General features: G+C 36.8%; 1 protein-coding gene across 2 annotated transcripts; it reads left to right on the forward strand.

The window, feature by feature from the left end:
* Positions 1 to 10508: 10508 nt before the first annotated feature.
* On the forward strand, positions 10509 to 29097 carry LOC137217857 (eukaryotic translation initiation factor 1A, X-chromosomal-like). 2 transcript variants are annotated; one of them, XM_067724848.1, is made up of 7 exons: positions 10512 to 10746; positions 14794 to 14877; positions 16672 to 16775; positions 17796 to 17846; positions 22493 to 22574; positions 23788 to 23879; positions 26005 to 29097. In XM_067724848.1, exons 1-7 carry the CDS (start codon positions 10731 to 10733, stop codon positions 26008 to 26010), a joined length of 435 nt encoding a protein of 144 aa, XP_067580949.1. In that variant the 5' UTR covers positions 10512 to 10730; the 3' UTR covers positions 26011 to 29097. The 2 variants fall into 2 exon arrangements, with proteins under 2 accessions (XP_067580948.1, XP_067580949.1); XM_067724847.1 differs by lacking the exon at positions 22493 to 22574 and having other exon boundaries at positions 10509 to 10746.
* The last annotated feature ends 31867 nt before the right edge of the window (positions 29098 to 60964 follow it).

Here is a 60964-nt window from a genome sequence, read left to right on the forward strand (position 1 = left end):
TGCATATAACAGATTCTATTTATCCACCTGTTGGTGAACACTTTTTGATTATGATAAAGCACATAATATTTATATTTTAACCATCTTTAGATGTACAGTTTGGTAGTGTTAAACATGTTTACATTATTGTGAAACAGATCTCAAGAACTTTCTTCTTGCAAATCTGAAATCTCACGCTCATTACACAACAGCCTATTTCCCTTTTCTTCTCACCTCCTGGTAACCATTAATCTGCTGCTCTGATTTTGTAAATTTTACTACCTTAGGTACTTCATATAGGTGAATCATACAGTTTTTTCTTTTGTGATGCTTATTTCACTTTGCATACTGTCCACAGGGCCAATTCATGTTGTAACATTACACATGATTTCCTTCTTTTTTTGGCTGTATAATATTCCATTGTATGTATTTACTATATATCATTCATTCATTTATCAATTGATATTTGGATTGCTCCCACCTTTTGGTTATTGTGAATAATGATGCTGTGTTTAGGGGTGTACAAATATCTATTTGAGACTCTGATTTTAATTCTTTGGGTTGTGTACTGAGAGGTGGTATTGCTAGATCATATGAAATTTGTAAGTTTAATTTTAAGAACTACGATAGTGTTTTCCATTTTGGCTATACCATTTTACATTTCCAATCAATAGTGCACAAGTGTTCCAATTTCTCCACATTATTGCCAACACTTTTATTTTCTCTTATAATTGTTTTAAAATAACGATCTTAATGGGTATGAGGTCATTTCTCAATGTGGTTTTTTAAAATATTTATTTATTTGGTTGTGCCAGGTCTTAGTTGTGGCAGGTGGGCTCCTTTAGTTGCATCTTGCGGGCTCCTTAGTTGAAGCATGTGAACTCTTAGTTGTGGCATGCATGTGGGATATCCTTGTCTGACTAGGGACCAAACCCAGGCCCCCTGCATTGGGAGCATGGAGTCTTAACCACTGTGCCACCAGGGAAGTCCCCTCATTTTGTTTTTTTGTGTTAATTTTCCTAGTATTTATTGGTGTTGAGCATCTTTTCACATACTTCTTTGAAGAAACGTCCATTTAAATCATGTGTCCATTTTTGAATTGGGTTGCTTGTTTTTGTTGAGTTAGGAGTTCTTTATATATTCCAGAAATTGAATCATTATTAGATATATGATTGGCAAATACTTTCTTCAGTTCCTTAGTCTGCCTTGTTGACTATGTTTTTTGGTGCACAGAAGTATTACATTTTGATGTAGTTTCTTTATTTTTGCTTTTGTTGCATGTGCTTTTGGTGTCACACACACAAAAATTATTGCTGGTGTCATAAAAACTTTTCCACTATGTTTTCCTCAGAGAGTTTTATAGTTTTAGGTACTATGTTTAGGTCTTTATACATTTTGATTTAATTCATCCAACTTCATTCTTTTAAATGTGAATATACAGTTTTCCCAACACCACTTGTTGTAAACACTGTCCTTTCCCTATTGAATCGTCACTTGACCATATATATGAGGATTTATTAATGAGGATTCATTTCTGAGTTCTCTATTATATTCCTTTGGTCAGTATGTCTGTCTTTATGCCAGTACCACATTGTCTTGATTACTGTAAGTTTATAATAATTTTTAAAAACAGGAAATGTAAGACTTCCAAATTTATTATTTTTAAATGATTATTTTGCAATTGAGAGTCCCTTGACATTTCATATAAATGTAGGATTTTTTTTTCAAGACACCTTTGGGATTTTGAGAGGGATTGAATAAATTTGTCAATTGCTTCAGGTAGTAGTGGCATCATAATTACAGTAAGACTTCCAATTCATGAATACAAGGAATATTTTTATTTATTTATGTCTTTAATTAATTTAACAATGTTCTATAGTTTTAAATGTATGTTTTCACCTCTTTGATTAAACTTACAACTAAGAATAATATTCCTTTTATGCTGTTGTAACTGGAATTATTTTCTTAATCTTTCTTAGAATTCTGTATTTTTAGTGTATAGAAACGCAACTGATTTTCAATGTTAATTTGCAACTTTGCTGAGTTTTCTATTTGGCTTAACAGTTTTTCTGCAGAATTTTTAGATTTTCTACAAATAAATTTTGTAATCTATTAACAGAAATATTTTCATTTTATTTATCCAATTTAGATATTTTTTGTTTAGTTTCGTTGCATTATTGCTCCATCTCAGACCTCCAGAGCTATGTTGAATAGAAGTGGCAAAAGACATTTTTGTTATGCTTCTAAGGCAAGCTGTGGGAATTCACATATGGCTTTAGTTATGTTGTGGCAGCTTCCTTTTACTTCTGTTCATTTAGTTATTAAAAAAATATATTTTCTCTATCTTATTATGTATTTCTCATGTTGAAGTAGTTCTTATTTGGGTGGTAGAGGGATAAGGGATAAGTTCAGGGCTTGTAAGTTTTTGATAGTTGCATTACCAAAGACCTACCTTTCTCAATAGAAGAGACTTGAAACTTAAATGTTTTATGGGCAGAAAGTAGACTAAGATGCATATCCTTCAGTGAAATCATTTCTTCAGTGTCCTTTGTAGTATTGAAGGAAGGTGCCAGTTATCCTTACCTGATATTCATGGCTTTGTATAGTCCCTTTCCGCACTGCAGCAGAATTTTTCCGTGTTACCAACAGAAAGCAGCAGAAATTATTATGTGTGGTGTCTGAGGTGAGGCTATAAGAAACATCCTACTTCAGCCTTCGTCTTTTAGACTTCTTACTCTGGAGGAAGAAAACCATTTTATCATACGGTCACTGGAGAAACTTGAGAAGAGATCTGCATGGGCAGAAAGTAAGCGCTGTCTCTCACACACACACACACACACACACACACACACACAGTAACAATTTTCCAATCATGTGTGTAAGCTACTGTGCAAGAAAATCCTCCAGGCTTTAAGCCTGCAGACCTGCAGTGAAAGCTGACACCTCTAGGTTTTACCCCTGAGTTTTTTCAGCTCTCTTACCTATTTCAGTTTTTCCCTTCAGTAGCCTGAGACTATGTGGGTGTTCAGATCATTGAGTGGCCAGCTCTTATGTGGGTCCCCAGTGCAGCAAGTTTTTAATTAAAATGAGTGGGTTACCCTATAGGGATGGCTGCATGATATAGGGTCTTGTCTCCAGATCTCCCACAAGTTTCCCAGTTGCCTGGGAAAGCCAGGAGGAGATGTCCCTTCATCAGAGCTGCAAGTTTCATGAGATATCTTCACTTTTATTCCAACAAACTCTATTAAAAAAGCCAATTCAAGGGAAAAATGACAGGTCATTCTCCCACCTACCTACCTACTCCAGCCTCTACTTGGTGTCTTTCAGCTGAGCAAAGTCTTCCCAGTCTTTGAGCTGAGGATAACCCAGGTACCTCTTCTTGAAATTAAGTTTCGAGGATAACTTATTCTTCCAGAGAGTGGTTTAACACCACCTGAAAAAACTCAGGATTGTCAACCAGTAATCAGGAGACCCAAGGATCAGTAGAGAATCACCCAAATTTGTCTGGACTCTCTGATGAGGCTGATGGGCAGAAGAGGACTCTGTTGTTGGGACCAAGGCTCTGGATCCTCCTAGAGTTCAGGTAAAGGAGAGAAGTCTGCTCTGGGTCCCTTTTTTGGTCACCAAAACTGTCAAGTTAAAAAAAAAAAAAAGCAAACCTAATAGTTGAGAATTATGTTTTATTTGGTGGACTTACTGAGGACTATAGCCTGGGATAAAGCATCTCAGACAGCTCTTAGGTATGGCTCCGAAGAGGTAAGTGAGGAGCCAGGATATAAAGGAGTTTTTGCTGAAAAACAAAAACAAAAAAACACCCAAAAACATGTAGTCAAACATGTAAAAAACAGACATCTCAAGGTAATAATTTTCATGCCTTTCTATCTGTGAAAATGCATGTCTGGGCTTGATCTCAGAGATGCAGCAGTGACCAGTGGCTTGAAGTGAGATCTTAGTTCCCTGCCCAGGAATTGAACCTGGGTATCCTTGATGAAAACCAGGAATCGTAGTCATTAGAACACCAAGGACTAGAGGCTAGAAGCAAGGTTTCCCTGGCTCTTGCCTCCACTTGAAAGCAAGAATGTTATAAGGAGGCAAAAGCTCTAAAAACAGGTGCGAAGTTTATTATTAGAGGCACAGAACAACAAGTGGGAGAGCACACAGAAAAGCAGTTTATTTATTTTAGACTGAAGCAAGGCAGAGATACACCCCTCCTTTTCACCTCCAAGGAGGCTTTCTTGGCATGTGCAGTATCTGCCTTGCCCCAAGTAGAGAATGTGCATGTGCAGTGTCTCCCTTGCCCCAAGGATGAGAAATATGTGGCCTCTTGATCTATTTCTCAAACAGCATTTAGCCCCTCTGTCCCTGCTGTAACTGTTATCTTAAAGTGTCCACAGGAAAGGAAGTCCAGCTATTTACCCTGTTTCTGTTGTTATTTCCATCTCACAGTGCAAACAGGAGGCTGGTTGTAAATATCCAGCCTAGAACCCATCTGCATCCTTCCTCAGAAAATGCAAACAGGAGGCTAGTTTTAAGTGTTCTGTCTGAAGCTCATCTTTTTCTCACCCCAAGATATGTAAACAGGAAGCTAGTTGTAAATGACTAGCCTGGAGCCCATCTACCTCCTGCCTCAGGCTCACTGAAATTATTCCTTTGAATTTCAATTCCACTGAATTAATCCTTTCAAGTTATTCCTTAACAATGTAGGGCCAGTATTCTGTCTTTCTCTATCTTGAGTCCCCTCAGGTTGCATCACTGAGGCGGTTGCAGTGGCTGATAACTTTTTTTTTTTGCGGTATGGGGGCCTCTCACTGTCGTGGCCTCTCCCATTGTGGAGCACAGGCTCCGGACGCGCAGGCTCAGCGGCCATCGGCTCACAGGCCCAGCCGCTCCGCGGCATGTGGGATCTTCCCGGACTGGGGCACGAACCCGTGTCCCCTGCATCGGCAGGCGGACTCTCAACCACTGCGCCACCAGGGAAGCCCAGTGGCTGATAACTTTATGGCTGAAACATCCTTCATCTACTGAAATGTCAGGTGACATTCTTTGTCCACAACTGCAACAAAAGGGAACCTCTAGGGAAGACTGTATTATCCAGATCAGCCTTCAGAATTTGTGAGAAATAAGGACTCAATAAAACTCTGAGGCATGGTAGGCATATAGGTTAGGGTGTCACCATACAAAGAGAATCAGGCATGCCTTTCTTGATGTAAGAGAAGGCATTTTAGGCCTAAGTCATTTTGTGATCTAAGCCTGAACCCAATACTTGTCCTTACAGAAGAATAGGTCTCATCAGTTAATGATTTTAAGGGAACAAAAGAATGTAAAAATAAAAGGTACTACCAGGGCAGAGAGATAACTTAACCACACCAGAGACAAAATATCAGCTGTACAGGTTCCCCTTTCTATTTCAAAGGTAAGGATTAGTCTGAAGCATATTCTTGAGCTACAGGATCCTCTAGGGCTCAATCACCAGACTAACCGGAACCTAAGGAATGATGAAGTTCAACTTTATTGACCCGCCTGACTTCAATCAACTTGGACTCTGTTGATCCAATTCTATGTTGAATTTTCCTCTGCTCAAGCCCAAAGAACTTACTTCCGGTGAGAATGAATGTTAGTAAAAAGAAGGTTGGGAACCATGAAGCCGAATCTGGCTTCTGTACCCCAACACCAAATTAAATCTCAGAGACAGAGTTTGGGTGAAGCAGAACAGAAGAGCTTTATTGCTTTGCCAGGCAAAGGGGGCCAGAGTGGGCTCATGCCCTCAAAACTGCATGTCCCACCCTGGAAGGGGTAGTGAGGAGTTTTATAGCAATGGTTCACAAAGGGTGTGATCAGCTCGTGGACATTCTTCTGATTGGTTGGTGGGGAGGTAAGTGGTAGTCAGAGCCATCCACCTTATGGGTCCAACCGGTCTGGGGTCTGTGTGCTTGTGGGCAGCAGACAGTAAACTTCTCCCACCTGGTGGGGGTTTCAGCATCTGCAAAACAGCTCAAAGATATTGTTATGTGTATCCCTTGAGGGGAACCAGGACCCTGCCCCAAGGCTGCACTGTTGTTCCTTGACTGTTCCTCCTTTGTCTCTGCATCCCCTCCCTCCCCTAATTAGCAACCGTTTCAACTGCTCCTTGGAACTCAAGAAAAATCATGGAGGCTGAATGAAGCCTAATTCCTGTAATCAAGAAATGGGAACACAGAAAGGCCTTTGTGCCCAGGAACCCCACAGGGCCCCGTAGTATCAACGACAGGATGTCAAGGGATAACAATGTTATTCATTGCTCCCAGGTCCTAAAAATCCTCCATTCTTGGCCCTTACTTTTTTTTTTTTTTTTTTTTTCAGGCTCAGCAGCCATGGCTCATGGGCCCAGCCACTCCACGGCATGTGGGAGCCTCCCAGACTGGGGCACGAACCTGTGTTCCCTGCATCGGCAGGCAGACTCTCAACCACTGTGCCACCAGGGAAGCCTGGCCCTTATGTTTTCTTACTGATAATATGAGAGTGTTACAGGAGCTATTACAAGAGATAATAAGATCCTGAGTCTCGTAGTCTTCTGTAATGGCCTTTATGTTTTGAAGCACCTCTTTATTAACCCTTTTATGGGAAGACGTATTGAGGGGTTTATTTGAATGTTTTTGGAAAGTTTGCTGTAAATTTTGCCAACATCAGTTGAAGATTTTTGCCTGTAGGAAAGGTGGTAGCTGATTCAATAGGGACAAATGATCAGCTTTTCCAGAATGTGCTCTCGTACTGACAGAGACGCAACACATAAAAGATGTCAAAGCGTCATTTAATTCACCTGGTTGATGACTTTGATGACTACTGTCAATTCTAGAATTAGTTTCCATTTTGGGGAGGAGCAATCCCAGCATGATGCTCCTGTAAGAAGTCCTCTGCCTAATACATGAAAAGCGGTGGAGGAAGCAGTGAGAAAAGGGTGTGTGTCTCTCAAAGCGCCCGAACAAAAGGGCATAGGTTCAGAGACAGGAACCTCTTGAGGTTCATTAGAGATCCCACTCTGAAAGATTTCAGTGCTCCAAGGCAGGGGCTCTTGGTAGTAGAGGGGTAGAGCACCAAGAGTGTGGCTCCAGTGCCAGTTAGGGCCGGAAGCAGGTTCATCCTGAGTGAGGAGAACTGCTTCCCCAAGCTGCTTAACAGGGAGGAGTGGGAAGAGCCCCTGTAGTTCCTCAGAGCTCCATCACTGAGAACTGGGATTGATTTTGGATGCAGGCAACAGTAAGTGGAAGCTTACAGCAAGATCTCAGCTTCCAGACCAGGAGTCCTAACCACAGGGGCCAGTGGCTAGGGCCTGGATCCCTAGTTGTTGCCTGCCTACTCGAGAATGAATTCAGGTGAGAAGGCAGAAGGTAAAGAGAAAAGTAAAAAATTATTGGAAAAGCAAAGTACTTGCAGAAAGGTGCATGGGCGAACTCAGAGAGTCATGCCTTTGGGAAACTCTTAAATTCTTTATAAAAGGGCAGCTCTTCCAGGTCTTTGTCTTCCTTCTTGCCAGTCGTCTTGTTTTGTCCCCCTACTCCCACTCCAGCCCTGGCTAATTTGTCTCAGGACCTTTCCCCTAGGTGTGCACGCACCTCTCAGCCAAGATGGACCCTGACGCGCAGGCATCTGGGAGAAGCAAGAGTCACCATAGCCTGGAGTTGTTCCCTGACTTTTAACCCCCAAGGAGTCTTTCTGCACATGCGTAGTGTCTCCCTTGCCCCAAGGAGGGGAGTCGCGGAGATCCCTTGGCTTTTACTCAAACAAGGTTTTGCCCCTCTCTGTTCCGGCCATGACTGTTATCTTAAGGCATCCGCAAAAGACAAAGCCTGATTGTTTACCCCGTTTCTGTAGTAACTTCCATTCTAGAGAGCAAACAGCAGGCTGATTGTAAATGCCTAAGCTGGAGCGCACCTGTCTCCTGCCTCAGGAAATGCAAACAGGAGGCTAGTTGTGTCTGGCCTGAAGCCCACTTTTCCTGCCCTATGAAATACAAACAGGAGGCCAGTTGTAAATGTCTATCTTATCTTATCTGGGGCCCATCTTATCTCCTGCCTCAGGAGGATGTGAAAGGCTGAGTACAGGGTCAAAGTGCCTCCTGAAATACTTAAATTAACAACGTCTTTTTCAATCTCCTGCCTCTTTGCAAAAACAGTAGAAACTAGGGGGATTTTTGTTTCATGTAGAATACTTCATTTGCTGGAGTTGAAGATGAAGAATTTCAGCAGTGTTGCTTTTAGGTGACTTACATAGAAGGTGAGAGAGCTGGCTTACCAGATTAACTAAATCTGGGTGGACATAGTTTCCCATTCCATCCTAGTCCTTTTTAAAAGAAGGGGAAAACAATTCTCATTCAGTCCATTATTAAACATAGAGTTTAAATCTACCCAGATGGAATCAGTATCTGAAAGAACAGAATTTTCTTTAAAAAAAGAGTCTGAAGTTGATTGTAATATTCATAAACAGGTTTTTCAGATTTTGTGTGCAAGCCTGAATATTGTTCCAATCAACAGGCTTTAGAAAAGCCCTAAGAATTTCTCCATTAAGTTGCCTGGTGACTGCCTGAGCCTGATCATATACTAAGTTTGTGAGCTGGTCTCAGGTTATAATTCTAGAGACATTTCCGAATTTTTTCATTTAGCAGTTTTCATCCAATGCTAGATCTGGCTTGCCCAGATAACAATATGAACAACTAATAAAAAGTTCAGTTTAACTTAATTTCCTTAAAACTGCATTGGGCTACAATGGCTCAAAAATTTCCAGAACTAAAGTGGATTGCTTGTTTTGATTGGTGTTTTGAAGCTTCTGAACATTATCAGCAGTCTAAAATTTTCTTTCTGCAAAACAAGATTTTTAAGATTAACTGAGGCAAGGAAATGATAAAGACAGATAAAATGGTTTCCAAAGCCTCAGGCTTCTCTTCCTTGGCTTCTTTGTCTCAGGCTCTGCCTCCGTGCCATCTTCCTCCTTTTCTTGTACCTATGCCTCCCCTATACCCTCAAATCCTCTATACTAATTCTATTAACCAAACTTCCTTTTTCCCTGAAACTCTCCCCACCCCCTTTTCCTCTGTACCCATCGGCACTTGTCCCTTTAAAATTAAGCCTTCTAAGGATCCAGAAGCTAAACCCTTAATTTCTTATTCTCACTGGACTAAAGCTGAACTGCAAGCCATAGTCAAAGATTTTCCTAACATAACCAAAGACTCTCATAGATTTGTTAACGAAATTAATATATTCATTCAAACTTACCAACCTAGTTTCTCTGATTTATATCAGCTGATAATGTGCTGTGAAGGGCATGCCCAGCCTCAGATGAAAACCCCTAATTGGGAAAGTCCTCAAAGGTCTCTAGAATTACAACTGGGAGATGAGCCCACTAACTTATTATATGATCACGCTTAGACGGTCATCAGGCAACTTCATGGAGAAATTCCTAGGGCTTTTCCAAAGCCTGCTGGTTGTAACGAAATTCAGGCTCGCACACAAAATCTGATGAACCTGTTCATGACTATTACAATTGACTTCAAATAATTGTTGAATTCTTGTTCTTCCTTTAAATGTTGATTCCCCTGGGTAGCTTTTAACTCTTGTTTACTAATGGACTAAATAAGGATTGTTTTCCCCTTGTGGTTAAAAGGACCAGGATGGAATGGAAAACTATGTCCACGCAGATTTAGTTAATCTGGTAAACCAGCTCTCTCACCTTCTAGGTAAGCCACCTAAAAGGAACACTGCTGAAATTCTTCATCTTCAACTCCAGCAAATGAAGTCTCCTAAATGAAAAAAAAAAAAATCCCTCTAGTTTCTACTGTTTTTGCCAAGAGGCAGAGATTGAAAAAGAGATTGTTAATTTAGGCATTTCAGGCACCTTGACCCAGTAACCAGCCTTTCACGTCCTCCCAGTTCTCAGTGATGGAGCTCTGAGGAACTACAGGGGCTCTTCCCACTCCTCCCTGTTAAGCAGCTTGGGGAAGCAGTTCTCCTCACTCAGGATGAACCTGCTTCCGGCCCTAACTGGCACTGGAGCCACACTCTTGGTGCTCTACCCCTCTACTACCAAGAACCCCTGCCTTGGAGCACTGAAATCTTTCAGAGTGGGATCTCTAATGAACCTCAAGAGGTTCCTGTCTCTGAACCTATGCCCTTTTGTTTGGGAGCTTTGAGAGACACACACCCTTTTCTCACTGCTTCCTCCACCGCTTTTCATGTATTAGGCAGAGACTTCTTACAGGAGCATCATGCTGGAATTTGTTTCTCTGAAAAGGAAGACAGGTAACATAAAAGTTAACAGTCAAGAAATTTTCTGGAAAAGGCAATTATTACAGAGTAGCAGAAGTGTATTCAAGAGCAGGAGACAGCTCGGGTGATTTCCAAGTAGGATAACGTCGTGGGCCTACTCTATACTTGATTCCTCCTCTTGTCAGCGCAGGGCCTGGCGCTCTAAAGATTCCATTTTCCTACCGGAACCGCCCCCAGTGTGTCTCACTTTCTCTAGCCTCGGGAAGTCACTAGCTGTGGGCTACGCCTGCGCAGTCGCGGGGACGGAGGGGAGCGGTCGAGCTTGGGGGATGGGGAAGTCGTGAAGCCACCTGCGCAGCCGTTTGCTTGCCAGTAAGCGTGGCTGCCTGCGGAGCTCGCTTGAGTTGTCTGTTCGGAGTCTGCAACTACTAATTTCTTTCGGCACCTCGGAGGATTACCTGGCAGCGCCACCAACACCGGAACCCAGTTGGAAACGCTGAGGTCTTAGTTACCGCCATGCCCAAAAATAAAGGTAACGCCTTGGCTTCCGAAACCATGGTTTTGCTCGGCTTGGTGTCGTTGGCAGTGACTCGCGGCGGTGGTAGTTCTTCTTTCTCGTGCTTGGTTGGTGTCTCTGAGTGGGAATCTGTTGTCGGGACAGGAGCTGGGAAGCGACTCCTATCTCCCTCCCACTTTGCTCACGTTGCTATACAACCGACGCCATTATTCTAAGGGCCTCTAGACGGAGAGTGTAAAATTTGTTCCTGGTTCACGGCAGGCTAACTAGCGGCGCGTCACGAACCTGGAGAGCCTCTTCTGGGCCGCCTGGCCTCTCCGGCGTTGGGCCCTTCCCAGGACTGACCAGGACCACTTTTTAACCAGTGATTCTTGCTTTTGTGACCGTTAAATCTTCGTACATATTCTCTTTGTGGACTGTTGGTGAAGACATTGCTTCTGTGTAAACACTAGGTGAAAGCTTGTGACGTATTTAGGTTCATCTCTGCCTGTTTACTTTCCTCCTTACGTCACAAACTTGAACATTCTTGTTTACAAGGTATGTTATACATTTACAAAAGTTTTCAGCCTTCTTTTCTCATAGCATAGATTCTGGTAGTAAATATTTCTACCCATCGTTATTCTGAGGCAAACCGTTCACGAATTATCACATTCGACAATAACGTTGCTTGGAACTTCCAAAATGGGAGTCCTAACCTAAGTAAAGCAGAGCAGTCGGACCGTCACTCCTTAAAGAAGTTTTCCTTTCTAGAGACCTGAGTTCTGTCATTTTTAATCTCTACAGCGCCTCCTAGGAAACTATAAGGGCAAAGAAGGCAGCATAGCACCACATTTCACAGTCTACAAGAAATGTCCCTTCATTATTGATTCTTGACACTCATATCTACTGTGTCTCCTTTCTACTTAACCGCTTGCTGCACGGATTCTACTTCATTTTCTCTTTGTAGCTGTCACCACTTACTTTGCCTTGCGATACTTGGTCACAGCTCTTTGCTTGCCCTGTTGAGTTCACTGCTCTCTGTGGCCCACAAACCAGCTCACAGATTGTTTTTCTAGCAAGTGTTTTCCTGCTAATTATTAAGTGCAACAGTAGGGTTGTCTTTCTAACCATATGTTCGGTAAATTAGATAAGGCTTATACCAGTGTTTTCCTTATGTATATAATTCATGATTATCTCACAAATAACAGTACCTTTCAAAAAATATCTTGTTTCCACCCGTATTTCTAGTAATGAAGTTTCAGCCTCCCTCGCTAGATTGTATATTCTAAAGGGAATAATACCTGTTTTATGAATCTTGGATTACTACAACTTGGCACTTATTGTATGTCTAATAAATTTTTGTTAATGTTGTCTTCCTATGCTTTTCTCCATCCTTAGGAACTTAGATAGTAAGTTCCCTCCTTCTGTAGGACTTTTAAACTAACTGATGCCTAAGTAAGATCACATCAGAGAATATCTGCAAATCACATCTGATTTTTTATTAGAAATTTTAATTAGAGTTGATTTACAACATCTGATTTAAGGAAGAGATCTGTGAAATTTGCTTGAACTTAGTTTTAGAAAGAAAGATGAACTATCTTTCAGTATCAATATTGATATTGAAATATTCAGTATCTGTATTGAATACAATACATTGTTGTATTCTCAGTTCTTTCAAAAGACAATTTTAAATGGATTTTATTACTTGATAGTAAAATAAGGGGTTTTTAAGGTATGGTTAATATAGACTAAACTCCTGGAAATTATACTTCTGAATTTAAGAATTACAACATACCTTCAGTTAAAGACATCTGTGTACCTCTCTGAAATCTCCTTTCTTCCTCTCTTTCTGGAGATAATCATCCTGAATTTGATATTTCAATCTGTGTATGTAAAACCAATCTGTTATTTTCTAGGTTACTTAGTTGAAACCTGTTGTTAGGACTCCTGAATTTTTGAGGTGAAGTTTAGTAATGTAGAAATAAAACTCTATAGATATTTTTTCTTCATTTGAAAATTCAAAAACCCTGTGAACATAGTGTCAGTGAAGGTTACCCAAGTAAGAATATAAAATTACTTTGGACCATATGTTGAATAACTTTTGCTTTACTCATGTGGCTTGTTTTCTTTAGAAATCTTAGAAATCCATTCTTAAATCAGAAAAAAAAACAACACATCCTCTGACCCACTTAAGAAGAACATTTGGGTAAGATGCTCCTACCCTTTAAAGACATCACTTTTTTCTTCTTTTTTAAAAAATTTATTTTATTATATCTTATTTCTGACGGCGTTGGGTCTGCGTGGCTGCGCGCTGGCTTTCTCTAGTTGCAGTGAGTGGGGGCTGCTCTTCATTGTGGTGCGCAGTCTTCTCACTGTGGTGGCTTCTCTTGTTGCAGAGCATGGGCTCTAGGCGCATGGATTCGGTAGTTGGAGCATGCAGGCTCAGTAGTTGCAGCCCGCAGGCCCTAGAGCCCGCGAGCTTCAGTAGTTGTGGCGTGTGGGCTCAGTGTTGTGGCTCGCAGGCTCTAGAGCACAGGCTGAGTAGTTAGTTGTGGTGCACAGCTTAGTTGCTCTGCGGCACGTGGGATATTCCTGGATCAGGGATCGAACCCGTGAACCCTGCACTGGCAGGTGGATTCTTAACCACTGCACCACCAGGGAGGTCCCTCTTTTTTTTTTTTTTTTTTAATACTTCCAGGAAATCTACATTTTATTGAAGCATTATGCCAAACTAAGGACATAAGATTTTTAAATTTTCATTCATTTAGAAATATAGGAACTACTCTTGGTTTATGTGAAAAACTGGCAAACTGCGATATATAACTAAGTAAGCAAAGCAGGTATTACCCTTGTCCTAACAGAGCTTCCAGTGTATTTTGAAGTTCTGGCATGTTTTATATCTTGAAATAAACACTTTTTTCCCTCTTGAATGATGTGTCCTTAATGTATAGGATAGTGAATCCAGATACATCAGGGAATTGTGAAGACCACCTACCTTTTAGTATAGCACAGCAATGTGAGGCTGCCCCAGCAGGTAGAGGGTGCATTCAAGAAGATAGATGTCAGTTTTTACAGTGCCAGATGCACATTTTAAATTCTGTTTGGGATTTTTGTTTCAAACACTTCCCATGGGTCCCTTATTACTATCTGTCACAGCCTTTCTCCCATCTATTGGAAATGGGTGCTCTTGCATAGGTTTTGGAATGGGAATAAAATGCTATGAAGAAGTAGCCTAATTCCTTGATTATGTAGTAGGAAGTTTCACAAGGAAATAATGTTATAGTAGAAGACATTAAATTTTAGTGAAAGTAAAAATTCAAAAGTACAGCTAAGTATGATTTTAAATCTTTAGCATGATATGGTTGTAGCAGAGGGCTAGATAATAGTTCTTTGCTGATGGTAGTATAAGTGAATATACTTATCAGAAGTCTAAGGAGGTGGATACATAACCTTTATCCTGGAAATTCTACTTCTATAAATTTATCCTAAGGCACTTGTTTGTAGGATAATCTCAACTCAGCCTTACTAAATAACAGTAAAATATTAAAAGTAACCAAAATAAAGAATTAAGTTTACTCTGTTAAAATGTTCATCTTATTCTATTGTTCAATTGACATGAAAAGTCATGCAAAACAAATTATTGAGTGGGATTAAAATAAGTTGTAGAAGAGACTATACGGAATACAATTTTAATTTGAAAGCATGGACAATAAAATGTTAATAGTTATCCCTGTTAATGGGATTTTTGTTCTCTCTACTTCCGTATAAGAAGTAGTTTTATATCAGAAAAATCCAAATCTAAATGTCAAAGTAAGATATGTGCTTGATAATATGTTTATCTGGTAAGGGATTTAAAAGAAAACCTTTGACAAATTGTAATTATTGGGTAACCAAATTAGGTTAAATTTTAAAAATCTTACTTAGAGTTCTGTTAATATTGTACTGCTCTTTAAATGATAATTTTTTTTAGTTTTCTGTTTTTATAAAGTTTAAAGTCTTATTTTAGCTTGTTTCAAGTTTAGTTTGTAAGATATTATATAGATAATTACACTTAATTTTTTATTCACTTTTTAAATCAATTAGGTAAAGGAGGTAAAAACAGGCGCAGGGGTAAGAATGAGAATGAATCTGAAAAAAGAGAATTAGTGTTTAAAGAAGATGGACAAGGTAAGAATTTTGAAGTTATTAATGTCTTTTTTTGATAATATGAATTCCAGTCTTTAACCTAAAATGGATCTTAGTCACAATCCAGAAGAGTTGCTTTTATTCATTTATAGTACCCCACACTTCTTCAGAATTTGTCTATTGAATAACCCATTGTATACTATTTCTGATAGAGGATTAATTGGTGGCATTTCTGTAAACATAGTTTTCTTTGTTCTATGTGGAAAAGCATTATATAAGTGAGAGTGAATTTCAGGGTTTAGAGCAGAGTAAGGGTGGCTGCCAACACTGAAAATTTCCTACTCTAGTGTAATAGTGGGTAATGTTATACATTATTTAGTAGAGTATGACAAATACATCCAAGGCTATCAGACCCTCACTACTCCAGTGCTGCTAGCACACGATCATAAAATTTAATAAAACAACTGATAATTGTTGACTGACTTTTTAAGTAAGTGCAGACTAAAATTAAAAATGAGTAAACTAAATTGACTGAAGCAGTTTTTTCCTTTTAAAAGAAAAGTTAAGCCTACAGAAAAGTTGGAATATGAGTACACCAAACTCCCATCTATTCTTTACCTAGATTCACTAGTTTTTAAAGTTTTCTTTGTGTATTTATTTTCTCTTTGTATATGTACATGAAAATTTTTACTAACCTTTTTAACTTTCTTATTAGCAGATATAGTTATATACAGTTACAGACTTTAGCCCTAAGTCCTTCAGCATGTGTCTCCTAAGAACAAGGGCTTTCTCCTGCATAGCTACAGTAGAATGGTCACTAGAAATTTAACCTTAAGATTATACTGTTATTTAGTAAGTACTGTTTTTTATGGTAGCCACTAGCCATGTGTGGCTATTGAAATGAATTGAAATTAAATTTGAGCTATCAATGAACATATTGTTTAATTCAGATATATAATTTTCCCTCAATGGAAAAATTCTACTGAATATTGCTGACCTAGTGTATAATCTACATTCACATTTCTCCGTTTGTTTTAGTAATTTCCAGCACTTTATTAAAAAACTGTGTACTTATTCATGCCATACTGCAAGCCACTAGAAAATCAGCATCTTTATTAATTATATGAAAACATGTTGTCTGGCTAAAGATAATCAGTTACTTAGCCTTCATAGTGTCTCCTTACATTAGAAGTTTGTTTTCAGGGCCAATTTTTAAATTCTTTTCTCTCTCATTTTCTCCCATATTGAAGAAGAGCTGAGCAGTAAAGCTAGGTTCATTGGCCTGTGGTGAAAGGGACTCAACTTATCAGCCCCACAGTGTAGATCTCATTTACCTCTCAGTGTAATTATAAATAGTCCAGGGTCTCTGTGATGTTAGTCCTTAGAAGAAATTTAGTAGTGTGAAGGTTTTATATTAATTACCTGTTTCTTTCTCCTTACTCCCATGCCTGCTTTTGTCATTTAAATCTAGAAGAGATTGCTCCATACTGGCTAATGCTTATATCAGTGTTTTCAACTTCTGTAGGTTTTTATTTGCTCTAAAAATAAGAGGGTAAAGTATATAAGCATAGCTGGAAAAGGCTATAGAAATGGTTCAACAGATGAAGTGTGGTCTCATTTTCTTGGATAAGATTATTATATGTCTCTTTCAGATAGCTCTCACGTGGTAGAATACTTAAAATTTTCACTGAACAAGCCTTTCTTTTTAAAAAAATTATGGTTTGATCCAAAGTTAGCAGTAAAAGTGAAGTTACCAACTTAATATCAATTGTTACATTTTAAGAAAAATTAAGCAATATTTTACAGTTTTTTCTTTTGTTTTTTTTCCTCCCTAAGAATATGCTCAGGTAATCAAAATGTTGGGAAATGGAAGATTGGAAGCAATGTGTTTTGATGGTGTGAAGAGGTTATGTCATATAAGAGGAAAATTGAGGAAAAAGGTAGGTATGGAGATTTATTTTACTTTAATACAAAATTTACCTTTTAAAAACTTGGCTCTGCTTTAGATAATATATGGGCCAAGCGACTCATTTTTGTGAGTTCCCGAAGACTTCAAAAATAGTGATTTATGTGGCAATCTAAATACATAAAATTATAGAAGATCCGTGATAACTTTCATAATAGAGGATTATATTTACAAAGAATTATTTGCTTCACCTATGTTGGATTTATGCCAGAAATGTATACTGTTGAGGAAACAATTAGACAGATTCAGTCTATAAAACAAATGATGTAGACTCTTAAATGTTATGCCATGAAAGAAACAAAAAAAGCTGGAGAATTGTTTTAAGATTAAAGGAGACTAAAGTAATTGCTAATTAAATATAGTATGTGTTCCTTGGTTAAGATTTTGGTTTGGGGGAAACAGCTGTACATGATATTAGGAAAATTTGGAATATGTTAGATCATAGTTTTTAGTAGTTCAGGCGGATTTATTGATCACATTGTTTAAAAGTTCCTTCAACACTAATTTTTTTATTTAAAAAATATATTTGGTCTGTTAAGTCGTTCTTTTCCGATTAATGGTGGGATTTGGTCCTGTATTTATGTAGATTGGTGACTGGGTGGCTGTATTTGTGTAGGTGACTGATTTTCATATATGTTAAATAACTAAATATCTCAGGAGTGATTTGTGATTAAAGGTCTTTCATTTACCTGACAAATAATGATGTTTTTGTAATTTTTAAACTCTCAGGTAATTGAAATAAAATAATTATGTATTTTTAACATCCTAAAATAGAAAATTTGACACAAACTGTATACTATAGCTTTTTCTTAATATACTGTAACTATAACTAGAGTCTGTCTCACACACGCATGTGTACACACACACACCCACAGTATACTATATTCTATAGTTTTTCCCTATTTCATATTTTTTGTAGGAAGAATGGTTTAACATTGCACTCTATAACTTGTTTTTATTTTGAATATAATATACAATAAATTTTATTTTATAGGTTTGGATAAATACCTCAGACATTATATTGGTTGGTCTTCGAGACTATCAGGTAACAATCACATTTAAATTTGTAGTGCCCTTGTATTTAGTAAGTCGTTAATATTTAGAAGATGCAATAAAAGCATATTTAAGCAGTCCTAGCCAATTATGACTTCTCACCATTCTGTCGTCAAAATTTATTAAGGTCCAGTTGTATTCAAGACTATAGGATGTACCTTGTTTGGGATAGTTCCCATGACTGATTAAATGATACATGTGTTTTGTGGGAAAACTGGTTAGTACTGTTTTTATTTTAAATATCACGTGCAGTAAGTATTCTCTTATAATTTTGGATAAATACCATAGACCATCATTCTGTCCTCATTCATTTATTTTATTATTATTACTATTTTTTTTTGTTTTTGCGGTACGTGGGCCTCTCACTGTTGTGGCCTCTCCCGTTGCGGAGCACAGGATCTGGACGCGCAGACTAAGCGGCCATGGCTCACGGGCCTAACTGCTTTGCGGCATATGGGATCTTCCCGGAGCGGGGCGTGAACCTGTGTCTCCTGCCCTGGCAGGCGGACTCTCAACCACTGCGCCACCAGGGAAGCCCCTGTTATTATTATTATTTTTTAATATTTATTTATATTTTATTTGGCTGCGTCGGGTCTTAGTTGTGGCAGGTGGGATCTTTGTTGCCACGTGGGGGATCTCCGTTGTGGCATGCAGGATCTTTTTTTAGTTGTGGCACGCGACCTCTTAGTTGTGCCATGTGGGATCTAGTTCCCTAACCAGGGATCGAACCTGGCCACCTGCACTGGGAGCACAGAGTCTTAGCCGCTGCACCACCAGGGAAGTCCCGTGTCCTCATTCATTTAATGTTCAGTTGTATTCTAGGCATTGTGCTAGATATTCAGGGGTTATGGTTCCCAAATGTCAGTCAGTGAAATATTTATTGGTGCAGGCTGATTTGTTCACTGTTCTGTAGTGAAATGAGAAGATATGCACGTTTTGTATGGTGTTTTTCACATAGCTAAATTATCCATTTTCCTTTACTTTTTTTTTTTTTTCCTTGGCTGTGCTGCAGCTTGAGGCTCTTAATTCCCTGACGAGGGATTGTACCCATGCTACTGCAGTGAAAGTGCTGAGTACTAACCACTGCACCACTGGGGAACTCCCCTCCATTTTGCTTGTTAAATATATTTTTTAAAATTACCTTTTGTGAAATAAGAACAGTAGTATATGATGGTGGTTTTTATTATGTTCTTACTCATCAAAACAAAAATTTAGTAATTTTATGGCGGCGTCCCAATTACTATTTTATTTTAAAATTTAGAGGTCTCAAGTCCAAGTTTGGTAAACCACTATTCTAGATGATGCAGCTGAATAAGTCAAACCTTCCAATCTCCAAAAGAGTTTTTACAGTTGTATAGTAGAAGGATAAGACATGCACTCAGTAGTTACCGTACAAACTATTTTTTAAGTGTATGTTATAAATTTGAGATGAACACTTAGAAAAGAACATGATAGTTGCCCTCTATGATGTCAGCCTTCAGACTATATATGCATTGTGAGTCTGAAATTCATCTGATTTCTATCGCACCCATCATCTGTGTTTAATTTGTTGTGAGTGAAATGATTGCTGTCTCTATTATCAGGTCAAGTTTTTCATAGATAATAGGTTGGGTCTAACTGGTTTGTAAAGTTTCAGTCTTCTTCCTTGTTGATTTTTTACATGATCTGTTTGTGATTGAAAGCGGCATTTTGAGGTCAATTAATATACTTTTCATTGCCATAATTTTTATTTTTTAAAATTATCCGTATCTCTTGATTTTCTCTATTTAGTGAAATATTCTGACAAAGTTTTTTTGACATGGTTTCTTTTAGTTCTTTAAATATATTTATAGTAACTGATGTAAAGTCTTTGTTAAGTAAAACTTCTGGGTTTTCTCAGCAACAGTTAGTAATGACTTCTTTTCTTGTGTGCGACCACCCTTTCTTATTTCTTTCTGTGTCTGATAATTTTTTTGTTGAAAACTAGAAAATGCAAATATAACATGGCACGACTGGAAATTAGATTTCTTCTAGCAGGGTTTGTTCATCCTGTTGTTTGTTGAGGGATTTTTCTGAAACACATTCTGTATGGTCTGTATCTTTTTCTTGTGTGTGGTCACTGAATGCTTGTTTATCTTAGCAAACAGCCCATGTGTGAGATTTCATTAAAACCAGTAAGCCTCCCAGCTTTTGCATATGGAATCTGTGCATGTTGGAGCATACCTTCTAACACTCATCCAGGCAGTAATACTCTCTTATTCTTAATTTCATGCTTGTGCAGACTTTCAGGGTCACTCAGAACTGGGAGATTAGGACCTTTCCAGATCCTTGATGAGTTTATGCACAGCCCAGATTCCACATATGAGTGAGATCATACAGTATTTGTCTTTCTTTGTCTGACTTATTTTTTATTTCTCTTAGCTAACTGCCCTCCAGGTTCATCCATGTTGTTGCAAATGGCAGGATTTATATATGTTGGATATTAATCCCTTTTTGGTCATATCATTTGCAAATATTTTCTCCTATCTAGTAGGTTGTCTTTTAATTTTGTTGATGATTTCCTCTGCTGTGCAAAAGCTTTTTAGAGTGATATAGTTCCACTTGTGGGTTTTTTGCTTTTGTTGCTTATGCCTTTGGTGTCATATCCATAAAACAGTTGCCAAGATAAATATCAAGTACCCTTTCTTTGTTCTCTTTCAGTAGTTTTATGACTTCAGGGCTTGTGTTTAAGTCTTTGATCTATTTCAGGTTAATTTCAGGCAGTTTTTGGTGTAAGAAAGGGGTCAATTTCATGTAAGTATTCAGTTTTCCCAATCCTATTTATTGAAGAGTGTCTTTTCTACACTGTATTGTCTTGGTTCCCTTGTTAAGAATTAGTTGACCATTTTTGCAAAATTTTATTGCTCCGTTCTCAATTCTCTTCCATTAGTCAACAGGACTCTTTTTTTTTTTTTTTTTTTTTTCCCCATCTTCATGTTCCCTAGACCAGGAAGGCTTTTAATATTCCAGCTTACAACATATTGGGTGCAGACTTTCATACGTTCAACAGGACTCTTTTAATGCCAGTGCCTTACTGTTTTGACAACTGTATTTTGAAATCAGGAAGTGTGATGCCTCCAGCTTTGTACTTTCTCAAGACTGCTTTGGCGATTTGGAGTGTTTGTGGTTCCATATAACTTTATCTGTCTGTGAAAAAAAATGCCACTGAAATTTTTATAGGAATTACGTTGAATCTGTAAATTACTTTGGGTAATATGGACACTTTAGTAGTATTAATTATTTCAGTTCAAGAATGTGGGATACATTTCCGTTTGTGTCTTCAGTTTCTTTCATCAGTATCTTATAGTTGTCAGTGTATAGATCTTTTACCTCCTTGGTTGAATTTATTTCTGAGTATTTGTGTTCGATGCTATAAATCGATGCTATAAATGAGGTTTTCTTGATTTCTTTTTTAGATAGTTCATTACTAGTTTATACAGACATAACTGATTTTTGTGTTGACTTTATAACCTGAAACTTTACTGAATTTGCTTCGTGTATCTATTTTTATGAACTGGATCATACATTGATAGTCTTTTCTTTTTTAATATTCTACAATAAAAACTTGTTAATTTGTCCATAAAAATATATCATTTTCATGTCCATTTTCTTGGTTTAACTTTATATAAACCCCCAAAGTGGAGAGAACAGTTATTAATTCCCAGTTTAATTCTGTTTTGTGCACAGTGAAACCACAATTCTTAAGGGATTCCTATTCTAAAATTAACGTGGTAGCTACGAACAGCTCTTCTGATTCTTAATCTTTTGCGAATAATTACGTATCCTTGCTATTCAAAGTAATCCAAAGATAATAGCAGCATCACCACCATCTGGAAGCAAGTTAACAGGTTATTAGCCCGATCTTATATCTACTGAGTCAGTATGAGAATTTTAACACAATCCCTGTGTGTTTTGTGTGCACATTACAGTTTCAGAAGTGTTGGTTTATATTACATTGCAGTTGCATCACTGTGATGATTTCAGTTGCCTTTCTTGAGGTCTTTTCTAGGTTAATTGTCAGCATTCAAACTCATTTTTTCTTCCGTAAATGACTCAGATTCTTTAAAATGGAGAAACGTGAACATTTTAGGGCAGTAGTTCTGAGGGATATTTGCCTCAGCAACACCCAAAAGAGCTTTTTAAATACAGATTTTTGGACTTTACCTCAGGTCTGTCAATTTTCAGGAGATATGGTTATCTTTTTAAAGTTCCACAAACAATTCTAATAGGTAAGGTACCCTAAGAACCACTGTTTATAGAAAGGCTTATTGATTTTCTTGGGTAATAATACCACTTGCAGTTTGAATTATAGCGTGGCCAAGGACCACATTGCATCTTTTTCTCTTTTTCTTTCCTCCCCGCTCCCCTTTTTTTCCTTTTTTCTCTTTATTTTATTAAAGTGAATTCTATAAGTAATTCTTCTAGGCTATTCATTATTTGAATGCAAACTTCTTGACAAGGGTTTTTTTTAAAGAAGATAGAGGGAAGGTGAAGAAAAACAGAGAATTTGTAATGGAACAGTGAGTTTTCTCTTAGTGTGTTTAATTAGAAAGTAATTTATGAGACAACTGATGATATTTTGGCATAACCGGTTTTGTTGGTTACTTGTTATTCTCCAAGGATAACAAAGCTGATGTAATTTTAAAGTACAATGCAGATGAAGCTAGAAGTCTGAAGGCTTATGGCGAGCTTCCAGAACATGGTAATTAATGTTAAAGTTATTACGTTTCCCTGTCTTACAGTAATATTAGCTCGTTAGTGTTTAGGTGAAGCAGTTTTGACAGAATTATCTCTTTTACATATTTTTTACATATGTGATTAAATTAGCTTTAAGTATGTATATCCTTCAAAATATTAATAATTTAGTAATAAATTGAATTCTCTTCCTAATAAATGTTCTTTTGGTGGGGAGTGTAAAAGTTCATAAACTCTGGACTTGTATATAATATCTATTAAAAGTATACATTAGTTACAGTGTTTTAAACAGTTCTTAAGAGATGATCTGTCTTCAGCTAAATGAGGGCAACAGTTATGGTACTTGTATTGATTTTTATAGAAAACAATGTTCAGTTTCACTTAGCATAGTACTATCCCAGAGAGTTTTGTGGAGTGTGTGTGCTTTTAACAGATACTCCTTTTATTTCTTAAAGGAAAAAGTATTGCATTCTTACTGTAGTAAACTTGAAAAGATTAAAGTAAATTTCTAGTAACGTAAAAGAGGCAATATAATAAGCTCACATGTTTAACTTGGAAGCTATTTTATTTGATTTACTTTACTCCATTGCATTTTATTATAAAATTATGAGAGTTTTGAATAAGCATGAAACTTCTGATGAAATTATTGGCCTTTTAAGAAATAATAAGATATCTGGAAATCAGATCAATACTTTGTTACTTTTGTTGCTTAGGAATAAGCATGATTTGAATGTTTTTCTGACTGATTTGCTAAGTCTATCCAGTGGTTAACACTCATTTGGTTAGTTATCCAATGGTTGGTGAAGTGGATGTTCTTAGAAGTTTATACATGCCAAGGGTAAGTTGTTAACATGTACAAGCCCTTTTTGAAGCATACTTCAGAAATATAATAGCTACTAAGTTAGTGTAATTAGAGCCAGCCTGCCTTACTTATATCTTTTTGAACAAAATAAAATTATAGTGCATATACTCTTCATTGTAATGACTTTGCAGTAAACTTCTGGAGGTTTCAGTGTGAATTTGCGTTGTGTGATGAGTTGTTTGTAGGAAGATTTTTCTTCAAATGAAATGGTTGAATTGAAGACTACCTATAAGAGTCTTGTTGTATAGTTCAGTGTTTTAGTATTCTTTACTGTTTCAGTATTATTTCTTTTAGTAGGCAATCCACCTAGTAACATCTTGATTTTATATATATGAGTATATTGTTACTGTGTTTTTAGCAAAAATTAATGAAACAGATACCTTTGGTGCTGGAGATGATGACGAAATCCAGTTTGATGACATTGGAGATGATGATGAAGACATTGATGATGTAAGTAGTGGATGAACCTTGTGGTTTTTTGATTGTTTTGTTTATGAAGGTAATCAGATCTTTACTTTTAATCTCAGAATTTTGAACACTTAAATTGAATATATTTTGAGACTTATCCATAAATTTGAATATTCATTAGTATTCAGAAACCCTCTAGTCAGACTTTTTAAACTTTGAGAAACCTTGTAATTCTTGAAACTCTTCTTTCTTTGAAACGATCAGTTAGCTTTGACAGTGGGTACTCCATAATGATAGCTTACTGGATAAGAATGTCTACAGTGATAGCTATTAAGTTTAGCAGACAGCTTTAAAAAATATGCCATCTCCCAAGTATGTTAAAAGAAGAAAATCATATTTAAGCCAACTTGCTGAAGCATTGAACTTGCAATATTCTCCAAAGCCTTAAAACGGAGGCGTGTTGCCTATGTATTTAGAGGTTACATGATTTTATTTGTCATATATCACTATTGGCCAAACTCTTGATTTGGAGTTTGTGGAAAAAGGTTGTTTTTCTTAGTAATAAAACAGTGAGAGTAAGAGTGTTAAATGCCTAACTGTTCTCCTGTTACTATATTTACGTGAAATTCGCCCTGATTTTCTTGAAATTGCATGTTAAGTAATTGGGATGGTGGTATGGCTTACTACCATCAAGCTTACCTCCAGTCAAGCTTATTAGGCCATTTTTTTTTTTTGTAACTCTGTATTAAAAGTGTAGTTTAGAAACAAAAAGTCCAAAAATATTAGTGTTTTATTGGATACGAAGGTGAGATTTTAGAATACCTAGAGTATTTGTTCCTGACAAAGATTGTGCAGCACAATTAGCTAAATTTTTCAAGAAGAAAAGATTCACAATCTTTCAATCACCAACATCTTTATTAAGAGCATTTTCAGACAGAGAAGTTGAATTTTAAATTGAAGTGAACAATTACCCAGAAATAGAAAATGAAAAATGATTAGAAAAATATTGTTCTAATGTTTTTAAATATTTTTTACATTATACTTTTCCTATCAGAAGGTCCAAAATTTTGACGTAACTGTTTCAGTTTGCATTATTTATTTATGATGCTTTTGTCATTGTCTGTTATATGTTTGTGATTATAAATTATGTAAATGCTAAAATGAGCATCTCAAGTCTGCTAAATTGTGGCTGAAAAAAAAAATCAGTTAGCTGTGTTTTCGAAAATTGAAGTCCCAGTTTTATGAATCAGAGTTACAAATCGGAAGTTCTATAAACTGATCATATAAGAAGAAAAAATCCAGTAATTGAATAAATTCTGTTTAATGACATCTTTGTAGCATAGGTGGTCTCTAATGCTGACAACAGATTTCTTAGAAATGCTGTTCTCTCTATTTAACTAACATTTTGTTAGTTTTGTCAGAGAGTTTTTGTGGCTCAATTAATACTTTGACAGTAGAACTGACAATTATTTTCTGTGGCAAGAATGTAAAATGCAACAGTTGTGTAGTATATTAACAGAGACTTGAACGTTTTGACAACTGAGCCGGAGTTGAAGGCTAGGAATATAACCAGAGTGAATGCTTGAATACCCAGCCACAGAATTAAGTCTTCTCTCAGAAGAAAAAGAAAACACATTTCTGGATCTATGCCAACACTTTCTTTGGTACTGTGTCTAAGCAGCCTTGTTGGGAAAGAAACTAAAGACAATGGTGATTAAAAGAATTTGTGTTATTTTGAATACTTTGGTTAGGTTTATGTTTATTACCTCTCAGTCCTACTTTTTCCAGAGTCATTTTGCCAGGTGATTTACTTGTTTCACTCCTATGATTAAGTTGACTCAGAGAAGAATTTGGTTTAGTACCACACTTCTGTCATTCTTAAGGGAATTATACTTCCCCATGTCTGTTCCCAGTTCCAAAACAAAAAGTGTCTGATCACTAGCATGAAAGGAAAGAATGAGATGCTAAACTTTATTAAGAATAGGCTGCATAACATCGAATGTTCTCGTAGAGATTTACTGACAACAGACAGGAATTGAGAAAAAATCTGGTTGGTATACAGAATTTTTGTTCAAGGATTTATTTTCCAGATAGTCTAAGGGGGTCCTATATGCAGTATTGTAAGAATTATTTTTTCCATTGATCTGATGTTCTTTTCACTTAACAGATCTAAAGTGAACTCAAAGTTTCTGAGGATTGTTCTACAGTTTGAATTTTGGTCATCACCTGTTAAGAAGAATAAAACTTCATTCAGCATGAATGTAGTTTAAGGCACACTGATTTATTTTCATTGTTTTAAAGTATTTATTATATTTGTATAAAAAACTGATGAAACTGAATTATATTAAGTAAAATGTTAACACTTTGTTCTTTTAATGTGATGGAACTTAGGGGTAGAAGATCACAATATCTGCTGTTAAAACAGTGGGAAGAAAGAAAGAAGAAAAGAGATGCCTTCCCCACTGTGATTACTTTACTTCCAGTTAATGGATGTTTTGAATAAATTGCCTTATTATTGTAGACTGTGATAAGCCCTAGTTCCAACTAGTCTGTTTACAGAGTCTTTCTGTATGTTCCAGTTACCTAGATGGTCTCCTGAGATTTTTGATAAAATTTAAGGAAAGCAGAAATCTGCATTTGAAGTCAAGAAAAGGGGCTATTTTCAGATATATGTAGCCATGTGTATTTTTATATACTAATTTTGGTAACTTGTGTATTCTTTTCATCATTTTATGTTGCCACCATCATAATAAAAGGATTTCCAAAATGCAGTTTTTAGAATACAGGTTTGAGTAGTAATTTTGAATTTGTAAGATTAGTAGTTGAAAAAACTCTATTCTAGGTAATACTCAATTTTCTTAACGTTGAAAGTTTTGATGTATTTGTTGACAGTGTTTTTACTCAAGTAAGACAACTTTTAATGGTAAAATAAGTAGATTATTCTTTACTATACAAAGTAGATTGTGTATGTTTTTTCATTGTCAAAAGTCATACATTGTAACACATAGTTTTGAGTTTTATGAAAAATTAAATTACAATGTATAAATGAAAATCTAATTTCATAAAAAATTCTATAAGCTAAGTCTTTCTTAAACTATCCCTTAGCTGAGATAAGGGAAAGGAAGGAACCACAGCTAAGAAATACAATAAAATGTTGCATTGAGTATATCTTGGCCTTACTTTGTGTTACTGGTGTATTTTTATGTGCGTTCCAATTTTTTTGTGTTTATATTTTACTAGGAGTTTAGATCATAACCTTTTTTAACGTTTTGTTTTGAAGTTATCAACTATAGTAAGATGAAATTAAGGGCAAGGCTAGTTAAACAGCCTCAGTTAAATTTTATACAACTTTAGTAAGAAAAGATTCATCAGGTAATTTGTGAAACATATTTTCTGTCTGAGAATTTTTCAGCAGTGAAAATTAATATACAGGGAATACGCCTTTACCTGGTTTCAGTAATATAAATATAACTAAGGGGGATAAAATAAACCTTCATATGGTTTCATCTCACTTTGCTCTAATTTTACTTCCCAAGTGTGAAAACTCTAGGTTCAAAATCTGAGGCCAGAATATGTACATAATTAAATCTAAGAAGAAGAGAAGTTTCACAGATGTGGTTTGTGGTTCTTAATCTGTGAGTTCCTGAACACTTACCTAGGTGATGAATGTGTTTGAGACTAAGGACTAGTTTTTAATAATCTTAAGAAACAAGCTTGAGAAGGTGACTTAGTGGTTGTCTTCATGGGCAGTCAACTAGTCTTTTGTACATAAAGGTATATTGTTTACATATCTTCAACATTTTGCCAAAAATATCAGACTCTGCATATGTGATACAGTTCATTGTAGGTAGAGAACCTACTTAAAAAGCTTTTCTCTTGACTTCCTCAAATAAATATGGTTTGTCCCAAGATTTACTCTACTCCCAGTTTGTGTTTGCTAGTTGTTGTGGTCTGATTATGTCCTTTGAAAATTTGTATATTGAAATCCCAACCCCTAAAGACGATGATATTGGCAAGTGGGGCCTTTAGGAGGTCATCAGGCACCAAGGAGGAACTCTTACAAATGTGGTCACTGCTTTTATGAAGGGAACCTCCTAGGTTTCTTCTGCCATGAGAAGACAGAGCAAGAACTCAGCAGTGTGCAGATCAAAGGAGAACCTTCACCAGAACTCTAACCATACCAGCACCCTGATCCTATACTTCCAATGTCCAGAATTGTGAGAAATTTTTGTTGTTTTTAAACCACCCAATCTGTACTATTTTGTTACAGCAGTCTGAATGAAGTAAGATACTGGTAACATACTTTTTTCTTGCTATTTAGTACCAGTGCAGCATAGTGTTTCATCTTGAGTTGGATCGAAGATGTAGCTTATGTGAATTTTCCCATGGAATTATTTTGATACACATTATTAGAAATTTTATAGATTTGTTGTTTTGATAATATTTCAAATAACGAATGAAAGGAAGAAAAACTTGTTACATTCTTTGATAACCACAATACAGTCACATAAACTGTGTCTCGAAAGGAAATCAAAATGTTTGAAAGCCAAGAAAAGTAAGCTTTTTAGTCAGTCCTACATATTTGTGGGTTCTGCATCCATGAATTGAACTGTGGATCTAAAATATTAAAATAATTCCAGAAAGTTCCAAAAAGCAAAGCTTGAATTTGCCACATACTGGCAACTGTATACACACTATTATTATTCTATTTACAACTGCATAGTATTTACATTGTATTAGGTATTGTAAGTAATCTAGAGATTCTATGCCACTTTATGTAAGGGATTTTATGTTCTTAGATTCTGACAACTGGGGGGAATCCTGGAATCTTCAGGAGATACCAAGGAACAGCTGACTATAGTGATGTGGTACTGATTAACTTTTTGTATAGTAAATTTGGTAGGGTTGCATTTTCATGCATTGTTTATTCTACTTATAGGACATATGTATATATCAGTATAAATATGTTGTGTTATTAAGGTGGTTAATAAATGCATAAGCTTTTGTGTAAGAAGGCTGGCAACATATAATTAGTTGGCTATCGTTTCTTTGAGCCTTAAGGAACCTATAAACTGCATTGTGGACAGTCTTGTATTTTATTAAGGAATGACCATTGATTTTCTTGCCATATCTTGGTATCATAACTAAAAATATACTTGCTTACAAAACTTGTGATTGGTTTAACTTAATCCTAGCTATGTTGAGTAAGTGTTCCTTCATTAGTTATATGCTGTCAGTATTCACAAATGAGTAAACACATGTTTTGAATAAAACACATTGTTGATACTTTTATTTGTATTTTATACATGTTTTAATCACATTCAGCATTAGGTTTTGGTTGACATAAAATAACAATGAAGTTTTTTTTTCTTTTTTATTATTGTGGTAAAATGCACATAAAATTTTTACCATCATCATTATTTAAAAATATACAGTCCAGGGGTATCAAATATATCCACATTGTTGAGCAGCTATCACCACCACCCTTAACACTTTCCATCTTGTAAAACTGAAACTCTGTACTCATCAGTGATACCATTCTCCCCTCCCAACCCAACCCCCTAGCAACCACCATTAGAGTTCTATCTGTGATTCTGTATACTCCAAATGCATCATGCAGGTAAAATGATATCCTCAAGTTTTAATCCATGTAATAGTATATGTGAGAATTTCTTTTTAAGGGTCTATAATATTCCATTCTACGTAAACACCACATTTTGCTTATCTGTTCGTTCATCAAAGGACGCATAGCTTATGTCCACATTTTAGCTGTTGTGAATAATACTACCATTAACATGGGTATACAGATAGGTATCTTTGAAGCTCTGTTTTCAATTCTTTTGGATATATAACCAAAATGAGTTGCTGGAACTTAACAGTAATTTTGTTTTTAATTTTTTTGAGGAACCACTCTGTTTTTCACATGGGCTGTACCATTTTGAATTCCCACCAACAGTGCACAAAGTTTCCAATGTCTCCACATCTTCCCCAATGCTTGCTGATTTTTGGTGTGAGTACCATGTGGTGTGTGTCTTTTTTAATAAGTATATTAGTCATGCTAATATGTGTGAGGTGGTATCATTATAGTTTTGATTTGTATTTCCTTAATGATTAGTGATGGTGAGCATCTTTTCATATCCTTATTGACCATGTGTGTATCTTCTTGGAAATGTCTATGGAGTTCCTTTGCTTCTTTTTGAATTGGGTTGTTTTTCATTGCTAAGTTTTAGGAGTTCTCTGTATATTCTGGATATTAACCTCTTATCAGATATATGATTTCCAAATGTTTTCTTCCTTTCTGTGGATTACACTCTTATTCTGTTAATAATGTTTTCTAATGCACAAATTTTAAAATATTCATGAAGCATGATTTGTCTGTTTTTGCCACCTGTGCTGTTGGTGTCATACCCAAGAAATCATTTCCAAATCCAGTGTTGTGAAACTTTTTCCCTGTTTTCTTGTAAGTGTTTTAGGTCTTAGATTTAAGTCCTTGATGCATTTTAATTCAATTTTTGTGTGTGGTGTTGGGTAAGGGTGTAACTTCATTCTTTTGAATGTGGATATCCAGTTCTTCACCACTATTTATTGGAAAGACTGTTCTTTCTTCATTGAATAATATTGACACCCTTGTCAAAAATTATTTGACCATTTTGCAAATGATTATTTCTGGGATCTATTCTCTTCTGGTGTATATAACTCTCTTTGTGCTGTTTAGATTATAGTAGCTATGTAGTAAGTTTTGAAATCAGAAAGTGTGAGTCCTCCAGTTCTGGATTTTTTGTTTTGTTTTGTTTTTTTAGGATGGCTTCAGCTTTTCAAGGTCCTTTGAGATTCTATATGAATTTTAGGATGGTTTTTTCTGTTTCTGCAGATACATTTGTTGGGAGTTTTATAGGGATTGCCGTGAATCTACAGATGACTTTGGGTAGTATTTGGCATCTAAAAGATACTGTCTTCCAATCCATGAACATGGGGTGTATTTTGATTTATTTTTGTCTTTACTTCTTTCAGCAGTGTTTTGTAGTTTTAATTGTGTGAGTCTTTTACTTCTTTAATTACTGAGTTTTTTTTAAATGCTATTATAAATCGAATTGTTATTGTAATTTCTTTTTCAGATTGTTCACTGTGCATAGGAATGCAACTGATACCTCTGTGTTGACATGTATCTTGCTACCTTGCTGGATTCATTTGTTAGTTCTAACATTTGTTTGTGTTTGTGGAATCTTTAGGGTTTTCTACATATAAGATCGTGTCATCTGCAAAGAGATAGTTTTACTTCTTCCTTTCCAATTTGGATACCTTTTATTTTGTTTGTTACTAAATTCTCTGACTAGAACTTCCAGTACTAGGTTGAACTAAAGTGGTGAAAGTGGGTGTCCATGCCTTGTTCCTGATCTTAGAGTGAAGTTTTTTAGTCTTTTACCATTGAGTATGATTGATGTATACTGCAGGTTTTACGTCTATGGCTTTTATTATATTGAGGCAGTGTCCTTCTATTCCTATTTTCTTGTGTGAAAAAGTGTTGAATTTTGTCAAATCCTTTTTCAGCATCAATTGATCATGTGTTTTTTACCCTTTATTCTGTTGATGTGGTGTATTACATTGATTTTTTTTTTTTGTATATTTAACCATCCTTGCATTCCATGTCTAAATTCCATTTGGTCATGGGACACAATCCTTTTTAAATGCTGCTGCATTTGTTTTGCTAGTATGTTGTTGAGAATTTTGTCATTAACATTCATAAGGAATAGTGTTCTATAGTTTTCTTGTGTCTTTGTTTGGCTTTGGTATCAGGGTGATGCTGGTCTTATAGAATAGGGTAGGAAGTGGTCCCCACACTTCATTTTCAGCGGTGGGTGTTGAGAAGAATTGATGTTTTTAATCTTTAAATGTTTGGTAGAATTCTCCAGTGAAGTTATCAGGTTTTCTATTTTGGGAGTTTTTTTTTTTTTTTTTTTTTTTTTTTACTGAATCAGTCTTACTACATAAAGTTCTGTTCAGATTTTCTGCTTTTTATTAGTTATTCTTAATATGTTTCCTGTTTTTAGGACCTTGTTCATTTCATCTAGGTTACCCAATTTGTTGGCATACAATTGTTCATAGTACTCTCATAATCTTTTTTTCCCCCCTATGGAGTCAATAATCATGTTCCCACTTTCATTTCTGATTTTAGGAATTTGAGTCTTATATCTTTCTCTCTCTTTTGTCTGTATAGCTAAAGTTTGCTCAATTTTATTGATCTTTTGGAAAAACCACATTTTCTCTATTGCTTTTCTATTTTGTATTTTATCTGTATTCTAATCTTTATTTTCTTGTTTCTTCCTAGCTTTTTTTTCTAGTTTCTTAAGTTTTGAAGTTAGGTTGTTGATTTGAGATCTTGTTTAGTAATGTAAGCATTTGTAGTTATATATTTCCCTCTTTTCACTGCTGTCTTTGTGTCACAACTTTTGGCAAGTTGTGTTTTTATAATTATTTGTTTTCAAGTATCTTGTAACTTTCTTGTTCTTTGATCCTTTGGTTGTTTAAATTTTGCTTTTAGAATTTCTTCAATTTTGATATGTTGGTCTGTGTAATATATGCACATTTTATATTATACACTGACCATTCTTTTGTTTACATCTTTTATTCTTACAATTTGATGTACATAGTATAGTATATATTTGTACATTTGTGTCAAGACAATATTGAAAATAGTTGCTACCAATCTCATCTAGTTCAACTCAAGATGAATATGAAGATGGAGTTCTCTCTGCTGCTTGAATTTGTTACATAAAATGGCTATGAGGGATATACAACTGTGTTATATGCTTAGTAATAGCTTATGGATTTAATATTAATAGCTCTGGCCTGTTATTCTCTAGTTCTTACTAAGTCCTTTTACTATAGTTAATGAAAACTAATTAGCACCAATTTAATAGGATGTTTTCTTTCATATTATATCTGGGATAATATAACAAATGTCAAACGCAGACTAATTGCAATTAGAAAATAAAATATAAAATAGCTGCTTCCATTGAGTACATTTTATTGAAGTGTGGTTGATTTATAATATTAGATTTAGGTATTCAACATAGTGACTCTGTTTTTATAGATTAATCTCCATTTAAAGTTATTACAGAATGACAGCTATATTTCCCTGTGTTGTACATATATCATTGTTGCTGATTTATTTTAAATGCAGTAGTTGGTGTCTCTTAACCTCATACCCCATTTTGCCCCGCCCGTCCTTCCACTAGTAACCATTAGTTTGCACTCTGTGAGTCTGTTTCTGTTTTATTTTATGTATTCATTTGTTTTAGTTTTTAGATTAGATTTCACATATAAGTGATAATACAGAGTAATTGTCTTTGTTTGACTTATTTCACTAAGCATAATATTCTGTAGGTCCACCCAAGTTGCTGCAAATGGCATTATTTCATTCTTTTTTGTAGCTGAGTAATATTCCATTGTATGTATGTACCACATCTTCTTTATCCGTTCATCTGTCGTTAAACACTTAGGTTGTTCCCGTGTCTTAGCTATTGTGAACAGTGCTGCAGTGAACATTGGGGTGTGTGTATCCTTTGGAAACATGTTTTTCTCTGGATGAATGCCCAGGAGTAGGATTGCTGGATCATATGGTAGTTCTATTTGAAACTCTTCTTAAAAAGCGTTAAAGAACTTTCCCATTTAAGAAAATTTTGTGGTTTAATAAACCCTAAAATTGTCAGTTAAGTAAAAAGGATACTCTAAAAACTTTTGTTTTTCCTTGATTGCAGAAATTTTATCTTTTCCAAGTTTAGCCATGCAAGTCAGTTGGGCACATCTCCTCTTATTTGCCATGTGAGTTCTCTTCTAACCCAACACAGTTTTACCTCCCTTTCCTGCCACAACCGATTCCCACATAAATACACAACAGTCACTATGCTAATGCCTATTGTGCAGCCATTTAGGACTCTGCTTGGTCCATAAACTCCAATAGCCATGGTATCTGTTGGTGGCCAGTGCCTTAATTCAGAAGTCAGATTCCAGCAGGACCAGAGACAAATCCTGATGGGTGGCTTGTGTTTATTCAAGGGTGTGCTGCTGTAGAAATCCCCAGTGGAAAGCATTTATTTTTTAGTGATGTGATATAATGGATAGAGGATAATAGATACATTAGTGATGTACTATTTCCTAAAGGTAAACATTTCTAGGAGACTTTGCCTATTTAAGTGTTTGCGGGGGTTTTGATAATATGAGTTGTTAGTTGTTAGTGTTTGGAATTGTTTTTACCTTCAGGACACGTAATGCCCAAGAATTTGTATATATGGAAGCTAACAGCCCAGCCTCTGTCTTGAAGGTGTTGCAGAAATGAGTGAAGAGTCTGGCTAATGGTTTATCAATTTTGTTTATCTTCTCAAAGAACCAGCTTTTAGTTTTATAGATCTTTGCTGTCGTTTCCTTCATTTCTTTTTCATTTATTTCTGATCTGATCTTTATGATTTCTTCTGCTATTTTTTTTGTTTTTTTGTTCTTTTATCTCTAATTGCTTTAGGTGCAAGGTTAGGTTGTTTATTCGAGATGTTTCCTGTTTCTTAAGGTAGGCTTGTATAGCTATAAACTTCCTTCTTAGAACGGCTTTTGCTGCATCCCATAGGTTTTGGGACATCATGTCTCCATTGTCATTTGTTTCTAGGTATTTTTTGATTTCCTCTTTGATTTCTTCAGTGATCACTTCGTTATTAAGTAGTGTATTGTTTAGCCTCCATGTGTTTGTATTTTTTACAGATCTTTCCCTGTAATTGATATCTAGTCTCATAGCATTGTGGTTGGCAAAGATACTTGATACAATTTCAATTTTCTTAAATTTACCAAGGCTTGATTTGTGACCGAAGATACAATCTATCCTGGAGAATGTTCCACGAGCACTTGAGAAAAATGTGTATTCTGTTGCTTTTGGATGGAATGTCCTATAAATATCAATTAAGTCCATCTTGTTTTAATCTGTCATTTAAAGCTTGTGTTTCCTTATTTATTTTCATTTTGGATGATCTGTCCATTGGTGAAAGTGGGGTGTTAAAGTCCCCTATTATGAATGTGTTACTGTCGATTTCCCCTTTTATGGCTGTTAGTATTTGCCTTATGTATTGAGGTGTTCCTATGTTAGGTGCATAAATATTTACAATTGTTATATCTTCTTCTTGGATCAATACCTTGATCATTATGTAGTGTTCTTCTTTGTCTCTTCTAATACTCCTTATTTTAAAGTCTATTTTGTCTGATATGAGAATTGCTATTCCAGCTTTCTTTTGGTTTCCATTTGCATGGAATATCTTTTTCCATCCCCTTACTTTCAGTCTGTATGTGTCTCTAGGTCTGAAGTGGGTCTCTTGTAGACAGCATATATATGGGTCTTGTTTTTGTATCCATTCAGCCAGTCTGTGTCTTTTGGTGGGAGCATTCAATCCATTTACATTTAAGGTAATTATCAATATGTATGTTCCTATTCCCATTTTCTTAATTGTCTTAGGTTTGTTATTGTAGGTCTTTTCCTTCTCTTGTGTTTCTTGCTTAGAGAGGGTCCTTTAGCATTTGTTGTAAAGCTGGTTTGGTGGTGCTGAACTCTCTCAGCTTTTGCTTGTCTGTGAAGGTTTTATTTTCCCCATCAAATGTGAATGAGATCCTTGCTGGGTAGAGTAATCTTGGTTGTAGGTTTTTCTCCTTCATCACTTTAAATACGTCCTGCAAGTCCCTTCTGGTTTGCAGAGTTTCTGCTGAAAGATGAGCTGTTAACCTTACGGGGATTCCCTTGTGTGTTATTTGTTGTTTTTCCCTTGATGCTTTTAATATATTTTCTTTGTATTTAATTTTGACAGTTTGATTAATATGTGCCTTGGTGTGTTTCTTCTTGGATTTACCCTGTATGGGACTCTCTGTTCTTCTGGACTTAACTATTTCCTTTCCCATATTAGGGAATTTTTCAACCATAATCTCTTCAAATATTTTCTAGTCCCTTTCTTTTTCTCATCTTCTTCTGGAACCCCTATGATTCGAATGTTGAGGTGTTTAATGTTGTCCCGGAGGTCTCTAAGACTGTGCTCAGTTCTTTTCATTCTTTTTATTCTGCTGTGCAGTAGTTATTTCCATTATTTTATCTTCCAGGTCACTTATCCGTTCTTCTACCTCAGTTATTCTGCTATTGATCCCTTCTAGGGTATTTTTAATTTCATTTATTGTATTGTTCATCGTTGCTTGTTTCATCTTTAGTTCTTCTAGGTCCTTGTTAAATGTTTCTTGCATTTTCTCTATTCTATTTCCAAGATTTTGGATTATCTTTACTATCATTATTCTGAACTCTTTTTCAGGTAGACTGCCTATTTCTTCTTCATTTGTTAGGTCAGGTGGGTTTTTATCTTCTTCCAACAAACAATAGCCCAGGACCAGATGGCTTCACCGGCGAATTCTATCAAACATTTACAGAAGAGCTAACACCTATCCTTCTCAAACTCTTCCAAAATATAGCAGAGGGAGGAACACTCCAAAACTCATTCTACGAGGCCACCCTCGCCCTGATACCAAAACCAGACAAGGATGTCACAAGGAAAGAAAACTACAGGCCAATATCACTGATGAACATAGATGCAAAAATCCTCAACAAATACTAGCAAAAAGAATCCAACAGCACATTAAGAGGATCATACACCATGATTGAGCGGGGTTTATCACAAGAATGCAAAGATTCTTCAATATACGCAAATCAATCAACATGATACACCATATTAACAAATTGAAGGAGAAAAACCATATGATCATCTCAATAGATGCAGAGAAAGCTTTCGACAAAATTCAACACCCATTTATGATAAAAACCCTCCAGAAAGTAGGCATAGAGGGAACTTTCCTCAACATAATAAAGGACAGATATGAAAAACCCACAGCCAACATCGTCCTCAATGGTGAAAAACTGAAACCGTTTCCACTAAGATCAGGAACAAGACAAGGTTGTCCACTCTTACCAGTGTTACTCAACATAGCTTTGGCAGTTTTTGCCACAGCAATCAGAGAAGAAAAAGAAATAAAAGGAACCCAAATCCGAAAAGAAGAAGTAAAGCTGTCACTGTTTGCAGATGACATGATACTATACATAGAGAATCCTAAAGATGCTACCATAAAATTACTAGAGCTAATCAATGAATTTGGTAAAGTAGCAGGATACAAAATTAATGCACAGAAATCTCTGGCATTACTATACACTAATGATGAAAAATCTGAAAGAGAAATCAAGAAAACACTCCCATTTACCATTGCAACAAAAAGAATAAAATACCTAGGAATAAACCTATCTAAGGAGACAAAAGACCTGTATGGAGAAAATTATAAGACACTGATGAAAGAAATTAAAGATGATACAAATAGATGGAGAGATATACCATTGTTCTTGGATTCGAAGAATCAACATTGTGAAAATGACTGTACTACCCAAAGCAATCTAAAGATTCAATGCAATCCCTATCAAACTACCACTGGCATTTTTCACAGAACTAGAACAAAAAATTTCACAATTTGTATGGAAACACAAAAGACCCCGAATAGCTAAAGCAATCTTGAGAACGAAAAACGGAGCTGGAGGAATCAGGCTCCCTGACTTCAGACTATACTAGAAAGCTACAGTCATCAAGACAGTATGTTACTGGCACAAAAACAGAAATATAGATCAATGGAAAAGGATAGAAAGCCCAGAGATAAACCCACACACATATGGTCACCTTACCTTTGATAAAGGAGGCAAGAATATAAAGTGGAGAAAAGACAGCCTCTTCAATAAGTGGTGCAGGGAAAAGTGTACAGGTGCATATAAAAGTATGAAATTAGAACACTCCCTACCACCATACACAAAAATAAGCTCAAAATGGATTGAAGACCTAAATGTAAGGCCAGAAGCTATCAAACTCTTAGAGGAAAACATAGGCAGAAAACTCTATGATATAAGTCACAGCAAGATCCTTTTTGACCCACCTCCTAGAGAAATGGAAATAATAACAAAAATAAATAAATGGGACCTAATGAAACTTCAAAGCTTTGCACAGCAAAAGAAGCCATAAACAAGACCAAAAGACAACCCTCAGAATGGTAGAAAATATTTGCAAATGAAGCAACTGACAAAGCATTAATCTCTAAAATTTACAAGTAGCTCATGCAGCTCAATAACAAAAAAACAAACAACCCAATCCAAAAATGGGCAGAAGACCTAAATAGACATTTCTCCAAAGAAGATATACAGATTGCCAAGAAACACATGAAAGAATGCTCAACATCATTAGTCATTAGAGAAATGCAAATCAAAACTACAATGAGATATCATCTCACACTGGTCAGAATGGCCATCATCAAAAAAATCTAGAAACAATAAATGCTGGAGAGGGTGTGGAGAAAAGAGAACATTCTTGCACTGCTGGTGGGAATGTGAATTGGTACAGCCACTATGGAGAATAGTATGGAGGTTCCTTATAAAACTACTAACAGAACTACCATATGACCCAGCAATCCCACTACTGGGCATACACCCTGAGAAAACCATAATTCAAAAAGAGTCATGTACCACAATGTTCACTGTAACTCTACAATAGCCCGGAGATGGAAACAACCTAATTGTCCAGCATTGGATGAATGGATAAAGAAGATGTGGCGCATATATACAATGGAATATTACTCAGCCATAAAAAGAAACGAAATTGAGTTATTTGTAGTGAGGTGGATGGACCTAGAGTCTGTTATACAGAGTGAAGTAAGAAAGAGAAAGACAAATACTGTATGTTAACACATACGGAATTTAAGAAAAAAAAAAGTCATGAAGAACCTAGGAGTAAGACAGGAATAAAGACACAGCCCTACTAGAAAATGGACTTGAGGATTTGGGGAGGGGGAAGGGTAAGCTGTGACAAAGCGAGAGAGAGGCATGGACATATATACACTACCAAACGTAAAATAGATAGCTAGTGGGAAGCAGCCACATAGCACAGGGAGATCAACTCGGTGCTTTGTGACCGCCTAGAGGGGTGGGAGAGGGAGGGTGGGAGGGAGGGAGATGCAAGGGGAAGAGAGATGGGAACATATGTATATGTATAACTCATTCACTTTGTTATAAAGCAGAAACTAACACACCATTGTAAAGCAATTATACTCCAATAAAGATGAAAAAAAAAAAGTGAGTGAAGGTGTTGGACCACTGCCTTCTACATGAGTACTTTTAAAAGAATATCGTCTGCATAGTACCACAGGTGTATATGTGAAGGAGCAGTGAATTAAGGTTCTGTTGGCAGATGTTATGTGCCACAACCAGACTGTTACATAACTTATTGTAAAGCAAATGAACGCATGCCTTCAAATGTGAAGGTTAACTGTGGCTCTGAGGACTTGGAGATAAGAACTGAATAAAACATATTGACTAGGGCTTCCCTTGTGACGCAGTGGTTGAGAGTCCACCTGCCAATGCAGGGAACACGGGTTCGTGCCCTGGTCCGGGGGGATCCCACATGCCACGGAGCGGGTGGGCCCGTGAGCCATGGCTGCTGAGCTTGCACGTCCGGAGCCTGTGCTCTGCAACGGGAGTGGTCACAACAGTGAGAGGCCCGCGTTCCTCCACACCAAAAAAAGCATATTCTGTGACTACAAGGTAATCATGCAGAATTCTCTGGATGTCTTCAGTATTCTCAGATAATATTGGATTCTGGTGCTTTAGTTGGTGGAACCACTGTAAATTGTGATGGTTTACTGAAGGTGTCATTCACATGTATTTTTAGCATAGGTCAAATATGGCAACTGGGAGGGAGGGTAGTAGGAATTAGAACATTCTCAGGAATCAGCTCTTTAATGAGAGTGGGCCCAAATTGCCATAGTACTTTGCTTCAGAAGAGATTACAAAGTGTTGACACAGTTTCCTATTTGATCGCACCATGAGAACTGAGGATTTTATTTTGCTCCAGTGAAGAACTTGTCTGATAATAAGAGTTCTGTGCATAAAATGGCAAGAAACGGACCATCACACATAAGCAACTTAGTAAGTTTAATTGTCCCAGTGGTTAAATGTAGGGCTAATTTAGATTCCTTTAATGGTGCATTCAAGTATGCCTGTAGTAAATTGGGTGTGTGTCTCCTGTTTTATAAAGAGAGCACAATGTGTGGGAATAACTAACTTGGATGCCCATGTTTAAAAGACCAATAAAATATTCATCATTAGTTGGCTCCAATGAAGCACCAAATTTGTGTCTGAGTGATTGGCCCTAGATGGTAGGACATACACTGGAAAACCACCATTTTCCTAGGGGAAGTTTCCTAGGTGGTAGGACATACATTGGAAAACCACACTGGAAAACCACCATTTTCTTAGCAGTAAGTCAGGATAAGGGATACTAGGCTGGGGTTCTCCTTTTGCAGGAACACCTCATACCCTCGTCATGGCTGAGGCCATGGCCCAAGGGAGCTGTGACTCTGGATTGAGTTGAAATTTATATAGCACCTTGTTTAATTGTTAGACCATCGAAGCTGGCAGGCCAGAAATTAAATTGTTAGGCAGTCTCAGACTTCTCTCAATTACTACATGAGCTTTGGTTTATTGCCTCAGAAGAGAGGCCAAGAATTCTTTGGGCCACCTCAAGATTGGCATTCTAAGAATTAATGAGGGGGAAGGTGGTAAGTGTGTACTTCAGAGTCTGATCAGGATCTCTTTCATGGGCCCCAAGTCTTCCTTGAAAATGTGAAAGGACGCAATATGGGAGAGTAGAACAGCACCGTAATTCGGTGGGGCACCCTGGAGAAACAATTCTTACTCTGTGTTGAGATGTCTGTGTTAGGCTTTGAAAGTTAGGCTTCAGAGTCTTCGGGATGTCCTGTGCACCGGCAACCTGGAGAGTGTTCTAGGGAGCATCTCTTTCAGTGGTAATAATAATAGTAGGATAGACCATCTCCAGTGACATAAAAGCTGAAAGCAAAATAATTGAAGGTTAGAGGCTCTGCCTTGTAATGCTCTGACACTCTTCTCTATCTCCTCAGTTTCACCTTCCTCCTGGGGTTTGGCTCTGCTTTTACAGGGTCAGCCCACGTGAGCAGGATACACTTTTGTGTAAGAATTGACAGAGGAAACTTCATGACTGCCTTAGTAAGGTGCACATTTTAGGGTTTTGGTTTAGACTGGCTGTTAGTCTCACTTCATGATCTGAGAGCCATGATTCAGGCTACATGGTAAAGAAGAGTACAGACTCATTTTCAATTGTCTTTTTAAAGAAAATCCCAGATAATGAAGTCTCAAGATGGGTGAAATTCATCTCTGTATCTCTGGCCTGTCCTCAACAGTTTTAGCACGTGAAAAAGATATCAGATTAACTAGTAGTCTTCTGTGGCTCTGCTCACAGCTGGCTGCTTCACTTCTTTAGATTGTCCCAGTCAACCTAAGAGAGATTTGGCTCAACATCAGGAGAGTCAAGATACCCTCTGTTTTGGTAATATCTTTGATCCCCTTAGATTTTAGCAGAAGATCCCTGGCACTCTAATATGCAGCAGCAGTAAATTCCAGACACATTGGCTTGAATTTTTTGCACTCCTCGGGGAGTTTATAACTTGAGCACATGCTTTTGGAGGAACTAATTTTAGGAGAAGGCCTCCTACTTCTTTTCTCTCCGTGAGTTTTTGTGCCTCTAGTCTCCATGGATGGAATCCCACATGTCACACCAGACCAGGGGATGGGGCACATTGAAACAGGCAAATCAACAACGTAACAGATGGCAGCTATGACACCATGTCCCTGCTGGTGTGTCATTGCTAGTCTGTGAGGGGAGTATCCTTATACTAATTCTGTTTGGGAGTCCTAAACAACCCAGAGGATACTCTCCCACCATTTCTGCACCAGTCTATAAATTGTCTCAGTACTTTTACAAAGATAAATCATCACAGGTTGTCTGAGTAAAGTGACGCATAGTCCAGATAGTGCTGTGTGGTTGGCTGATTAAGCCTGTCATAAGACACTTGGAGAGAAGTACCACTCCACTCCCTTTTGGGTATCAGTAACAAGATGAAGTGTCTCAGAATTTTGTCCACCCTGATCTCAAAGTTACCAGTAACAAGAATGGTTGTCTCAGAGGAACACATGGGGAAAACTCTCATTAAAAGTTTCACGATTTTGAGTGAGAAGGTGAGGCAATAGCTGTACAAACAAACAAGCAGTAGTCAAAGCACAAAAATGGCAGCAAACAGTGGTGCCTGTGCAAGTGGCATCTGTTGTCTGGCAAACCCACATAAAAAGTAAGAGCAGTATAGCGGCATTCTCTTCTCTGTCTAGGGCCACTCCTTCAAGTTCACTATGCCAGTTGGTTTCATCATAGTTGAAGTTTGATTAAGATATAGGGAGCCCAAATATAGATCAAGGAGAAATCTTGATTTGATCTATGTTCTCTTGAAATCTTAGAAGTTTCCCACACACAGCTCCCCAGGGAAAACAGTTTACCATGCAGAACAAAGTGGGAAAACACCGGGGTCAGTCATGACGCAGAAGGAGAGAAAGAGAGAGAGAGAGGGAAAACTATGGGCAAGCACTTTGCTATCATTTCCACAGGAAAAAGGAGGCAAAGAAAGAAAAGATGCTCTGGATTATTTAGCACTCTTTAAAAGTAGTGCTCCTGTGAACTCATACTTGAATAATAGTGTGGGGAAGACCAGGTGAACATCTCATGTCCCTAATAAAGTTGACAGCCATCCTTAAATGTTAAAGCATGATAAAACATCAATTTACAGAAACCATGCAAGCATAATTAATATAATTACAATCATTGTTTAATTTGATATTTTTATTGAGTGCTAAGTGCTCTTTATATTTTCTAGACACTAGTCCTTTGTTAGATATGTGGTCTGCAAATATTTTCTCCCAGCTTGTAATTTGTCTTTACCTCTTCATATAGTCCTTTGCAGAGCAAAATTTCATTTGGATGAGGTCCAATTTTTTCTTAATGAATAATTTGGTGTCAAGAATTCATAGCTCTTGTTGGCAAAGATTTTTCTTCCCATTTTATTTTCTAGAAGTGTATAGTTTTACATTTAATTATGTGATCTATTTTGAGCTAATTTTTAGTAAGGTGTGAGATTTGGAGGGACAATAATTTTCCTTATGGACACCCAACTGCTCTAGCACTATCTGCTGAAGACTTAACTCCATTCAATTGGAGGTGGTTTTGCAATACTAAAAAAAAAAAATCAGTTAAGCATTTTTTGGAGTTATTTCTATTTATTCTTTTAAATTTTATTATTATTTGAAAGGACATTGTTAGTGCAGAGTGATGGAGGTTCATGAAGGGGATTATTGGCATTGAGGCCGTGACATGAGAAATTTCAGAGGCCTCTCCAAGGGTGCAGCAACAATAGTATGATGGCACTCTTTGCATGCAGAAGGCAATTCTGAATTGTCGCAGAAAACCAGCTCCGGAATTATACACGTCAGTGTTTGATAAAGGAATTTTTCCTCCTGGATGTTCTAAACTCTTTCCATTTATTCTGGAGGCACTGGACATGTCTGAGGCATCCTGGGCTGGGATTAAGCCTTACAAAACAATGGTCATAACCACCACAAGAACTTTTAGAATTAGGAGCAACAGGATGTGCACTTGGTGAGACTAAAGAAGCTCTTTGGATCTGTGTGGAGCAGCATGGATGGAACTATATCCTCTATTTTTAATAAAATTATAAGGCTTAATATCAAAAGTATAGTTCCTTTCACTTTATTAATCATTTCAAGATTATCTTAGCCATTCTAAGGCCTATGGATTTCTGCATAAATATTATTTTATTCTATTTTTTATTGCAGTAAAAATAACTAAATCAACCTCAACAAAATTTTAAGTATACAATGTCATATTGTTACTATAGACACAATGCTGTGCAGCAGATCTCTAGAATTTGTGCATCTTACATCACTGACAACTGGTATAGCTGAATAGCAGCTCTGCATTTTCCATTCTTCCAGTCCAAGGAAACCACCGTTTTACTCTGTTTCTATGACTTAGACTATAGATACCTCATATAAGCACAATCATGCAACATTAGTCCTTCTGTGACTGGTTTATTTCACTAGCCACAGTAATGCATGTCTTCACATAAATATGAAACATAAATTTCTTCTGTTTGAAGGCTAAATATAATATTCAATTATGTGTATGTAACACATCCATTTAACCACTGATGGACATTTAGGTTGTTTTTATATCTTGGCTGTTGTGAATAATGCTGCAATAAACATGGGAGTACATATATGTCTTCAAGATTCTGATTTCAATTCCTTGGGACATATATCCAGATGTGGGATTGCTGTATCATATGATAGTTGTATTTTTCATTTTTGAGAATCCCCATACTGTTTTTCATAATGCTGCACCTTTTACATTCCCACCAACAGTGTCCCTGGCTTACAATTTCTCTATATCCTCACCAACTATTGTTTTGTTCTATTCACAATAACCGTTTGACAACTGTGAGGGGATATATCATTGTAGTTACAATTTGCATTTCCCTCTTTAGTGATGTTGAGCACTTTTTCATGTCTCCGTTGACCATTTGTATGTTTTGTTTGGTAAAACGTCCATTCACATACTTTTCCCATTTTAAAATCTGGGTTATTTTTGTTTTTTGCTATTGAGTTCCTTACATATTTTGTATATTAATCCCTTATTAGATATGTGTTTTGAAAATATTTCTCCACTTGTCAAGTTGCCTTTTTATATTGTTGCGTCTTTCACTATGCAGAACATTTTTAGTTTGATGTTTTCTCTTTTATCTAGTAGTTTTAATTTGTTGTTGGTACCTTGGGTGTTATATCCAAGAAGTCATTACCAAGTCTAATGTTTAATGCTTTTTTTCCTATATTTTCTTGTAAGAGTTTTCTTACTTTAAGTTTAATTTTTCAGTTCTTAATTCATTTCAAGTTAATTTTTGTGATTGTGTGTCATATGTATTTGTATGTAGGTTTTGATTGTATGTATGTGTATTATTGTATATACGTATGACATACAATCACAAAAATTAACTTGAAATGAATATATATATCACTGAATTATATATATCTATATATATAAAATTCTCTACATTTTATCTTCTCTCTCTCAGAAAAAAAAGAGGGGGCTTCCCTGGTGGCGCAGTGGTTGAGAGTCTGCCTGCCGTTGCAGGGGACACGGGTTCGTGCCCCGGTCTGGGAGGATCCCACATGCCGTGGAGCAGCTGGGCCGGTGAGCCATGGCCGCTGAGCTTGCGCGTCCGGAGCCTGTGCTCCGCAACGGGAGAGGCCACGGCAGTGAGAGGCCCGTGTACCGCAAAAAAAAAAAAAAAAAAAAAAAGAGGGAGAGAATACTCGAAACTAACAAGAAAAGAGAAAAGAAGTACTACATCTTCTATATATTTTTTAACTTGAAGTACAGTAGTGTTAGTTTCTCGTGTAGAGCAAAGTGATTCAGATATATATATATATCAGATTATTTTCCATTATAGGTTATTACAAAAATGTTTTTTTAACTGATAAAATTCTTTATTTCACTTTAGAGTTTTTCCACTCACCCTGATTATTCTGTGTAAGGTGGAAACTAGAACTGTTTAAGAGATAAACACAAATCTAGTATATCAATAACTGGGTTTTTTCTTTTTGACTGTAGTATTGAATGTAATTTCCTTGTGCTATACAGTAAATCTTTGTTGTTTATCTATTTTATACATGGTGCTGGTATCTGTTAATCTCATACTCCTAATATATTCCTTTTCCACCCGCCCCGACCTTTCCTCTTTGGTAACCATAACTTTGTTTTTTGTGTCTATGAGATTGTTTCTGGTTTGTAAATAAATTCATTGGTATTATTTTTTAGAGTCCACATATAAGTGATATTATATGATATTTGTCTTTGTCAGACTTACTTCACTTAGCATGACAATCTCTATGTTCAGCCATGTTGCTGCAAATGACATTATTTCATTCGTTTTAATGGCTGAGTAGTATTTCATTATATATAATATATATTATGTATTATATATCACATCTTCTTAAGCCAATTATCCGTTGATGGGCAATTGGGTTGTTTTCATGTCTTGGCTATTGTAAATAGTGCTGGTATGAACATAGGGGTGCATGTATCTTTTTTTTTTTTTTTTTTTTTTTGGTACGCAGGCCTGTTGGGGCCTCTCTCGTTGCGGAGCACAGGCTCCGGACGCGCAGGCTCAGTGGCCATGGCTCACGGGCCCAGCTGCTCTGCGGCATGTGGGATCTTCCTGGACCGGGGCACGAACCCGTGTCCCCTGCATCGGCAGGCGTACTCTCAACCAATGAGCCACCAGGGAAGCCCGCATGTATCTTTTTGAATTAGAGTTTTTATCTTTTCCAGATATATACCCAGGAGTGGATTGCTGAATTATATGGTAGCTTTCACTTTAGTTTTTTAAGTAACCTCCATACTGTCCTCCATCGTGCTGCACCAGTTTACGTTACCACCAACAGTGTAGGAGGGTTCCCTTTTCTCCACACCCTCTCCAGCATTTGTTGTTTGTAGATTTTCTCAATGGTACCCATTCTAACCAGGGTAAGGTGATACCTCATTGTGGTTTTGATTTCTTTAATAATTTTCATTGTTGACAATTGTGTGGCCATCTGTATGACTTCTTCAGAGAAATGTCTGTTTAGGTTTTCTGCTCATGTTTTGATTGTGTTGGGTTTTTTTTTTGATACTGAGTTGAATGAGCTATTTGTGTATTTTGGAAATTAATCCTTTGTTAATTGCATTGTTTGCAAATATTTTCTCCCATTCCATAGGTTGTCTTTTCATTTTGTTGATGATTTCCTTTGCAGTGCAAGTTTTTAAGTTTGATTAGGTTCCACTTGTTTGCTTTTGCATTTGTTTCTTTTGCCTTGGGAGACTGATCTCAGATAATATTGCTACAATTTATGTCCAAGAATATTTTGCCTTTGTTCTCTTCTAGGACTTTTATGGTGTTATGTATTATATTTAGTTCTCTAAAATACTTTGAGTTTATTTTTGTATGCAGTATGTTCTAACTTCATTGATTTACATGCGGCTGTCCAGATTTTTCAACACCACTTGCTGAAGAGACTGTCTTATCTCCATTGCATATATTCCCTCCTTGGTCAAGGATTAATTAACCATAGGTGTATGAGCTTATTTGTGGGCTCCCTATTCTGTTCCATTGATCTATATTTTTGTTTTTGTGCCAGTACCATGACATTTTGATTAATGTAGCTTGGTAGTATTGTCTGAGGTCTGGGAGGGTTATGCCTCTAGCTTTATTCTTTTTCCTCAGGATTGCTTTGGCAATTCTGGATCTTTTGTGGTTCTATGTAAATTTTAGGATTACTTGTTCTAGTTCTGTGAAAAGAGTAATGGGTAATTTGATAGGGATCACATTAAGTCTGTAGGTTGCTTTGGGTAATGTGGCCATCTTAGCAATATTAGTTCTTCCAATCCAACACCATGGGATATCTTTCCATTTCTTTGAATCATCTTCAATTTCCCGTAACAATGTTTTACAGTTCTCAGTATCTAAGTCTTCAACCTCCTTGGTTATGTTTATTCTTAGGTATGTTTTTTAATGCAGTTTGAAATGGGATTGCTTTTTTACTTGCTCTTTCTGATATTTCATTGTTAGTGTAAATAAATGCAACTTATTTCTGTATATTAATTTTTTATCCTGCTACATTGTTGAATTATTTTATTAGTTTTTGTGTGAGTCTTTAGGGTTTTCTATAAAGGTTATCATGCCACCTGCATGTAATGATAGTTTTATCTCTTTCCTTCCAATCTGGATTTTACTTATTTATTTTTATTTTATTTCTTTTCTTTTCTTTCTTTTTTTTTTTCCTTGCCTGATTGCTGTGGCTAAGTCTTCCAATGCTATGTTGAACAGAAGTGGTAAGCGTGGGCATCCTGGTCTTCTTCCAGAATTCAGCAAGAAGGATGTCATTTCTCACTGTTGAGTATTATGTTGGCTCTGGATTTGTCATAAATGACTTTTATTGGATTGAGATATGGTCCCTGAATGGATGTTCAAATTTATCAAATGGTTTTTCTGCATCTATTGTGATGATCGTGTGGCTTATTCTTTTCTTTTGTTGATGTTGTGTATTACACTAATTAATTTGCATATGTTAAGCCATCCTTGTGATCCTGGAATCAATCCAACTTGATCATGGTGCATAATCCTTTTTATTATTGTTGGATTCAGTTTGCTAATATTTTGTTGAGGCTTTTGCATCTATGTTTATCAAAGATACTGGCCTGTAATTTTCTCTTTTTGCAGCATCTTTGTCTGGTATACCTATCAGGGTGATGGTGGTTTCATAGAGTGACTTTGGGAGTGTTTCTTTGTCTTCAGTCTTTTAGAATAGTCTGAGAAAGTTAGTTAGGACTTCTTTGTATGTTTGGTAGAATTCCCCAGTATAGCCATCCCATGCTGGACTTTGCAGGGAGTTTTTCCTTACACATTCTAGTTCACTTCTAGTGATTGATCTGTTCAAATGATCTGTTTAATCTTGACTCAATTTTGGCAGGCTGTGTGTTTCTAGAAACTTGACGATTTCTTCTAGGTTGTCCAATTTGTTGGCATGTAATTGTTTGTAGTATTTTCTTTCTTTCTTTCTTTCTTTCTTTCTTTCTTTCTTTCTTTCTTTCTTTCTTTCTTTCTTTCTTTCTTTCTTTCTTTCTTTCTCTTTCCTTCCTTCCTTCCTTCCTTCCTTCCTTCCTTCTTTCCTTCCTTCCTTCCTTCCTTCCTTCCTTCCTTCCTTCCTTCCCTCCTTCCTTTCTTTCTCTCTCTCTCTCTCTTTCTTTCTTTTTATATTTCTCTGGTATATGTTGTTTTATTTGTTATTTTATTTGGGTCCTCTCTCTTTTCTTCTTGGTGAGCCTGGCCAGAACTTTCACAAAAAAAATTTTTTTATCCTTTCAAATATCAGCTCTTGTTTTAGTGACCTTTTCTAGTTTTATCTCTGTTTTATTTCCTCTCTGATATTTATTACTTCCTTCCTTCTGCTGACTGGGGGTTTTGTTTTTTCTTCTTTTTCTAATTCTTTTAGGTAACAGGTTAGGTTGTTTATTTGAGAGTTTTCTTCTTTGTTGAGGAAGTCCTGTGTTGCTATTCCCTCTTATAACTGTTTTGCTGTATCCCATAGATTTTCTAAGGTTGTGTTTTCATTATCATTTGTCTCAGAGTATTTTCTGATTTCCTCTTTGATTTAAGCATTGACCCACTGGTTTTTCAGTAGCATGTTGTTTAGTCTCTATGTAATCTTTTTTTTTCTTTCTTGTTTTTCTTTCTATGGTTGATTTCTAGTTTCATAGCACTGTGGTCAGAAAAGATGCTTAAAATAATTTCTAACCTCTTTGTTGAGGCTTGTTTTGTGTCTTGGTATGTGATTAATCCTAGAGAATGTTCTATGCATGCTTGAAAAGAATGTGTATTCTTGTTTTGGATGTAGTGTCCTGTACATATCAATAAGTCCAGCTATGCTACTTTGTTATCTAGGATCTCTGTTACCTTATTAATTTTCCATCTAGAGGGTCTGTCTGTTGATATCAGTGGGGAGTTAAGTCTCCTACAATTATTGTATGCCTGTCCATTTCTCACTTTTTTTCTGTTAGCATTTTTTATATATTTAGGTGCTCCTATATTGGGTGCCTATATGTTAAGAAGTATCATATCCTCTTCTTGTATTTATACCATTGTTATAAAATAGTGTCCTTCTTTGTCTTTTATTATGACTTTGATTTAGAGTCTATTTTGTCTCACTTTCTTGTCACAACCATTTACATGCAATTTTTTTTCATCCCCTTACTTTCAATCTGTATCTTTCACCATAAAGTGAGTCTCTTGTAGGCAGCATGTTGTAAATTTTTTTTCTTTCCTTGTTTTTTTAAAAAAAATCTAATTTACCACTCTATGTCTTTTGATCAGAGCATTTAGTCCATTGATATTGGAAGTAATTATTGATAAATATATATTTATTACCATTTTAAACTTTTTTCCAGTTGATTTTGTAGCTCTTTGTTCCTTTCTGCTTCTGTTTTTCTTTTTTGTGGTTTAATGCTTTTCTTTTGTAATATTATTGAGTTCATTTCTTTTTTTTTTTTTTTTGTGAATCTATTGTATGTTTTTTGATTTGAGGTTACCCTGGTTTTTAACTATGTTAACCCATAACTGTATCTTCTTGCTTTAGACTGATAGCCACATAAGCTCAAATACGTTCTAAAGGAGTACATTTTTTAACTCCCTTTCCCCACATTTTGCGATTTTGATGTCCTTGTCTACATCTTCATGTTTATTCTTTTGTTGTTAGTTGTAATTATAATCACATTGACAATTTTCTGTTTTTTTTTTTTACTCTATGAACTGACTTATTTAAGTGATCAATCCTTTTGTAGTTTTGCCTTTCCTATTGTGTTATTCCCTTTTCTATAGATTCTTGCTTCTTTCTACTTACAGAAGACTTTTCAATATTTCTTTTAGGATAATTTTAGCATTGCTGTATTCTTTTGAGTTTTGCTTGTCTGGGAAATTCTTAGTTTCTCCTTCTATTCTAAATGATAATTTTGCTGTATAGAGTATCCTAGTTTAAGAGTTTTTTGCTTTCAGGACTTTGTATACATCATGTCACTCCCTTCTGGCCTGCAAATTTCCTGTTGAGAAATCAGCTGATAGCCTTGAGGGGGGTTCACTTGTAACTGACTCTTTGTTTTTCTCTTGCTGCTTTTAGGATCCTCTCTTTATCTTTAACTTTTGCCATTTTATCTATGGTGTGTCTTGGTGTGGGTCTGTTTAAGTTCATCTTATTTGGGACACTGTGCTTTTCATACCTGGATATCTTTCCTTCTTTAAGTTTGAGAAGTTTTCAGCCACAATTTCTTCAAGTACATTTTCAAGCCCCTTTTCATTTCCTTCTATACTAGAACCCCTATTATGTATAGGTTGTATGCTTTATATTATCCCATGTTATTGTATATTGCTTTCTTTCTTTTCTTTTCTTTTTTTTCACTTGTCTTTCTGTCTGATGTTCTGATTGGGTAATTCCCATTATTCTATCTTCAAGACCACTTATTTTTTCTTCTACATTATTTAGTCTGCTATTTATTACTTTTAGCTCAATTTTTATCTTGGCAGTTGAGTTGTCTACCCTTTATTGGTTCCACTTTATAATGTCTACTTTCTTGTTACAGTAATCTGCATTTCTATTGATAATCTTCCTTAATTACTTTAGCATTTTTATTATCTCCTTTGTCAACTCAGGGTCTAGTAGACTAGAGAGGTCTGTTTTACTGTTTTCTTTCTTTCAGGGGGTTTCTCTTGTTCTTTTAACTGTGAGCTGTTCCTCTCCTTTTCTATTTTACTTTATTTTCTCTGTCTCTATGAACTTAGGAGAAACAGTTATCTACCATAGTCTTGAAAGGCTGTTTTTATGTGGAAGTGTCCCTGTGTGAGTCTAATATTTTCAGTGCAAGGGATGTTTTTGGTAAGGATACTTACCACATCTTTTCTCAGAGCGTGCTGGCAATTCTCCTTTTGCTAGGGGTGTGCTTAGTGTTGTGATGAACAGATCCTGAGCTAGATGTTGGACAGGGATTCCTCTTTGCTCCGTGGCTGTCACAGGACAGGGTTGGGTTCTGCTCCCCATTTGTTGGAGTAGAAGCCCTCAGACTGAGCTTCAAACTGGCAGGCAGAACTGGAGCACTACTGCCAGGAAAGGAGCCACTATGTACCCCTCCGTAGGGGCTGTCTGCTGGGACTTGTGATTCTGTGGTTTTGCCTGCCATACACTGTACACCCCAACAAACTCCACTGCTGCTGCACCCACCCCCAGACCCACCCCCATTGTGGGAGCACTAGTACTTGGCTCCAGCATCAGCTCCAACTCTGTCATATGTGCACTCACAAAGGGCACTGCCACCAGAACTGCACCCTACTGGGCATGCATTTACAGCTGGGACTTGTGGTTACTGGCAGTGGCCTCTCTCTACCCTGATTGCTAGCAAGCCAGCACCCACACCCTCCTCATGAGCAGAATCTAGTCATCTCCAGCTCCCTGTCAGTCCCAGTGGACTTCCCAGTCCCAGTGGACCTTCCCAGACAGTGAAGGTGGTTCCCAGAGCAAGGGAACATTTACATTTCTTCTTTCACAGCTCCCTTCCAGAGGAACAGATTCATCCTGATGCCTTTTTTTTTTTTTTTGTCATATGCAGTTGATGTATTTGTGGTGGGAGATGAGCTTCACATGTTTCTACTTTGTCATCTTGATCTCTGCTCCCTACCTCTCCTTTCTTTTTTGCATATGTCAATTTTATCTTTTCAAAAATTCAACTCACAGGGAGGGGGAAGGGTAAGCTGTGACAAAGGGAGAGAGTGGCATGGACATATGTAGACTACCAAATGTAAAATAGATAGCTAGTGGGAAGCAGCCACATAGCAGAGGGAAATGAGCTCGGTGTTTTGTGACCACCTAGAGGAGTGGGATAGGGAGGGTGGGAGGGAGACGCAAGAGGGAGGAGATATGGGGATATATATATACGTATAGCTGATTCACTTTGTTATAAAGCAGAAACTAACACACCATTGTAAAGTAATTATACTCCAATAAAGATGTTAAAAAATTTTTTTAATTCAACTCAATTTTTAATTGTTTCTAATCTCTGTTTTGTTCATTTTTACTCTAATCTTTATTATTTCCTTCCTTCTGCTAAGTTTGTGCTTTGTTTGTTCTCCCTTCTCTAGGACCTTGAGGTGTAAAATAAGGTTATTTATTTAAGATCTTTCTTTTTTAAAATGTAGGTCTTTATTTGTATAAACTTACCCTTTAGTACTACTTTTGCTGCATCCATAAGTTTTGGTAAGTTGTGTTTTTTAAAAATTTGTCTCAAGATGCTTTCTAATTTATTTTTTGATTTCTCGACCCAATGGTTAAGAGTGTTTGTATTTTCCCATGTGAATTAAAAACATTTTTGTCATTCTCATTTTCACTTTTTCAGCTTCATCCCATTGTGACTTTTTTTTTTTTTTTGCAGTACACGGGCCTCTCTCTGTTGTGGCCTCCTCCGTTGTGGAGCACAGGCTCCGGACGCACTGGCTCAGTGGCCATGGCTCACGGGCCCAGCCGCTCGGCGGCACGTGGGATCTTCCCGGACCGGGGCACGAACCCGCGTCCCCTGCATCGGCAGGCGGACTCTCAACCACCGTGCCACCAGGGAAGCCCCCATTGTGACTTTTTATAAAGATTATTTTTTAATGGTCTTCAGTCTTCTGATATTTCTTAAGATTTGTGCTATGACCTAGCATGACCCATCCTGGAGAATGCTGTGTGTGTGCTTGAGAAGAATTAATATTCTTTTGTTCTTGTGTATGTCTATTGGTCTATTTGATCTATAGAGTTGTTCAAGCACACTGTTTCTTTATTGATTTTCTTTCCTGATGATCTATCCATTGTTGACAGTGTAGTACTATAGTTTCCTACTACTTGTGTGATGTTTTTCCCTTTATACTTGTCAAAGTTTGCTTTTTTTTTTTTTTTTTTGTGGTACAAGGGCCTCACACTGTTGTGGCCTCTCCCGTTGTGGAGCACAGGCTCTGGATGCGCAGGCTCAGCCTCCATGGCTCACGGGCCCAGCCACTCTGCGGCATGTGGGATCTTCCCGGACCAGGGCACGAACCCACGTCCCCTGTATTGGCAGGTGGATTCTCAACCACTGCGCCACCAGGGAAGCACAAAAAGTTTGCTTTTTATATGCAGATGTTTTGTATTGAACTATACACATACTTGACCTGTACATATTTTGTCATATCTTGTTCAACCATCCATTTGATCATAGTTTTTGATTCTCCTTAGCTAGCTTTATTCCTAGGTATTTTATTCTTTTTGATGCAAAGGTAAATGGGATTGTTTCTTTAATTTCTATTTTTGGTATTTCATTGTTAATGTATAGAAATGCAACAGATTTCTGTGTATTCATTTTGTATCCTGCTACTTTACCGAATTCATTGATGAACTCTGTTAGTTTTCTAGTAGCATCTTTAGGATTTTCCATGTATGGTATATTGTCATCTGCAAATAATGACAGTTTTACTTCCTCTTTTCCAACTTAGATTCATTTTATTTCTTTTTCTTCTCTGAATGCCATGGCTAAGACTTCTAAAACTATGTTAAATAAAAGTTTTAAGTGGGGACATCCTTGTCTTGTTCTTGATCTTAGTGGAAATATTTTAAGCTTTTCACCATCAAGTATGATGTTAGCTGTGGGTTCGTCATATATGGCCCTTATTATGTTGAGGTATGTTCCCTCTATGCCCACTTTCTGGAGGTTTTTTTTTTTTTTTTTAAATCATAAACGGGCATTGAATTTTGTCAAAATCTTTTCTGCATCTATTGAGATGATCATATGGTTTTTATTCTTCACTTTAATATGTATCATGTTGATTGATTTGCAGATATTGAAAAATCCTTGCATAACTGGTATAAATCTCACTTGATCATGGTGTATGATCCTTTTAATGCATTATTGGATTTGGTTTGCTAGTATTTTGTTGAGGATTTTTGTTTCTTTGTTTATCATGGATATTGGCCTGTAATTTGTGTGTGTGTGTGTGTGTGTGTGTGTGTGTGTGTGTGTGTGATATCTTTGTCTGGTTTTGGTATCAGGGTGGTGGTGGCCACAAAGAATGAATTTGGAAGTGTTTCTTCCTCTGCAATTTTTGAAATAGTTTCAGAAGGATAGGTGTTAACTCTTCTCTAAGTTCTACTCCTCCATCTTGCCTGGAATGGAGGGGCTGCTTTTAGTTTGTATCCTTGCTGCTTCTTTCCTCAGCATATGTTGACTGTTATCCCCTTGATAGAGGGTGTGCCTGTGTGGCAGCCCATGTGTGCTCCTAGGATAGTGGGGGCAGTAATCAGAGCCTGCGCATGGTTTTCTCAGGGGCGAACTGTGAACTCCTGGGACAGCCAGGGCAGCAACCAGCACCTGCTCAAAGCCCATACACTCTCCCCAGATGGTGGGGGCAGCAAATGGCCCCCCTGGTCCTTGTTTTCCCGGTGGCAGTGGTGGCCCATGCACTCCCAGGAAAGCAGGGGCAGTGCTAGGCACCTACACTCCTCATGGGTCTTGTAGTTGTTCCCGCCCCTGAAGCTTGTGTAGGAGTTGTCCTGATGCCTAAGAGCATGTACAGGAAAGAAGCTCCTATGTTGATCCTACCCTTCTCTTCACATGTCCCCCAACAGTGGTACATTGCCTCTCTGGTGGGCCCAGGCTTCTTCCAAGTACACCATCATTTGCCACACTCTAGCCCCTTCAGGCTGTCTCTGTGCAGCTAACCCAGTCTTCTCCCTGGGTCTGACCTCCAAAGCCCAAGCTTCAGCATCCAGCCCCCACCCACACCAGAAGATGTGTGTCTTAGGCTGTGGAGTGCAGGATGGTGGTACCAACCATCTGTGCGGGTCACTTTCCACCTTGCCTTCTTCAAACGGGTTGCTGCACTCTCCTCCAAGGCCCCAGAGCTCCCCCTTCATCTAGGCTGATCTCCCCACAGTGAGGGGACTTTCCAGGGTTCAGGAACTTTTACTCCTTCATAGCTCCCTCTATGGGGTGCAGTCCCATCCCAATTCCTTTCTCTATCTTTTTTATTATTTTTTCTTTTGTCCTCCCCAGTTGTGTGGAAGTTTTCTTTCCCTTTCAGATGTCTGAGGTCTTCTGACAGCATTCAGTAGATGTTCTGTGCAAATTGCTCCACTTGTAGATACATTTTGATGTATTTGTGGGAGGAGTTGCACTCCATGTCCTACTCCTCTGACATCTTCATCCTTGTCTATCATCTCTACTCATTTTAACAAATTTTTGAAGAATTTAGTTTCATTGGTTGGACTTTACAATATCCACTTCGAGGGCAAGCCTCTTCATGATTTTAAATCAGTGATTCATACAGAATAAACTTCAAAAAATTCACTAATCTTCTTAACACAAGTTCATTTCATTGTACAAGTTATAAAGAATCCTGAAAACCACACTTTAGGAAATAAAAACCACTCAAAATACCCACAAGTCAGGGATAAAGACTTTATATTTTAGGATTCACTTTGCAATATTTGTTTTTTTGGGTATATATTTGCAATTATCTATGCAAATTTACTTGTGGGTCTTTTTTTTTTTTTTTTCAATTAATAGACTCTGGTAGAACACTTTTAGGTTCACAGCAAAACTGAGTGATAAATACAGAAAGTTTCCATAAGCTACCTCTGTCCTCTCTTCCCTCCCCATGAACACAAACAGCTTCTCCACCATCAACCTCCCAGTGACAATATAATACACGTTACAATCAATAAAACAATATTAACACCACATTATCAGTCAAATTCTAAACTTTACATTATGCTCACTCCTGGTGTTGTACATTCCAAACATTTTGACAAATGCAAATGACACCTATCAACCTTGATAATATCGTACAGTTTTACTGCCCCCAAAATGCCCTGTTCATCCCTGTCTCTTCCCCAAACCCTAGCCATCACCTGTCTTTTTTTCCACAATACCTTTGCCTTCTCCAGAATGTTATACACTTAGAATCACAGAGTAGATTGCCTTTCAAGACTGGAAATATTCATTTAAGGTCTCTCCTTGTCTTTTCTTGGCTTAATATCTCTCTTTAGTACTGAATAATACTCCATTATCTGAATGTACCACGGTTTATTTATCCATGGATCCACTTAGAGGACGCCTTGTTTCTTTCCAAATTTTGGAAATTATGAATAAAGCTGCCATAAATTTTCTGTGGACATAAATTGTTATCAGTTCCTTTGGATTAATATCAAAGAATGTGATTGCTTGATCATATGGTAACAGCATGTTTAGTTTTGTAAGAAACAAGGCTTCCAAATTCAGTGTTGCATTTTGCATTTCCATTGGCAATGAATAAGAGTTGTTGTTGCTCCACATCCTTGTCAGCATTTAGTGTTGTTAGTATTTTGTATTTCAGCTATTCTAATAGGTGTGTAGTGGTATCTCAGTGATATTTTTATTTGCATTTCACTAATGGTATATAATGTAATCTTTTTTTCCAATTTTATTGAGATAGAATTGATATACAGCACAGTACAAGTTTGAGGTCTACAGCATAATGACTCAGTATACATAGATTGTGAAATAATTACCACAATAAGTTTACTTACCATCCATTACATCACATAGTTACAATTTTTATTTCCTGGTGATGAAAACATAGGATTTACTCTCTTGGCAATGTTCAAATGTACCATAAAGCAGTATTAACTATAGTTATTATGTTGTTCATTATATCTCCAGCACTTATTTATCTCATACCTAGACGTTTTTATCTTTTAACTACCTATGTCCAACTCTCCCACCACCAACTTCTAGTAACCAAAAATCTGATTTTTTCTTAGGAACCTGTTTTTTTTTTTTTTATGATTCTACACCTAAGTGAGTTTATGCAGAATTTGCCTTTCCTTGTGTGATTTCTTTCAATTATCATAATGCCCACATGATCAGTTCATGTTGTGACAAAAACAGGACTACCTTCTTTTTCATGGTTGAATATTATTCCGTGGTGTGTATACACCACACCATCTTTATTCACTCATTTTTCATCCCAAACAACTGAATTGTTTTCATGTCTTGGACATTGTTAAGAATGTTGTAATAAACATGAAAAGAGTAGGCATCTTTTCAACAAAAGATTTTGTTTTCTTTGAGTATATACCCAGAAGTGAAATTGCTGGATTATATGGCCGTTCTATTTTTAATTTTTTGAGAGACCTCCCTAATATTTCCATAATGGCTGCACCAATTTATATTCCCACTGCAGTGCACAAAAGTTCCTTTTTCTCCACCTCCTTGCCAGCACATTTTATCTCTTGATTTTTGATGATAGCCTTTATAACAAGTGTGAAGTATATCTCATTGTGGTTTTGATTTGTATTTCCTTAATGATTAGTTATGAGCAACTTTTCATATACCTTTTGGCCATTTAAATATCTTTTTGGAAAATTTTCTATTCAGGTTTTTTCCCCATTTTACAATAGCATTACTACTTTTTGCTATTAAGTTGTAAGAGTTCTTAATATTTTGAATATTAATCCCTATCAGATATAGGATTTGCAAAAATTTTCTCCCTTTCCATATATTGCGTTTTCATATTGTATATAGTTTCCTTTTCTGTGCTGAAGATTTTTTTCATGTGATGTAACCCTACTTGTTTTTTAGTTTGTTGTTTCTCATTTTGATATATCAAAAAAATCATTGCTTAGACATGTCAAGGAAATTTTAGCCTATGTTTTCTTCTAGGAGTTTTACAGTTTTAGGTTTTCCATTTAAGACTATAATTGGGTCTCATTTGTTTATTTTTGTTTTTATTTCCATTTCTTTAGGAGGTGGGTCAAAAAGGATCTTGCTGTGATTTATGTCATAGAGTTTTCTGCCTATGTTTTCCTCTAAGAGTTTGATATTGTCTGGTCTTACATTTAGATCTTTAATCCATTTTGAGTTTATTTTTGTGTATCGTGTAAGGGAATGTTGTAATTTCATTCTTTTACATGTAGCTGTCCACTTTTCCCAGCACCACTTATTGAAGAGGCTGTCTTTTATCCACTGTATATTCTTGCCTCCTTTATCAAAGATAAGGTGACCATATGTGTATGGGTTTATCTCTGGGCTTTCTATTCTGTTCTATTGATCTACATTTCTGTTTTTGTGCCAGTACCATACTGTGTTGATGACTGTAGCTTTGTAGTATAGTCTGAAGTCTGGGAGCCTGATTCGTCCAGCTCCATTTTCCTTTCTCAAGATTGCTTTGGCTATTCGGGGTCTTTTGTGTTTCCATACAAATTGTGAAATTTTTTGTTCTAGTTCTGTGAAAAATACCAGAGGTAGTTTGATAGGGATTGCATTGAATCTGTAAATTGCTTTGGGTAGTAGAGTCATTTTCACAATGTTGATTCTTCCAATCCAAAAACATGGTATATCTCTCCATCTGTTGGTACCATCTTTAATTTCTTTCATCAGTGTCTTATAATTTTCTGCATACAAGTCTTTTGTCTCCTTAGGTAGGTTTATTCCTAGATATTTTATTCTTTTCATTGCATTGGTAAATGGGAGTGTTTTCTTAATTTCACTTTCAGATTTTTCATCATTAGTGTATAGTAATGCCAGAGATTTCTGTGCATTAATTTTGTATCCTGCTACTTTACTAAATTCACTGATTAGCTCTAGTAATTTTCTGGTAGCATCTTTAGGATTCTCTATGTATAGTATCATGTCATCTGCAAACAGTGACAGCTTTATTTCTTCTTTTCGGATTTGGGTTCCTTTTATTTCTTTTTCTTCTCTGATTGCTGTGGCTAAAATTTCCAAAACTATGTTGAATAATAGTGGTGACAGTGGGCAACCTTGTCTTGTTCCTGATCTTAGTGGAAATGGTTTCAGTTTGGTTTTTTTTTTTTTTTTTGCGGTAGGCGGGCCTCTCACTGTTGTGGCCTCTCCAGTTGCGGAGCACAGGCTCTGGACGCACAGGCTTAGCGGCCATGGCTCACGGGCCTAGCCGCTCCGCGGCATGTGGGATCTTCCCAGACCGGGGCATGAACCCATGTCCCCTGCATCAGCAGGCGGACTCTCAACCACTGCGCCACCAGGGCAGCCCGTCTCCAGGGTTTTGATCATAAATGCATGTTGAATTTTGTTGAGAGCTTTCTCTGCATCTATTGAGATTATCATATGGTTTTTCTCCTTCGATTTGTTAATATGGTGTATCATGTTGATTGACTTGCGTATATTGAAGAATCCTTGCATTCCTGGGATAAACCCCACTTGATCATGGTGAATGATCCTTTTAATGTGCTGTTGGATTCTGTTTGCTAGTATTTTGTTGAGGACTTTTGCATCTATGTTCATCAGTGATATTGGCCTGTAGTCTTCTTTCTTTGTGACATCTTTGTCTGGTTTTGGTATCAGGGTGATGGTGGCCTCGTAGAATGGGTTTGAATAGTATTTCACTGTTTCAATGTGTCATAATTTGTTTAACCATCCTAGCAAAGCATTGTATGTAGTTTGCAGTTAAAAAAATACTTTTAGGTAAAATTCACATAACATTATAAAATTAACCATTTTATTTATTTATTTATTTATTTAATTTTTTTTTTGTGGTACACGGGCCTCTCACTGCTGTGGCCTCTCCCATTGCGGAGCACAGGCTCCGGACGTGTAGGCCAGCGGCCATGGCTCACAGGCCCAGCTGCTCCACGGCATGTGGGATCTTCCCGGACTGGGGAACGAACCCACGTCCCCTGCATCGGCAGGCGGACTCTCAACCACTGCAGCACCAGGGCAGCCCCACAATTAACCATTTTAAAGTGAACATTTCAGTGGCATGTAGTATATTCACAATATTGTACCACCACCCCTCTAAAATAGTTCCAAAACATTCCTAGCATCCCAAAAGGAAACATTGTACCCACTAAGCAGTTACTCCCATTCCTCCCTTCTCCCAGCGCTTGGCAACCACGAACCCGCTTTTTCCATCTGTGGATTAATTTATTCTGGATATTTCATATAAATGGAATCACACACATATGACCTTATGTGACTGGCTTCTTTCCCTTAACGTAATGTCTTCAAAGTTCATCTGCACTGTAGCATGTGTCAGTATTTAATCCCTTTTAATGGCTGAATAATATTTCATTGTTAGTGTACACTACAGTTTGTTTATCCATTCACCTGTAGATGGAAATTCAGGTTTACACCTTTCGACTATTTGTAAATAGTGCTGCTATGAGCATGCATAGACATATATTTGAGCTCTTGTTTTCAATTCCCTTGGGTATATACTTAGGAGTAAAAGTTCTGGGTCATATAGCAATTCCATGCTTATCTTTGAGGAATCACCAAATTTTGTTCCACTATTTTACATTCCTATCAGCAAGGTACAAGTGTTCCAATTCCTCCACATTGTTGCCAACACTTGCTTTTTTCCTTTAAAAAATAATTATTATTACAGCCATCCTAGTGGATGTAGGAAGCATGATTTTTTTTTTTAAGGAATATAGTTGGTTTTATGAGACATTTTATACAAACTTCATGGTAACCACAAGACATAAACCTAGA

This window comes from Pseudorca crassidens, chromosome Y (genome assembly GCF_039906515.1).
Source record: "Pseudorca crassidens isolate mPseCra1 chromosome Y, mPseCra1.hap1, whole genome shotgun sequence".
NCBI lineage: Eukaryota > Metazoa > Chordata > Mammalia > Artiodactyla > Delphinidae > Pseudorca > Pseudorca crassidens.

Excerpts from the sequence above, each read along its gene's own strand:
- LOC137217857 (XM_067724847.1), top strand. Across the intron at positions 16,776-17,795 it reads GAGGAAAATTGAGGAAAAAG|GTTTGGATAAATACCTCAGA; the intron begins GTAGGTATGGAG and ends TTTATTTTATAG. Across the intron at positions 17,847-23,787 it reads TTGGTCTTCGAGACTATCAG|CAAAAATTAATGAAACAGAT; the intron begins GTAACAATCACA and ends CTGTGTTTTTAG.